The sequence below is a fragment of the Nycticebus coucang genome, chromosome 10, assembly GCF_027406575.1.
Source record: "Nycticebus coucang isolate mNycCou1 chromosome 10, mNycCou1.pri, whole genome shotgun sequence".
NCBI lineage: Eukaryota > Metazoa > Chordata > Mammalia > Primates > Lorisidae > Nycticebus > Nycticebus coucang.
Genome location: NC_069789.1, coordinates 91,054,011 through 91,126,099, shown reverse-complemented (window position 1 = coordinate 91,126,099; position 72,089 = coordinate 91,054,011). Strand labels below are relative to the sequence as shown.

General features: G+C 37.8%; 1 protein-coding gene across 2 annotated transcripts; it reads left to right on the top strand.

The window, feature by feature from the left end:
* Window positions 1-16,898: 16,898 nt before the first annotated feature.
* Window positions 16,899-36,558, top strand: GORAB (golgin, RAB6 interacting). Of its 2 annotated transcripts, XM_053607639.1 has the most exons (5): window positions 16,899-17,058; window positions 24,057-24,414; window positions 26,611-26,712; window positions 28,821-28,961; window positions 36,030-36,558. In XM_053607639.1, exons 1-5 carry the CDS (start codon window positions 16,998-17,000, stop codon window positions 36,472-36,474), a joined length of 1,107 nt encoding a protein of 368 aa, XP_053463614.1. In that variant the 5' UTR covers window positions 16,899-16,997; the 3' UTR covers window positions 36,475-36,558. The 2 variants fall into 2 exon arrangements, with proteins under 2 accessions (XP_053463614.1, XP_053463615.1); XM_053607640.1 differs by lacking the exon at window positions 16,899-17,058 and having other exon boundaries at window positions 24,292-24,418.
* The last annotated feature ends 35,531 nt before the right edge of the window (window positions 36,559-72,089 follow it).

The window sequence follows — 72,089 nt, the reverse complement described above, 5'->3', positions numbered from 1 at the left end:
GGAGTTGGAGTCTGGGAGGGAAAGAGGTTGGGGTATTTACTTCCCAAGCTCCCTCTGTGTCAGGCCACAGGATGGCAGTGGCTGACTTTCTCTCTAGAAGACTACTGCTTCTGTCAGGGAGCCTTCTCCTGCAACTATAACCTCAGCAACAGGTGTCAATCTCTTGGATTCTGGTTACCATTTCCCATCCCCAGTCTCTATAAACCTTGGTGGTACCGGCTTTCTGGTTGTTGCAATCAGTCCTTGTTAATTTCCATTAAAGTAGCCCAAAACTTTGTAAACAGTCCCTTTATTAAATTGTCCTCAATTATTTAATTTGAGCATTTTTTTTTTTGCATTACAAGCTAACACTTTGCTAACAGCAGATGTTCCATGATTTTAATAAAAATAATTCTCTTTTGTAATCTTTAACAAACCCCATTAGATTAAAAAATAGAAATTATTTCCCAGACTAAAAGTTATGACATAAACTGTGGCACATAATTTCTGTCAATCCATCTGTCCACATTTTAGCATTAGGTAAAGCCAGATGAAGCTGTTGATACATACCTGGATTGCATTGTTTTGTTTTTGTTTTTGGATTTTTTGGCCACTCTGTCCATAGGATTGGGTTAATCAGTGCTATTTTTTTTTCTTTTTTTGTAGAGATAGAGTCTCACTGTACCACCCTCAGGTAGAGTACCGTGGAGTCACATGGCTCACAGCAACCTCTAACTCTTGGGCTTACTCAATTCTCTTGCCTCAGCCTCCCGAGCAGCTGGGACTACAGGCGCCGGCCACAACGCCCAGCTATTTTTTTGTTGCAGTTTGGCCAGGGCTTGGTTTGAACCCGCCACCCTTGGCATATGGGGCCGGCGCCCTACTCACTGAGCCACAGGCACCGCCCAATCAGTGCTATTTTTTAAAAAAAGTAAAATATGCATTGTACTCTAAATACATTGAGGACACGGTTACTAACTTTCACAACATGATCTTTATTACCATTCATGGGAGAAACTTCTCCCATGCTTCTTGTAAATATCCTGTTTTTGTTTTGTTCCTTCTGCTAAAAAGAATACATGAACATGGTGTATCATTCTTCCTCGGGGCTTTGCTCAGAGCAAAAACTATGACCCAGCTTCACAAAGAATTTGAGACTTTAAAACATGGCTTTTATGTACTACCTGCATTCCCTGCTCCATTTTATTTTTTCTATTCTTATTTTCCCTTAAGTTAGATTTCCTTACTTCCATACATATATGATGTAGATACATGTATATACATGCATGTATTCACATATATGTGTTTACACGTACATATGTGTGTGTATGTACATTGTTAAGGTACCTCAATATAAAGAGTACAAATTTATAGTTTTTTGACAGATGATTTCTATTAACTCAAGGCAAGGGCATAGCTTGGCCACATTACTGCTATATTTAATCTCCATTTTTAATAATGTAATCCAAATATTATTTGCCCCAGAATTGTTCTAATCTTAAAATGTTTACCCTTTACAAACTCCACCCTTCTAAATATCAGTAACAGCTGCATGATGGCTCTTATCCACATATGCGGTAAAAAAAAATCTTACATAAATTTAATCACCATAAAGAGCTTCAAAACATTCAAAATGATTGGCCAACTACAGTAATGACTCAGTTTCCTTAAACACACACACACTGGCTGGCTGTGGTGGCTCACACCTGTAGTCCCAGCTATTTAGGAGGCTGAGGCAGGAGGACCGCTTGAGCCCAGGAGATTGAGGTTGATATGATGATATCACTGCACTCTAACCTGGGCAACAGAGTGAGACTTCAGCTATCAAAACATACATGCACATAGAAAAACACACAAACATACACACAACATTTGAGGCATAATAGCATATTGACAAAGAGAACAAACCCTTGAGTCTGACTCTCTGGGTAAATCCCAATTTCTGAATGTGACAATGTGGACAATCACTTAGACTCTTTGTTCCTCAGTTTCCTCATCTGCAAAATACGAAGAATAAGAAGGATGTTGCGAAGATTCAAGGAGATAATACGTTAGAACAAAGACTGTCAAAATACATACATACTATAATTATTTTAAAAACATATTTTCCTGGAAGACATCTTTCCCAGAACCATTCAATTTTATATCATGATCATTTTGAAGTCTCCCACTCAAAGCTATTCAGAGCAAAGCAGTAAAAAAGATTCTGTAATGTAAATAAAATGTCACTGCTTCAATTTTTTGTATTTCTATTTCTGTTGTTAAGCCACTTATCCAGTAGCTACTTAAGTTTGTAACTGGGCATTTGCTCAAAATGCTGCATCTGATAAGGTGACTAAATCCTGTCAAAACTTTCCCAGGTATCTAAGCCAAAGTAACAGTCCTAGTCCATCTTACCCAGTTCAATCAATTTTTTCCTGTTAAACTCAGGCCTTTCAAACTGATAGCTTCCAAACTGCATGTGTAGCAAATACAAAATTGTTCTTTGGTAGTCTACTGGAGCAGGTTGGCACTCACTGTCAGAAGTGATGGTATGTATCTCTACTTAACCCTGCATTTCATATTTCTACTATGCAAATATGCAAATCAGTCTTGTTGTTGTTTTGTTTCTGGAGAGCCTTTTGTTGAACATGACCAGCACATCACTGCCTCTAGTCCAAAAGAACCAGCTTTTGTGAAGTCCTAGAGTGAGAATGTCCACACCTTTAATAACTGGGGCTTATATCAAGAGCAGGTATCAGAGGATATTCTGATTTGAATATATTAAAGAAATAGTCTTTTTAAAAACAATGACACATAGCCTAAGAATATGGGGAAAGGGGAAAGGAAGGGGAGGGCAAAGGATGGGTGCAGGGAGGGTAATTGGTGGGACCACATGTATGGTGCATCTTACAAGGGTACATGTGAAACTTACTAAATTTAGAATATAAATGTCTTAACACAATAACTAAGAAAATGCCAGGAAGGCTATGTTAACCAGTGTGATGAAAATATTTCAAATTGTATATAAAACCAGTGTATGGTGCCCCATGATTGCATTAATGTACACAGCTATGATTTAATTTAAAAAATGACACAAATGTGTTTGCATTTGTAATAGTCATATTTTTTGTGAATCTACCTTTCTGTTTTGATTGCAAATATGAGCATAAATCTTGTCATTTACAACAGTAACTATTTTGGTAATGATCTGGTTTGATGATTCCACATACCAGATTAACTTGGAATTAATGATATGTGATGTAAGTACTCTTAGAAATTCAGTCTGTTTTATTCAAAGAATTTTAAATACAAAATATTTTATTTTGTTCTGGAAATTTTTATAAAGGCATTTTGCCAAAAGCATTAAATATTTGATTTTACTTGTTAAGATTTGTAGGGACTGCTTTAAATTTATTATAAAAAATAACAGCTACAGCAACACATTTTCCCCTTTCATTAAGGCAGTGAGAAAAAAAGAACTTTAAGAGCTTTTCCATAAAAAATGCTCTAAAATATTCCATTAAAATTAAAAGGCAACTGCCATATCACACGTGGTCAGATTTAACTATTCAAAGTTATTTTAGGTATATCAGCCCCCAAAGACCAAAGTACCTGAGAGTCCAGCTGTGTTCAAAGTACATGTTGATCTAGGCAACTCAACCTTTAGAGTTAGATGGGGCCCGTACAAAGAGTTGTTAGACCGGAGAAGGGAAGAATAATTCTGGATTCAGTATTAGTATTCTACTGTCCTAAAAAACTTCAATTGAATATAGGCTTCTTAAGGAAACAACCATCCTCCAATGGTCAGAGAAAAATCTATGATTGAGCAAGGAGATTAGAACAAAAAGCTCAATTCTAGTATCATAAGCATGTGATCCCATATCAGTAATGCTGTATTGAGAATCCTAATAGCAAGAGATTTTTTAGGTTGTGAGAAATAGTAGCATTTCAGTAGAATTCTTAAGCTCTCTTAATTATAAAAAAGTATCTTTAAAATGCCATAATAGGGTGGCCCCCCAGCTCAGTGGGTAGGGCACCAGCCATATACACAGAGGCTGGTGGGTTCGAGCCCAGCCCAGGCCCGCAAAAATCAACAATGACAACTGCACCACCAGCAACAACAAAAAATAGCCGGGCGTTGTGGTGGGCGCCTGTAGTCCTAGCTACTTGGGAGGCTGAGGCAAGAGAATCGCTTAAGCCCAAGAGTTGGAGGTTGTTGTGAGCTGTGATGCGACAGCACTCTACTGAGGGTGACATAATGAAACTCTGTCTCAAAAATGGAAGGAAGGAAGGAAGGAAGGAAGGGAGAGAGCGAGGAAGGGAGGGAGGGAGGGAGGGAGGGAAGGAGGAAGGAAGGAAGGAAGGAAGGAAGGAAGGAAGGAAGGAAGGAAGGAAGGAAGGAAGGAAGGAAGGAAGGAAGGAAAGAAAATGCTATAATAATACAAGTGCATATTTGTTAACTTTTATATTGCTTCTGGCATGCTTCTTTCTTAGTTTTGTTTTATAGCAATATGTATACAATTTAAATATGGTTCAAACATAAGTGGCCACGAAAAATATTTAGCTCCATGCATAAGTAACTATTAATGAATTTTTAGGGTGGTCCCTTATACATAACATTTAATTAGCCTTAGAATCAGATTGTTAAATGTTTGTTTTAGTATTCCAAATATCAAGAAATAAAAGAACTCTGTATTTTCCAGGAATTTCTTGTATTAGTGATTTTTTTTTTTACTTAAACCTTAACAATCTTTCACCAGTATCCCTGGTAGGGTCTCCCAGAACTGCAAGGAATTGACATAATTTACTTTTACCTTAGTACCAGATGCTGACATCTTTGGAATCTTATTTTTTTGGTATAATAGAGAATTACCCCCCAAAGTAAACTAATTACTACAAAAATGTTACTTTAGTGGACACAAATAATACAGTAACTAAATTAAAAAACAAGACTTCCCAGCCGTAATACGTCTTACCTCCTGAACCAGTGTTAGAAACAGGATATGGGAGTGGGAGTATTTTCATTTTGTTTGTTTATTTGTTTAGAGTCAAGTGAAAAGTACAGGGCTTGAAACCATACAGACTTGGGATATAATTCTGAATCCTCTATTTATTTATTTACTTGACCCCTTAAAAAAGTCACTTAACTTCCTGTGACTTTTATGTTTCATCAGATTTCCATTCAGGCCCATCAAATACTCAGGAAACAAAACAAAATAAAAAGAATGCTCTCATGACCTCATTTGTTCAAATATACTGTAGAATACTGGAGAAAAGAGCAATGGTAACTTTCATGTTAGGCTGCTGCCATTCTTTGGAATATCCCTGTTAAGAACTTTCCAAAGTCTGCTCTACAATTATTTCTTATTGTTAAATATGGCTATCAAGTTACTTGAAGTGAAGGATTTCTTCAGATTCGCACACACCCTCATCGCTTGCTTGCAGGCCAGCGGCCACTCGCGTTTTTCCCATCTAAATGAAAGAAGGGGCCATTTCCAGTGTATTCGGCTATTCATTTACTGTGAGTTCCACTCTGTTAGTTGGAAAGCTGCCATAGGTTTATGAGAGCCTAAGGGATATTGGATGGTTGTCGTCTTTCTCTTGCTCCCTCCCACCACACCAAATGCCCTGGCAAGGTTGCCGCACCTGGACACTGAATTCCCTGCAGAGCACCTTGTTACCAGAATTGTGGGAAAGTTGGACCGAGTTCAGAGAAGAGCTACTAAAATGCTTAAGTGACTGAGGGGGCCAATTTATAAGGAACTCAGAAATGTTTGGTGAAGTGGTAATTACCCTAAAAAAGGTGTGGTGACTCCGGCGTTAAGTTTAAATTCCAAGCTATACTTGGCAAGAGGCCTCTTTTCAGCTCTCTACATTCAGAACTACTCTGAAGAAGGGGTAGAATTTTGCTTGTGCCTCCATTCACGACACAGGCTGCTTGGGTGGTATTCACACTCAAGTGCAGCGACTGCTACAAACCAGCACAGAAGGCAACACCACTGAAGCAGAGAGCTCACTGAAGACTGCAGGATGCTAAAGAACAGTCTTGCCAGGAATCAGGAGAAAAAGCCTGGGCTGTGAGCAGCCAGTCCCCCAATCCCAGTTAAGCACCTCCTCACGCCCTGCCACCAATCTCTGCTTGTTGGGCGGTATCATTTAGTAACAGCTGCCAACTGAGTTCAAAGTGTGTAAGTCTGTCTAAAATACACGCTGGGAATGTTGATTCCATTTCCTGATAAGAATGAGAGTCTTCACTTGGCGAAAAAGAAAAAGCTAAGAACAGCTATGCAAGTCAAGAAAGCTGAATGAGGTAATTCCTCCTGATAACTTTTACCAAAATTGTCTTCCAGGTGATATTACTATATGTTACACACATTAAAAAAGAAAAAAATGGAATAAATGAAATTAAGCCTTTTGAGTGTGTGAAGTGTTTGTTTTTCTAACAATAAAAGCTCTTAGAACCACTGATATGCCAAGTCTATTTTGCCCCACTAAGAGGGGTAGAGTAAGACTATTTCTCAAATTCACATTGGGCATTGAGTGCTTTACTGCCTAAGCACAGGGCCTCTGTGTTCACAGCCACTTTCAGGATGCCTTTTACAATTCTGTATTCAGTAAATAAACAACAAAATGAATGAGTCAGTGGAGGGTAGAACATAGGTCTTAAATCGCAATCCACTCTTTGCACCATACTGACATTCTAGCTCTACTTTACTTACAATGAATCTTTTCACTCTATGTAAGTGAAATTAAATTTGTTAACCAGAAGCAGACTGACCTGAAGCTACTAAAGCTCACACTTGAGGGCCCCTCACTTGCTTGAGGCTTCTTACTCCCATAATTATGTGTGCATTTACAGTGTTGTATTCTTTTTTCTTAAGGAGACCCCACAAAGCTGTACAGCTTTCATGTTCTTTATAATTGCTGCTACCACATAAGATGCAAATGGGTTTTCAACAAATTTATAAAGTGTGTTCAAGATGATCACATTTAAATTACAGAGGATATTAGAGACTCTCCTTCACTTTGGAGTACTCGGGTTATCTTTAAGAGATTTTATTCTCCTCTATAGCTGAAATGTAGATTCAAATAAGAAATAAATAATTCAAATAAGAAAAAATAAATAAAATTTAAAAAAAATAATTCATTCTTTCTATACACTCCATAGCTGAATTAGCTTTAACCATCTCACTTCTTAGGATGCCTCTGAAGACATTTATCACTTCCTCTATTTTAAATGAGCACCTTATCCAAAGTAGTCTTATATCTAGTCTTCCCAATTTTTTTTTTTTTTTTTTGTGGTTTTTTTGGCTGGGGCTGGGCTTGAACCCACCACCTCCGGCATATGGAGCTGGCGCCCTACTCCTTTGAGCCACAGGTGCCGCCCCCATTTTTTAATATTTTAATACTATGACTAATCAGTATGAAATCATCACATTGTAAATATTAGCACAGTTGGAATTCCTTCTGAAGACCATCTGAAGATTTTGCATTAATTTTTTTCTATGTAGTAGGGACTGACATTTTAAACTGGCATCCACAGTACCACAATTTAGCATTCTACTCCAATTCTTTAGAAACTTCATTTATATTGACATAATCTTTTGGAATTTCCTGTGGGCTGCCTGAAAGAAAATAATTTCCAGCCTAATCTTTGTCTGGTCTGCTCTCCATTTGACATTATGTCTTTATTTTATTTTATTTTATTTGGCTTTTTTATTTTATTTCGTTGCTTATTTTTTATTTCTTTACTTTTTTGTTGTTGTTGTTGAGACAGGGTCCCACCCTATGCCCCTGAGCAGAGTGCAGTGGGCGTGGTAGCTCACCACAACCTCAGACTCGGGCTGCGGGCACCCAGCTGCCTCAGCCTCCGGAAGCCGCTGGGATTACAGGTGCTCACCGCAGCGCCCGGCTGGGTTTTTCCATTTTTTTCATGAGTCGGGGTCTCACTGTCGCTCAGGCGAGTCTCGAACTCCTGAGCTCAAGCGATTCACCCTCCTCAGCCTCCCACAGTGCTGGAATTACAGGCGTGAGCCACCGCACCCGGCAACATTATGTCTTTAATATCAAACTTCATTATTTATTTCAAAACAAAAACACTTTATCCCAGATATTAAATCAATAAAATTAATAAACTGCCCTTAGTAATCCATTATCATGCACAATAAGCCAGTGTTTAAGCTTTGACTATGTAACCCAAAGCTTTGTGTATTCTTTCCAGACTATTCATAATTTAACAAGATATTCTAACAACAATATATACGAAAAATCACTATCCATCCACTTTGTTTCTTAGACCAAATTAGGGTTTTAATCTTTCATTTTTCACAGTAAAAACTGCAAAATAACAAAACCAAAACTGAGCATAAAGGCGAAAAGTTTTACCTTCTTCTCTTTCCTTCCCATCATCTTACTGAGTTGGTGACTATGAAAATATGCTGAGCCCAAAATAGCAGTTGTGCACTGCCAGGTCAGCCTCAGTCAGTTCCAAGCCAAAGGGGAACTGACAGATACCCCCTACACAAGTTGAGTGTTTGTAAATATCCAATGAAATGACTTCATTCAGTCAATTATTTCTAGAGAAAGCTGGCAGAATAACATGGTAATTAAACTGAAGACCTATGGAAACTACTAAACAGGAGAGCTATTTTGCCCAGCAGTTCTAGTTAATGCTTTTTATGTGTTTTCATTTTTCTTAATGCTTGAAATACAGTGCACTTAAAAGAAATCGCCTCTTCATTGGACAACACATTGAAATTATTCCAGTGAAGATAACATATGGTAAAGGAAGGAGAAACTTGATTTTCCAGTATCTTTTTAGAGTCAGTATGATTCCCTTGTTTTAAGTATAATGAATTCTGAAATTCAATAAAATAATTAAAATAATTAACAAAACGAAAATGAAAAACAGCCAGATTCAAATGTAAGTAGAAAGCACATCCCAAAATTAGAACATTATATGAGGTCGGACACTAAAGTTTGCAAACTCATCCTGGAAAAAGTGCTACATACGTTATTGCTGAATATCACTATGGTCACCAGACGGCCAAGGGGAGTGCGACAAAGGTGACCATAGTGATGATATTCAGCAATGAGGTATGTAGCATTTTTTTCTAGGATGAGTTTGCGAACTTAAACATCTGACCCCTACAACAACAGTTCTGATGGCCATTTGAGAAAGAGTTTCAAAATCGCTTTGAAGGGTGGACTAGGTGCTGGCATCAGTGCATAACTTCCCCAGTGGAGTACCTCAAAAAGGTGACTATAGTGATATTCAGCAATGAGGTATGTAGAACATCTTCTAATGAGAGTTCCCAAACTTAATTATCCAATCTTGGATAGTCAAAACTCAATTGCCTGGGTGTGATATATTCATTTTATATTAAATGTGCTGTCTGCAGCTTATTTTTTCCCAGTCCAGTGTCTCCCTTCGGCTTATATCATGGACCATCAGAAAACTTTGATTTGTCCCTCTACTCATTCATTCAACAATATTAAGCCATCCTCTCAGACATGGCTCCATACTTTCAGTGCAGGAGTAAACAAAAATACTTTCCCACATATCTCTCCTTGCTACCTAATAGTTACACACTCAGAGACAGAAAAAGTTCCAATACAAAGACACAAATTAGAAACTGAAAACTGATGGAAAGAGCTCTGAATGCTTCCCAAAGGAAAATGCAAGCTGTTAAATTACTTGTACACTACATTTTTAAATGACTCTTACTTAAAAATAATCCCATTTCCCAGTATCTGATGAGATGAATACAAAGGTTAAAAAAAGAGGAACTTTTAGGCCATCTGTAACAGTCTGAGCAACTGATTTATGAGAACTTATAAAATATGAAGAATTTAGGGAAAATCGGGCCAGAAAATTCCAAGGTGGAGTGAAATGACAAAACAATCCTCAGAAATATTTCTCATTTTTCCTTGTTAGAATACACGGTACTTCACTTATTGAATATTTGTCTGAATGAATAAGCATATACTTTTGAAAATGCAAGTGCCATGGGGGTGTGAGGTTAAGGACTGTCAGTCATTCACATTCTGCTAAGAGAGTTACATAGGAATTTAGTGAAACATTTGCCACAGTTCTTAGTAAACTGAGAAATCTTTTAAAAAGTAGAGTGGTAGTGTAGTTAAGATAATAGATTCTGAAGCCATACTGCTCAAATGGGAATTCTGGTTCTACTACTACCAAGCTGGGCAAGCTTGAACAACTAATTTAATCTCTTGGTGCCTCAGGTTCCTCATCTACAAAATGGGAATAATAGTTGATATTTACATTGGGACTTGCATTTTTCACCAAAAAAGTGTAAGAAAATAAACAAACAAGTATAATGTATGAAACAATGGTTTTCAAATGATGGGCAGTGATCCTTGAAAGATGAGACAAACGTGAGGCAAGTCATCTGATGATTGTCCTAATTTTTTTTTTTTTGACAGTTGGACAAAACCTGTTTTTATATGTAACATCTGATTTCTCACGTTGGTTCAATGGGCCCTAAAATTTTTCAGTTAATTTTTTTGTTAATAGGAAGTAAAAGCTTAATGTGCTTGAAGTACAGAAAATATAAAATCTTATCCAGAATCTTGTTATTTTAAACTAATGACAAGAACATTTATGCTACATTTTAGACACAATAGCATTGCTTTAGTTGTTAAAAAGTGAGGTCTCTATAACTGTTCTCACTAATGAAGGTCTGTAAAGCAGTTAGGATTTTTTATATATATACAAAAAAATCATGACGTTGAAAGTGCTCTATAATCATAATTTTAAAATTTGGAAGTAACTTCTAGGGTAAATTTCTCATTTTATAGACATGAAAGTGGAGACCCACAGGCAGGAGAGGACTTATTCAAAATTAGTTGATAACTAGAAAAAAACCTGAGATTTTAAGAAATTTTCTTGTTGAAATATCTACTTTTGTTCTATTTCATCACTGCTTTTTGATTGTCCTAATTTACTGCCTTGAGAGACTCTCTGGGGCACTGCACATGGTAGGGGGCAGGGGAGGGGAACAGAAAATCAGACAAAGACTGGAGGACTCCCAGTTGAGAAGTCTTAGTAAAAGAGATGGAATTCAGACTGTGAGGACAACAAAGGGGCTAGAATGTGCAGAGCAAGGTATCAGAAGGCAGAGAGCTGCCTCGAAGAACAACCATGGAGACCAGCAGAAGGCCTCCCTCAAGTATTCATGGAGTAGTGACCAGCACCTACCCTGTTTCCCAGAAAATAAGACAGTGTCTTATATTAATTTTTGCTCCCAAAGATGCACTAGGTCTTATTTTCAGGGGATGTCTTATTTTTCCATGAAGAAGAATACAGTACACATTTATCGTTAAATGAAAATAAAGGAAATTTATTACCTGTATACATACGGTAGTACAGTAGTTGTCAACACAAACCAAACTGTGAGTCTTACCTTCAGTCATCATGAGGGCGGCCGCGAGCATCAGGCAGTGTCACCAGAGACAGACCAGCACTCACCACCTTCTCTGCCTTCCCTCCGCTCTGATCCTCCTGTTCTTCTACACGCAACTGCGAGTCTCCTCCTCTCTCCCGCCCCCACACTCACAGCTCACTCCGACCTCCACTCCACTTCCACACAGCAGTGATGTCAGGACTCCGCGTAACATCACTGGTTGCTAGACGCCACTCGGTAGACGCCCTACCAACCAGTTTACGGTAAATTGATTTTCATTCCGAGACAGAGCCTGGGGGGGCCTTATTTTTGGGGGGATGCCTTATATTTCACCCAGAAGGAAACCTGTAAGTAGGTCTTATTTTCAGAGGATGTTTTATTTTCAGGGAAACACGGTACAAGTGAGGAAACTACATGAGGCCAAGAATCTTTGTCCTCTCTAAAACTTACATTAAAATTTAATTGCCCATGTTCTGTTATTGTAAGGTGGAGCCTTTAAGATGTAATTAGGCCATGAGGGCTCCACCACCATGGGTTAGGTGGGGGTGATCAATGCGTTCCAGGAGTAGGCTCTCCCTCTCTTGGTCCTTCCACTCTTCTACCATATAAGAAACAGTGTTCCTTCCTTTTCAGAAGAAGCAGGATTCAAGGTATCATCTTGGAAATGGAGACCGAACCCTTCCCTGAGACCAAACCTGCTGGCACCTTGATCTTAGACTTTCTAGCCTCCAGAATTGTGAAAAACGTATTTCTATGGTTTAAAAATTACTCTTCAGGGTGGTGCCTGTGGCTCAAAGGAGTAGGGCACTGGCCCCACATGCCAGAGGTGGTGGGTTCAAACCCAGCCCCGGCCAAAAACTGCAAAAACAAACAAAAAAACAAAAAAATAGTTTCCTTCATTATTAAAAAAAAAAAAAATTACTCTTTATTTGATATTCTATTACAGCAGTACAAAACTAAGACTATGCAAAAACATAATAAGATAGTACAGTATACAGTATTCATAGACCAGGGACAGTACCTGTGCCCACCAAACTGAAAATTTACAATCCCCGAGTATTTGGTAGAGTATTCTTGCGTAGTAGTAGGAAATAAGTCCTTGACTAATCGCTTCTCTGATTATGTCACAAATTCTAACAGCAAGACTCAAAGGGATAAAACTATTTTCAAATAACCTAACTGCATCTCAGAATAAAGCTCAAAAATATTTATAGGAAAACAAAAATAGCTCGTACATAATAAGGTAAAATTGATAATACCTTGAATCATATACAAGATTACCATACATGCAAAGAATTAGGAAAATATAATAATGAGGGAAAAATTAATCAAACGAAATTTATCCAGAACTAAGACAAAATCAGCAGATATTAGTATTTTTCATTTCTGTACCCATATGCTCAAAAAGTTAAGACATCAGCAAAAAGACATCAAAGATATAATACTCAAATTGAACATCTAGAGATGACAACTACAAAACCTGTCATGAAACATACACATGGGATTAATAGAAGATTAATTAGACATTGGAGAAGAAAATACTAAAAATATTAGTGAACTTGAAGATGTAGCAATGGAACTATACAAAAAGGAGTAAAGAGAAAAAAATATATCAAAAAATGCAAAGACCATCGGTACGCTATAGGAAAACTTCAGGTGGCTAACATATACTTGTATGGAATCCCCAAAAGGAGAAAAAAAGGAATAATAAATAAAATATTTAAAGAAATAATGGCCAGAAAATTTTTAAATTTTGTGAGTTTTAAAGTAATCAGATCATCTAGCTACAAAATAGTAGAAAATTTTCAAATTTTGTGAATGTGCGGGTTTTTAGTTTTTATCAAATTTATCAAGTATTCCAGAGGATCCTAAACACAAAAAATATAAAGAAAACTATACTATGTCATATCACATTCGAACTGATCAAAAATCCTGATAAAGTAACAATCTCAGAAGCAGACAGAGAAAAAGGCACATTATGGACAAAGGGACAAAGATGAGGATGATAGCAGATTTCTCGTCAGATGCAATACGAGCTGGAAGAATGGAGTAGCATCTATAAAGTACTAAGAGAAAAAATGTCAAAGTTGAATTTGTCTATATCCAGAGAATTGTCTTTCAAAGAAAAACAAAGACAAAATAAGACTTTTTCATGCATTTTAATACGCATGTATATAATAGCTGAAAAAATTCATCTCCACAAGACTTGCACAGTAAGAAAGTCTAAAAGGTGAGTTATATTTGGCCATTAGATTGAGAAACTGTAATTAGTGCTGTAAAAGTGATAAAGAACACAGAATTGAGGGAGGGGTGCTATTTATATAGGGTGGTCATAGAAAGTCTGTATGTGGACATTTAGGCCAATATCTGAAGCAGCAGGAAGACCCATCTAGACAAGAGAAAGATCACAGTCAAAGGAACAGCATTTGGGAAAGCTCTGGGAAGGCATCAGGGTATGGGGAAAGGAAGATCTGATTTAGTCTAAAACTCTAAAGAATGCCGATCTGGCTGGACATAGAAAGTGTGGAGTATAGGGTAAGATGGGCTAATGATCACATAGGAGAGGTAGGTGGGGTCAGACATTATAAGATCCTGTAGGAACCAGGATTTTACACAAAATATGCTGGAAAGCTGTCGTAGTTTTAATTGGGTGACAGACATGATTATGTTTATTTTCATTAGATTATTCAGTGGCTCTGATGAACAATCAACTTAAGTTGTCACAGATGGTCTCCTTTCCATAAACACATAAAAATGCTGAATGATGCATAATGTATTTTTATTTAAACAACTACAAAAAAATTACAGAAAGCAAATGAAATGCACAAAGGGAGATTCTACCTAACAGTAAGTCCCGGAGACTGGGATTCTTATGTATATATTTGAAGACAAGGTTGCTGAAATAAAGCTGAGAGCCTGGAAAAGATGGACAGTGTATTAACACAAGATTACAAAAGCCTCAGCCTAGTGCTCTGGAAAAGCAGGAAGGAAACTTGCTATCTGTGATCATGTATCTATACACAGATACACATATAAAATAATCTGTCTGTATAGGCCTGAGACCTGTATCATACATAAGGGTGGGATCCAAATTTACACTATAAGCTGAAGAAATTACCTTATATATAGTATCTGGTTTAAAACAAGTGAAAATTCTAGGATCCAGTAAAACCAACCTGTAGAAACATTCTCTCAACCCAGGAGACAGAACTGACTTCCACAGAACAAAGCACTTCTTTGAAGATAAGCTCCTATTAAAATATGACACATTATTTGAAGAAACCAGCTACCATGAAAGAGAGCCAAAAGAAACAACGAACAGGAGATTTAGAACCTTGCAATCTGGAAACAATATATATATATTTTGGTTTTGACAGGCTCTCCCTCTGTTTGCCAGGCATTGTGCAATGGCGTCATCACAGCTTACTGCAACCTCAAACTCTGGGACTCAAGTGATTCTCCTCCCTCAATCTTCAGAGTAGCTAGAACGGTAAGTGTGTGCTAACACGCCTGGCTAATATTCCTATTGTTTTTGTAGAGAAGGGGTCTTGCTCAGGCTGGTCTCAAACTCCTGACCTCAAGCAATCCTCCAACCTCAGCTTCCTAAAGTGCTAAGATTACAGGCATAAGCCATCATGCTCAGCATGAAAATTATAATTTTATACAGATGGATTTTATCTTTTAGCGTATCTCCCTCACACTTTGCTTCTTATTCAAGGCCAATGCAAAACCTTTTAAAATACCTTAATTTCCATCTCTACTAAGATTACTGATAATTCCTAAAATTCACCCAGAGGTAAGCTAAAGAAAATCTTATCTCTAAAATTCAACAAGGGACACAAAGGTGTGTTTTAATATTGTTATCAGATGAACTACATGGCTGTTGCCTGCAAATAGGAAAATGAATTAACTACCAGATTGCCACTGATAGCTGTCTATTATTTTGAAGCTAGATAATCTGATTACTTTAAATTTATTTAGTTAAAAACTAGTTGAAACTGTTTCCTCCAATCCCTTGGGGTGGCATTTTAATTTTAAATGTTATAAAAAAAAGTCCACATTTAAAATGACGCATCTGTGGCGTACCCAAATTTCAAAAACCATTTTACATTTAAAACTCAAACATTAAATTAATAAATTTGGGATTTCTCAAACGTCCTTCACGTTCTGGTCTCTTACTAAATCTAAGATACTCACTTCAACTTTTTTCTTAGTGTCTTATTTTCCAGTCCACTCTTTTTTTTTTTTTGTAGAGACAGAGTTTCACTTTATGGCCCTAAGTAGAGTGCCATGGCATCGCATAGCTCACAGCAACCTCCAATTCCTGGGCTTAAGCGAATCTTTTGCCTCAGCCTCCCAAGTAGCTGGGACTACAGTCGCCTGCCACAACACCCGGCTATTTTTCTGTTGTACTTCTGCCGGGGCCGGGTTTGAACCCGCCACCACTCGTATATGGGGCCAGCACCTTACTGACTGAGCCACAGGTGCCGCCCCTACAGTCCGCTCTTTCAATTTGTTTAAAAATATTGACACGCTAAAATCAAGAGTCACAACTCGGATCTTCAATGTAAGCCAAGATAATGGGGTGCTGTAGTTACTAAAAATAGTGAAAAAAGAAAAACGGAAAATATAACAACTGATCCATTGTAAGTCATCGTTGTCTCTGTGTACTCTGACCACTCTTGCATCTTTTAATCTTGGCACTCCTACTTAAAATGACAAGACAGAAGCCCAGAGAAGTTAGCGTTTAAGGCAGAATCAGGACCATGAAATCAGGACTCCAGGTGAGATTCAAAGCAATGTTTTCTCATGCCCCAGCACCGACATTTTACATTGTCTACTTAATGTAAAATCGGAAGGGAGATCTATTTCTAAGTCGAGACATTTAAGATATTCCTTAGCAGAAAGATAACACATTAGCAAAAATTAATCGCAAAAGAAATATCAAGACAACGCACAAGCAAAAGAAATTTGGGAGACGCTACGGCCTGCGAGAGACAACCGACGGCAAACGTCTGCTTCCTGTCCATGAATTAAACTGTTTTTTCATCACTAAAAGCCTAACTCTGATCATTTTCTTGAGTTAATCTGGGAGATTCTTCCAGCCCACTACACTCTCCAGGCGGTAAACACGGTTTTCTAAAAGCCACGAAGCGGACGGCTCTGGGACTAAGGGCACAAGGCTCCGCCCGGGTGAATTTGCAGAAGACCCAAGAGACGCTCACGCCCTCCCCATTCCGCCACCGACTTATAGCCTTTTCCGAACTGCCTGTATATCTTCAGTTTATGCCCGGCACCATTTCCGCCCTTATCTCTGGAAGCGATTGACCAACAAAAATAAGACACCTCCAGATAGAACAGAGGCAATTCAGGGACAATGAATGTCTGCGTGGCAAGGTTTCTTTAGGCAAATTGTCAGGCACTGCTGGAGGCAGCTGCAAAGGGAGCCGGACCCTGACGCCAGCGAGAAAGGGCCTGTATCCGGAGCTTGACAAGCTGATTGGCTGGTCGGATGCAGCCGGGGAAGAACCCGGATGTGCTTGCGCCGCTGTGTTGGCAGTCGGGGGCTCTGAGATTGGGGTATTCTGGGGGTGCTGGTAGCTGAGGCAGATGGCGCAGGGGTGGGCTGGCTTCTCTGAAGAGGAGCTGAGGAGACTAAAGCAGACTAAAGGTAACGGGATGTGTGTGCAGAGGTTTAATTCTTGATTCTGAAGGGGGAGGGGCGGGGCTGCAGTTTTTAAAGCGGAAGGGGGCGTGGAAGAGACTGCGTGTGTGTTCCGGGGAAGGAGCTTTTAGTGGGTGGACAGATTGAGGGGGCTCCAGAACTATGTGTGCTGGAAGTTACAGCGGGAGGGGGTTCCAGGGGTGTGGGATCTTCTTTTAGGGAAAAGGGCTCAGGAATCCATTTCATCGATTTGACATTTTTTTGTGAAAGGCATGGCACTTGGGAAAGGAAGTGAGCGTACTGTCTGGGTGTCTCCTATAGGGAGGATTGCTGCCCGCGTCAGTAATTGGAGAGTTAGGGTGAGGGTAAAAGGAAAGAGGGGCACATATCATATTAGAACCGTGATGAATTTATAACAGCACATAATGGTTGGGGAAAAAGGAGCATAAAGATCTGAATAAATGCAAAAATTCGATACATTTCATAATGCATCTGGAGTATTGCATACACTTTTGGCTGCCAGATGATTTTTGCAGTTTTTTACAATTCTTGAGAGTCAGCAAACCAAAATAGTCTCTAAAAGGTTTTATTTAAAGGCTTCACGTACTTATATACATAGGGTTCTATTGATTTGGGGATCAGCTAAAATCTTGTGCTTCCCTCTCTAGCTTGATAATCATGAAATGGTTTATGCTGTTTTTTCAGTCTTTTGAGGAACGATTTAAATTTGCTGATATTTGTGGAACACTCTTAGCGATATCAATTGTGCTTTGTTTACGGTTTAAATTCCGTAAAGATCTGTATGGCGATCATGGTGATTCTTTTCACATAAATTCTGTTACAGAAGTTTACATCACTATTGGTACCATAATTCAAACACTTTTAATTTGTAGAAAATTAAGTAAATCCTGCTATGCTTTTTATTAGAGTTCGTGGGAAAAGTGGTGGTTAGTATAGATGTGTGAATAATCTGAGACTGACAAATGGGAAAGGAATTAAATTAATAGTAGAGGGCCAGATAGTCTGGGGACATTTTGGCTGTTCCGGAGGCCTTATAAACTTACCTTAAAGATTATACTAAAGCGTGTGGTTAACTAACTCCATCTATTTTGATGTACTCAAATTCTTTCACTCTCTGTTTTCAACATCCAGTCATATATTCCAGTGTACAGAATGTAAGTACCATGGCTTCTGGTCTGACTCCAATACTTTGGCAAGGAGACAAATCATAAAATAATGTGATAGTAGAGATTGTACAAGCGTTTGCTTCAGAGCTTGTCTGGGACCACCTTGAGGACAGGGAAAATATCTTACCATCTTTGATAACTATAAGCAAATAGTCACTGGCATATAGAAGCCAGCCCTGCCTCTAAATATTTCACCTTGAATTTCTCATTTGTAAAACTAGACTTGCATCTTTAATTTTAAAGTCCCTTATAGCTGTTTTTAAAAATATAATTAGTAACTAGTGCTCTAGAGAACACTACTTGTACATTGAGGAACATGGTCAAGAATCAAGGTAGTGGTTAAATAAGTTGTGGTATATTTTTCATCTGGTGGGCTACTACATAGTGGTTATATATTACCTACAGCCACATGAATTAACATATATGTTAAGATGTATGTAATTACAGTTGACTCTTGAACAACACAAGTGTAAATTTTACAGGTTCATTTATATGCAGAGTTTTTTCAACCAAGTGTGGATCAAAAATATAATATTCAGTGGGTGTGAAACCTGAATATAAGGAGAATTGATCTTTTCACGTACACACGTTCCACAGGGCCAACTCTGGGACTTGAGGATGGGAGGATCCTGGAACCAGTCACAGTAGCATACCTGTATTGTACATAACAATATTTCACTTGATTATGGACCACATACACAATGATGATCCCATGAGATGATAATACTGTATTTTTACTGTACTTTCTCTATGAATAGATACACAGATACTGAACATTGTATTATAGTTGCTTATGGTTTCCAGTATAGTAACATGCTGTGTGGGTGTGAAGACTAGGAACAATAGGCTATATCATAAAACCTAGGTGTGTAGTAGGCTATACAATCTAGGATTGTGTAAGTACATTCTGTGTTGTTTGCACAAGGAAAGAATTGCCTAATGACTCATTTTTCACAAGGTATCCCTTTCTTTAAGTGCTCCATGACTGTATATAGTGGGGAGGCAAGAGAATGGGATCAGGGAATTTCAGAGGTGTTGGTAATTAAGAAATCAGGTTAAGCCAAGTTAAACTGAAATAACAAATAATCCTAAAAAATTGTTTAAAATAATAAAGATTAGTTTTTCACAGTCGTTTCATGTCTGCGGAAGGATAGCATGTGTTAACTCTGTTCCATACTCACCACACCGTCTTTTGGTGCTTGTAGGAGTTCACCATGGCTGGAAGAAAAGATTATTGAAAATTGTACATTGGCAATTAAATGCTTAACTTAACATTGACACCACAAAGTGACATGTGTCACTTCTACTTATATATTTCACTTACCAAAAGCAAGTCATGTCGTTTGAGAGACAGGAAATACACTCTCTTGTTTCTTCCAAATAAGAGGATATGTTCATTCTTTTTTTTTTCTTTTTTTTTTGTGAATACAGATTGGGAAAGTGTGTGTGCATGATACATATATACATATATTTAAAATATGATTTATTTTATAAAAACATGAAGGTAAAGATAGTACAGTTTCATATTATCAGTTTCTAGAGAAATTCATAACAGTTTTTTATTCTTGATACTAGTTCATTGCCAATTACATTATTAATATCCTCCTCCAGTTTGTAAATTGTCTTTTAACTTTTATCTTTTGATGAACACATATTTAATATATCCAGATTCATCAGCCTTTTAATTTTTAATAGCTAACATTTTCTGTGCCTCAAGAAATTAGTCTACTGTAAGGTCTAAACGATACTAATTTATGTTTTCTGTTAAGATTCTTATTTTTAGGGGTTAAAAGGTCCAGAGGGCTGAGTCAGGTCTGGGGCAACAGGAGGTAAAGGGCTGGAGAGGAAGCATTTCTCTCCGGTGCATAGAGGTTCCTATGGCCACGGAAGTGCTTATGGACCCTACAAAAGGCAATGTGACTTTTGAGGATGTGGCCATGTACTTCTCCTGGGATGAATGGGGTCTCCTTAATGAAGCTTAGAAACTCCTGTATTACAATGTGATGCTGGAGAACTTTGCGCTTACAGCCTCTGTAGGTTGGGGCATAGAGGAAAAGATATGGAAACACCTTTTGAGCAGCATTTTTTTGTAGAGGAAGTGTCACACGTGTTGATGGCCTTCAAATACTTGGCTGTGACCTTCACCTGGGATGAGTGGAGGCAACTGAATCTGGCCCAGGGACCCCTGCCTGTGTGGGGAGGTAATACTGGAGACCTGTGGTCTCCTGATCTCTCTGGGGTATCCATTTCCCAAACCAGAACTGATCTACATGCCAGAAAATGAGCAAGATCATTGTGTGAAGAGAGGTTTCTCCTAAAGTTCCTGTCCAGGTGCACCTCTCATATTTTTTCTATCATTGCTGATCTTTCATCTGGAATCATTTTCTATCATTCTTGAATGTAATTTCCTTAACTGAGATTTTCATTTTATGCAGGTTAATTTCACATTAAATTTTTTATTTTTGGCCTGAAAACAAAAAAAGATTTTCATTTTTAATATGGTATGAAGTATAGATCCAGTTTTATCTTTTCCATATAAATAACCATTTCCCCAGGTGGATTTATTAAATTATCCTTCCTTTGGCTGTTGATTTTAAATCCTACTTCATACTAATGCTTCATGTATGTGTGAATCAGTTTTTTTGTTCTAGACCACTGGTCATTTTGTCTGTTCCTGCACCACACATTGTCATGAAACTTCGTAATATTTTTTTCTATCTAGTAGTCTAGTTCCCTTGTTGTTCTTCAGAAGTTTCCTTGGTTTATCTCTTCATATAAAATTTTTATTAATTTTGCTAAACTTCATGGGAAACCCAGCAGGAATTTTGATTGTAATTGTACTGAATATTTAGATCAGTTATATTTTCACATTATTAACACTGCCACTAACATGGCATATTTCTTCATTTATTTAGATCGTCTTTAATATCGTTTAATACATTTTAGAGTTTTCCCTGTATAGGTCTTAAACATCTTTTTGTTTGATTTGTTCCTGGATATGTAATAATTTCTGTTATTGATTTTTCTTTTCTTTAATTATGTTTTCTAATTGTTTGCTGCTTATGATAAATAAAAACTACAAATAAGCCCAAAGAAAAGTCAACAAAAGACATGAATATTTTGTAGAGAAAGGAATTTAAAGAGATGCTTATTAACACCAAAGAGCAGAGAATTACAGATGAAGAGCTTAGTGAGAGACCATGTTATGCCCATTTGATTGACAAAATTAAAATGTTTATCACTTACTGAAGTGAAAGTACGTTCACAGGATCTTAAACATTGCTAGAGGGGATACGCTTTGAATAACAGTTTGACATTAATCCTAAAGTTATACTTTATGACCCATCGGTTCTTAGATAATATCCAGGGAAAATTCCTGCACATATATAAGACAAGATGTAACAGTGAGATTCACTGATACTAACAAAAACCCAAAACTAACCTAAATGTCCAGCAGTGAAAGAAGATCAATAGACTGGTTTATTCTCATAGTGGAATGTTATACAACAAAATTAATAACTGCAATAACAATATTAAGTAAAGGGAAAAAAGATTATGTATAGCATGAAGTCCTTTTTATAAAGTTAAAAAAATAGATACTTTTAGAAATATTTATACTTGCAATATGACTTAGAGAAGGAGGGGAATGATCAGCACATGATTCAAATGATAATTTTTCTTGTGTGTGGAGGGCATAAGGCTTAAGTAACAGATACAGTATATCAGTGGTTCTCAACCTGTGGGTCATGACCCACAGGAAGTATATTAAAGGGCCACGGCATTAGGAAGGTTGAGAATCACTGCAGTAGACCATTGGCTTAATTTAACCCCAAAATGTGTTTGGCTTTCATCTTTTCTTCTCTTCTTCCCTGTGTCTGTCTGTCTGTCTGTCTCTCTTTCTCATTACCTAATCCTTAAATTTCTTTTTAAGTTAATAATGGTAATAATCATTAGTACTGTTTGCTAAACCAGCATGTGCTTATTGCCCTTGTTTGGGATGGGCCATGTACTACTTTAGCTGTTGAATTGTGAGCAGAAGTATTATGTCAGCTGCAGAGTGAGTCCTGAGCGCTCTCTTCTCCTGGTCATGGTGACTGGCAACACTAACTGGTGACTCTACAAGTCAGCCAGGAGCCCTGAGAGATTAATCACCAGAACCCCCCTGTTGGCCTTTCCTCACTACATGGCATTAATGAGAAATAAACCTTTGGTTTAAAACCACTGGATTTCCCACTATAACATAATCTAGATTTCCTGAATGATTCAGTTCCCTACATTTAAAAACATAAGACAATTTACATAAAAGTCTGAATTTTAATTGTGAAAAATCAAAATGTCTGGTATACTGATGCAGAATGTTTAATTTAGAGATGACCATGAATTGTCCCCTTTGCAGTAGACTTATGCTCTGCAGGGTGCCATAGTTTCCTTGGTGTTTGCAGTACCCAATACACAGTATGGAAAAACAGTGTGTTCTGTTTTTAAGTGTCCTGATTTGTTGTTTATTTTGGAATGAAAAAATTGGTTTTTTCTTGGTTATAGGTAGGTTCTATAAATATGCAAAAAAATTATAGAAGCTAAAGGAGCTGTATTTCAGGGGACATTAATAATTCAGCTAATGAGTTCATCAGGGAGGTAACCAGGCTCAGTGACATGTTCTAATGGTGTGAGTGAAGAACAGTAGCCAAGAAAAAGTTCCAGTAGCAAGGTACAGGGAGAAACTTGGTGTTTCTGGCTACAATCAACAGTAACATTTGCTTTTGACAGTACGTCCGTCTTTTCAAAAATATTTTCTGTTTATATCTCATTTAATTCTTAGAATAACTCACTGTGTTAAGTACAGCATATAATTTTCAAACAGTTGGAAAGATGGGGAAGCTAAGATACTGAATAATTATTTGACTTGCTCAAGGTCACTGAGCAGAAATAAAGCTGGGACTGTGTCCAGAGTTCTTAACTATACTTTGAGAAATTTAAATAATAAGCATACGTTGAGGTCAGTATGTAGAATTTAAAAGTTCTCTTTGTATTGTTCATCTACAAGGACTCATCATAACTTCATTTCCCGGGCATTTTTTAGATTTAATATGAATATGAGTCAGATCCTCCAGTTGTCTGCCCTCCAGCTGTTGCCCTGTTGTGGGCAATCCAAAAAGTAAAAGAAGTATTATTATTTCATTTATTCTTTTAAAAGTTTTTTTCTTCCAGTTTTATCTTCCACTATATTTTGTTCAGGCTACTATTAAATAAGTTTGTATGCATTGATTAGAGTCTGACTACACTTTGAGAAATACAACTTTGGATTGTTTTATCAGATGAAAGAAAATGGTTTAAGGAAGAGATAAGAGATCTCACTTAATTATATATCTGTGATGGCATCTAAAAATTACCAAAACAGCTGTTAAATTTAAGAGAGGGGAATCCCATTTGATAATTCAGCCAGCATTTTGTTTCAGGGGAGCAGACAGAACCATAAATCCAGTTTAAGACATATTAGGAAATTCAATCATTTCCCTAATTTGGTCAAAATTGATTCTTTCAAATCAAGTTGACAAAGAGGTTGGTTTGCTTCTTAAGGCCTAATTCATGGAGAATAGGACTTTTCCTTAACAATAAACTTAAGAGCCAAGGCAGCTTTTTTTAAATATTAACAGTATGATGTGAGAACTATTGAAACTATAGAAAGATGGCTTTCAAGATAGAGAATGAGGCAGGGGAACCTCTAGAATTATCAGAGTTTGTTGTTAATGTTTGTTTAGAGAAATAAATTATTTATTGTTCACACAAAGGAATTGTATTCCATTTTCTCTTCTGTAGGTCCATTTGAATCACAGCGGCGTCTTCCAGTGAAGAAAAGTCGACAACAACTTCAGCGAGAAAAAGCCCTTCTAGAGCAAAGCCGAAAACTTGGGCTTCAAGATGGATCAACTTCAGTACCTCCAGAGCAGTTGCTTTCTGCACCAGAACAGAGACTTCACACTCCAAAACCACATTTTTCTTCCCCCACTCCTCCTAATCCTCTTACCCTCACCTTTCCCGTTAGTGATGGAAGATTACAGGATATTGAAAGACAACCAGGGGAATCAGGACTCGAGAATTCCCATGATGTTCACAAAAATGTTGAGGTTCCATCTCCAAAGCCAGACTGCAAATTGGAGAAAAAGAAAATGGAATTGTTAGTAAGTCTATATATCCATGAGACTTTTCATTTTACCCTTTTTTCACCTCTGGGCTTTAAGGAAGTGCTACATAGTTTGTTTTAACATTTTCTCTGTTTTATATTCAAGCGTAGAAACATGGTGTATAAACTATTGAAAAATAACTACCACCTAAATATATTATAAGCCAGGTACTGGTAGGCACTTTTTATGTTTTATGCCACTTAGTCTTCATAACAGTGTTACAATATACGTTTATTATTTTACCTCTGTATATGAGGTATCAGGGACTCAGAAAAGATACTATCTTCCTAAAGCTAAAACATAGCCAGTAAGTGGTAGAGTTGTTATTACATCTAAGTCTGTCTGGATACAAAAGCTGTGCCCTTTACAGTCACCATAATCAGTTCCTATTTGTGTAGTACTTTCCCCCTATTTTTTAACTTCCAAGCTGCATCTCCACTTGTCAAAAAAAGGGTACTTGTGAAGAGACATGAAAGGATGGTTAACAGAGATTATGAAAAATTCAGGGGAATAGTTATATAATTCACTTGCATCATTAGATTTCTTTTTTTTTTTTTTTTCTTTCTTTTTGTATTAATAACTACCTACATAATTTAGCCACACTCTTCTGGAAATTGCCATTCTGTGATTTGCGAATTATTCTTAATTTTTTATTTGGTAGCTTATATTTTAATATATTCTTTTTTGTTTCTTCCTGATTTATCACTCATGGAGAGAAAGGATGGAATTCATTTCTGTTTTCCCTTTTCTGAGTCATTTTCGAAGTATTTTATATTTTTCATATTTACTGATAATTCTCTAATCTCTGCTGATCTAGATTTTACTGTGAGTTTAAAATGTTTCCTGCCAACTTCAGAGGTTTTCAACTAAGAAATCATTTTGACAAGAGATATAAAGTCATATGAATTATGAAACTAATATTGAACAAGTGTACACATTTAACTATCTTTAAGTGTAATTTACCAGCAAAGGCCTGAGGCAAGTGGGGTAGATGAGTTTAAATTGAGCTGGACAAGTTAGATTGGATGTCTTTAGGAAAATTACTTATTTAGATGCTTGGGAGAATTTTCATAGGAGATGTAATCTGAGGAATCATTCATGGAAAAGAGAAATTCTGAGCTTGTCAGAAGGGGAAAGGAAAGTTGTGTCATAGAAAGTGCTCAGAGATGACGTCTCCCTTCTGTGGGAGAGGAAATGGATAAGCAGACAACAGTAGAGTAAAGTGGTGGGGAAGGACTGAAAGCCTAAGAGGTTCACTCATACAGCAAGACACCACCAAGACCCGTGTGGGAGAAAGGCCTCAATCAAAGAAATGGAAGAAATTCCAGGTGTCAATGTTGGCAATCATCTGGGTGAGAATACTGGGGGAGCTGGAACTGAGAGGTCTGATGAGGAGATGCCTGCAATAGTGAAAATGAGAAATGGCCACTCTGACCTCGAAGGTAGAAGCTGTAGGTAGGGAGAAGGAAAGACAGTTTTGGAAGTGGTTACTAGGTTTGGGGATAGAGACTTGGGGTACGCTGGCTGTAAGAAATAGTTGTGCCATCACCTTATTTAACTTGAGTTGACATCAAATTCATGACTTTGTTGGAAATTTTAATATATTGCTTTCAGAATTGGACAGGTTGGAAGATAATACATGTTTTTAGATCTTTGAAGGTTTTCTTTAGCCCAGCATTCCAGTTTTAGCTCATAGTGTTTTGTTTTGTTATCTAAGAGTTGGAAAAAAGTGAGCAAATTAAAAAAAATTGTATGAAACACTGGTTATTGTCTGAAGGATCAAGTGGTAGAGACTTGCATTATAGTACTAAAATTATAAATAACACGATGTCAACTACAAACCAATTTATTTTGGTCTCTATTTTGCATATAATACATAATTACCTTAAATGAATTTCTCTGTACTGCTAAAAAAATGCCATAGCCCTCTGGCTCCCACTTTGTGGGTTCCTAGATTATGTACATATAATGGATTTCAAGGGTCCAATTTATATAAACCTCTTTACTTCAGATCATAGTCTTTGTTCCTATTAGAACAAAATAATGAATTGCAGATGGGTTTCTTAAGAAGACTTTTGAAAGAAAATACACATAAATCTTCTTGATTAAATTTTATACAGGGAACTGAGACTGTAAGGTGTGGGATAGGGTAGCAGTCTCTTTCATAAACTCATCTTTATGCTCCCCAGGCAAGAAAAATCTCGTTGGGAAGTTCTCCAACAAGAGCAACGGCTAATGGAAGAGAAAAATAAACGTAAGAAAGCTCTTTTGGCTAAAGCTATTGCAGAAAGGTGAGGCACCTGAACCAGGAGAGGTTGTGTTGTAACCCACAATCAGTTCTGTGATATTTTATATTTATTTTCCCACATCTGTTCTAATATACTGATGTTTTCTCTGCAACCAAAACTTTCGAGGCTAACAAATTGTGCTTTGTAAGTGATACTGAAATTCCAGTTTTAAATTATTAAGGAGAACTTTTTAAGCATAGAGCATGTTTACTTTAGAAATACAGTTGCAATTAAAACTGAAGAACCAGCGTAAGTACTTTCAGTTTTAACCACATACACATTCATAAGGGAAGCAGTTAATAGCTCTCGGTATGTGTGAATTAGCAAGAATGCAGGTTTTAATTTTGACATGGGGAGCCCTTAATCACATGACATGTAGATAAATAAGGTTATTCCATGTAAGTGACCTATATCCTCACAAATCTTAATTGTGTTTCCTGTGGGCATTTTTCTAAAATAATTTACCCTACCTCCACTCATAGAAGATACATGATAGAATTTAACTTTTATTGATGACTTGGGGTCATTATTATGAGCACTATGTGAGATTCAGTTTTTCCTTTGCGTCCTAGTGTCTGTCAGCCATCCCTTCTCACTTACTGCATTGTACAAGGGCCCAAGAGGAGTGTTCCCATTGGAGCCACTCTTCCTATCCCCCAACACTCCTGCTGCCCACTTAGTTTGTAGTTCTATCCAATCTCCTGTGGCCTTAGGAAACTAAGCATTGGCAGTAAGGCAGTGGTTAGAAAGAGCCAGAACTAAATGTAAGCACGTATTCAGTGACATTTTCTTCTTTGACCTCCAGAAAAGTCTGACAAAACTGTTACTACTTGAAGCTGGAGTGTATGTAGAGGGAGGGAAAGAGTTAGGGGGAAGGTAGGTGGGTGTAAGAGTAATTCAGAATAGTGTCTGCCAGATCGATACATGTATTTGAAATTTTTTTTCTGGTACTGGTACACTTTGATCTTTCATGAAACGTAGGAAATATGCAACTCACAAACTTAGGTTTCAAGAAAACAAAACAGTATATAAAAGAGTAGTGCCCCCTTTTTGAAAAATATCACAATTATTAAAAAATAAAATGTTAGTCTATAGTTTGGAAGAGGTGGGGAGGTTGTTTATTGGGGGTTTTACAAAAAGCTTTACGGGTTCAGCACTTCTCTAAGTGCTTTTGCTTTAAGACAAAGTACTGATATAACAGAAATGGAAGTAAATGCAGCATGTTTGAATTATTAATAAAAAGATATGAAGGAAAAGAGTCATACTGGTAAGTGAACCTGTGTGGGTAAGGGAAGGGTATTGCATAATGAAGTAGAAATCAGGAGAATGTAAGTTGCAATACAGTGATTTTATGTGGAGGGTTTTCCTCTCCCTTCAGAATGTGTGTAAAATTCTGAAATGAGTGAGATCATGATTAAAGGTTTGCTTTTATATTTGCTTGTTCTGTTTCTTAAGTATGTATTGTCTTTGGGGGGTGGTGAGAGGAGTGAAAGATGATGAGGGGTTGGATGTGCTGTTAAAGAAAGAAAGAAAAGAGTGTTTTGGTTTTGAGCCCCACAAGAATTTTGAGGATCTGTAGTTCTGCCTGAAGAGCAAAAATCAAAGTGATAAAAGTTTGGGGAAATGAGTCCTAAGGAAGTTAAAACCAAATAGATGTTTTCAGACATATAAAGAAATGTTTAATGCAGGCATCTGTTCTTGATGTCGGTAAGTATCAGGCAAACGAAAATGGGCTTAGCAAGAAGAATTTCAGAGTAGAAATTTGGAAAGCTGTGTTGGATTTCCAGTGTAAAGGGAAGGCAGATAGATTCTTTTACTGTTTATTCTCCTTACTGAATGAATATCAACCTACAAATAGACTGTTAATATTGGGAATTTTTAAAAATCTTTTTATCCTATGAATATAATGTGTTACAATAGAAAATTTGGAAAAATAAAGAAAAAAGCTCAAATGTTACTAGCATTTATTTTATTTGAATTTTTCTCATTTTTTCTACTTTATAAAAATTCATAAATTATAATCATACATTAGCATATTGCCTTTTCACTTTTATTATGTAAGATACATGTTTTTAAAATGTTTTTATTTTTCCTACTCACTAATATTCTAGATCCAAAAGAACGCAGGCAGAGACCATAAAACTAAAGCGGATCCAGAAGGAGTTGCAAGCTTTAGATGACATGGTGTCGGCTGACATTGGAATCCTTAGGAACCGGATTGATCAGGCCAGCCTGGACTATTCATATGCCCGGTGAGTTGGGGAAATTGAATTATGAACAAGGAGTCCAAGTTAATTATTGCTCCTTGCTCGTTACTCACTGGTTCAGGAGCTTTTATGTAAATACAACATATTTAATATACATATATATATAAATACATACATATATAAAAATACAACCCCACTAGATGCTATATTTATTCCTGTTTTGTGCTCAGTCGTCCACTTATCTTCAAAGTCTTTTCTTAACTTTTCCCTGCCGGTTATCTTGGTTCACATGCCCATTAGATTAGTTCTTGCATTATTTATTTATATTTTAGTCTCTCCTGGTAAATGATCAGCTATTTAATGTTTGAAACTTTCTAGTATCTTTCAGTCTAGCAAAGTAAAATGTCCTAAGGACTTGCCCCAAAATTCTGTTATTCTAGGACCAAATCTGTGTTATTTCCATTAAAATGTTTGATTATCTGTTATGGTCCTTATGCGATTGAAACCTAGTTCTCACTTCAGTTTTATCAGAGTAAGAGGATCTAGTTATTTTTTTAAAGCTTATGAATATTTTTAAAAAAGCACTCTGTCTTGGAAACTTGAAAGTTTTTCCTCTCACTTTTTTCTTTCCCATTATTCTCTGTACAAAATGATTTGTTATCATGTTTGTTTGGATTCAACCACTGGCATTTTTTTAAAGAGAAAAAAATCATCATGGAATATTTTTAAAATGAACTAACACATGTAAAGAATTACATGGACTTTGCAGACAGATAAAAGGGCAAAAAATTATGTCCAATTTCGGGGTTTTCAGTCCTTTCAACATTGCTTTAATCATCCTGGTTTGTCTTTTTCACAAGGGAATGCTGTGTTAATGACTCAGTTTTGCATCTTTCTCTGTAACACTAGAAATCAATCAGAATGCCTCATTAGTCCAGGGTAAACCACAACATCAGAATGTTTATATAACAATTTAATAAAGCGGAAATGCCTGATTGTGGTTTTTAATTCACTGTTAGTGTTTAAGAAAGAGGTTTGTGGTCGTCCTTGTGAGTTTTGTAATTGTTGTTTGACCATGTGCTGTTAGACTTAATGGGTTGTCTTTACTAATTAACTGCCTAAATTAATGCCATCCGTAGCTGATAACTGGAGGTTCCAGATTTCCTTTAATAAGGTCACTAAGACTATAACTAAGATTCTATTAAGATTAAACTAAGCCTTGATTTTATTCTCCGCAACATAAGTTTGCCAGAGGAACATTTTTATGCCTTTGTTGCCTTTTGTATGAATAATTCATATTATGAGGTACATTACTGGGTACCGCAACAGAAAAATAATCTAATTACATTTTAATTCTGTCCTAGTGGAGGCTGGAGAAGGATACCATTGTATATGAAACATTATATAAGAAAGTCATAGTTTGAGGCTTAAAAAAAAACACAAAGAAAGTGGGATTACTAGCTAAAGGAGAACATATCCTATAACACATAAATACGCTTAATGAAAGTTTAATAATTTTTTACACCTTTATTAAGCTGAAGATGACAGTTTTTCATGGCAGTTGAATATACAGAAGGTACCAATAAAATTATATACATTTTAAGAAAGGAAAACTCTATTAAAATTGTAATACAATATACACCAATAACATATGATGAATACAGGTCACATTGAGCTCCTCTTCTATTTGCGGAAGTCAAACGTGACTTGAGTATTACAAATTTAACACAGTTTTTTCCTTTCTTAAAATGTGTATACATTTTTTTTTTTGGCACCCTCTGTAGATTTTGTGTGAGGCTGTTTTTAAAAACCTAAGCTCTTCAGTTAAGTAAGGCCATAGACAATTGGGACTTGAACCAGGGTTATGTCTTATTCACGTATAAGATAAAGATAACATTTTCTAATTTTGCATTTGTGGTTATTGAGAATTTATAGGTTGGTAACATAAAATCATTGTTCAGTTTTCCACTAGAAGATAATCCCAAGGCAGTCAGTTTCTATAGGAGGTTTCCTTGATATTTCCGTTTTTAATAAAAATAATACCTTAGTTCTATAGTGCTTGGTACAGTGCTAGTCCGCAAAAGGTTCTTGGATAGCAAATAGGCCAGAATTTGCTTTAAAATTGGCTTTTGTAGAGCCGTGTTAGGATAGACACCACTAAGGAGACTGGCACTTTGAGGCAGTTTGAGAGAGTCACTGCTGCTGCTATTCACAGCTATGATTATAATGTTGCCATATGCTGTGCAGACCAGCTTATAAAATTGAGTGTGGCTGCATGTAGAACATTTTTTTTGAATCACTATTTACTATCCAAGTTTAATAGATGCCCTCATACACACACACACACACACAAAAAAAAAAAGGCAAATATTTTTAACCATTTTGTGAATAATTTACAGATATAAGAATAAAAGGGATTGCAAAAAGCAACTTTACTTAAAATTTTTAATAAGAATGTAAGCATAGTAAACCTCTTTATATCAAGTTATGTTTGACTCACAAACATTATAATTAGCTGAGAGAATAGAGTTAACATTCTTCTAGCAACACAGGATGAACCTGATATTTGTAAAATATTGGTGCTTAAGTTCTTCCTGGAGAAATGATTAACTCTGAGAATATCATATTTCTTTTTTATCCTTAGAAATACATTTTTTACTCATTGATTCTTGAGTGAAAAAATTCACCTAGGATGTATTTTTATGAAGACTCATAGTCTGAGATTTTACTTACATGATGAGTTTCACTACTAAACTCTAGAGTGTGATTCTGCATTTGTATAAGTTTTCTAGCACTTCTATAACAAATTATGACAAACTGAGTGGGTAAAGTGACAGTAATTTCTTCTCATTTCTGGAGGCCAGGCATCCAAAATCAAGATGTCGGCAGTGTTGTGCTTCCCTCAGAGACTCTCGGGATCCTGGCCTGCCTCTTCCAACATCTGGTGTCTGTAGTTATTCATAGGGTTGTGGCTGTACTGTTCCATTCTGTACCTCCATAGTCACATCGCTTCCTCTTCTTTCTCAAAACTTCCTCTGCCTCACTCTTAAAAGGATACATGTGGGGCGGCGCCTGTGGCTCAGTCGGTAAGGCGCCGGCCCCATATACCGAGGGTGGCGGGTTCAAACCCGGCCCCGGCCAAACTGCAACCAAAAAATAGCCGGGCGTTGTGGCAGGCGCCTGTAGTCCCAGCTACTCAGGAGGCTGAGGCAAGAGAATCGCTTAAGCCCAGGAATTGGAGGTTGCTGTGAGCTGTGTGAGGCCACGGCACTCTACCGAGGGCCATAAAGTGAGACTCTGTCTCTACAAAAAAAAAAAAAAAAAAAGGATACATGTGATTGCATTTAGGGCCCAACTGGATAATCTGGAGTAAACTCCTCTCAAAATCCTAACCTTCATCACATCTTTTGCCACACAAGTTAATTTTCACTCTTTTGTCATATGAAGTGATATACATGGGTTCCAGGAACTAGAAAGGGAATATCATTGGGAGGTTGGTTTTTTTAAGCCTACCACAGCATTCATCTTGATTTATCTGACAGTGGCAAATGTCTTCCTCTGTTTGTTTTCTCTACTTTGCTAGTACCATATATAAAGAAATTTTAAAAATATTAATTCTCCACTGTGTTCAAGCCAACCAAGAACAAGTTACAAAGATGGGGTTTTCAGTCTTCTTTTACGCCTTCTGGAGGTGATACAATATTTTGGAGAACACAGTAAGGAAATTCAGCAATGATAATTTATTTTATTATTGCCTAATTCTTTTAAGTCATTATATTATTTTCTGGGTTTTTATTATTATTTTAACTTTTTAGTGTAAATGTGAATAAATGGTGACTAATGATGAAATGGCAATATGTTTCAAAATATAGGAAAAATAATAGTAGTTATAATTCCTTAATGTATCTTAGATTTATAAAAGAGTCCATCCATTGGGCCTATCTAATGATTACAAAATGTAATTCATTTTATTGTTTTTTTAAAAGAAGTACTATTTTCTCTTTGTTATTTGACAAACTTCTAAGAAAGGTTAAAAATCGTAATATGTTGATTCATCAAAAGTAGAACTGCTCAGAAAAGGAACTGAAAAAATGGATCAGTGGAAACTGGTGTTACTGAGGGTTAATGAATATGTTTTTAAAAAATTCAAGGATGCTAAAACCAAGAGACAATTTCTAGAGTCCTTTAAATAACATTCATTAAATCATTCATTGTTCCTTTAAAATAACAAAGCAATCCTATAATTACATTTCCAGTTTACTGTGTCTTACTGTGTTACATATAATGCCCCTACTATTTTATTCCAGAGTATGTTATCCTACTCTGGTTTGGTATTATCCATCTGACCCATAGGCTAGTAGTGTAGTTTGTAAAACTAATTAATATTTTAAATATAAATCAATCTGAAGGAGAATATATATACATGTTTTTGGCCAGAAGGACTTTAAATAAATAAACAGAATACAAAAATCTTCAGTGATTTATCCAGGGTGAAAAAATCAGTGGAAACCTAGGGACCTATTTGCAAATGTTAATTTCAGTTCAGTATTCATGAGCCCAGTCTGTAAATCTCTACTAGTTGACTTTGACTGGCTTAGGGAGACTACAGACTAACAGAGAAAGGAGGTTGAGGGGAAGAGGGCAGGAAGGGAAGGAACACACCTATGGAGAAAGTTGTCTGAGCTCTTGGCTTGATGTAAGAACATCTGTAGACAACATATGTTGTAAAGTGTGGAAATAAGGGAACCAGGCATCCAAGAGAGATTCTTTAGATTAGAACAATTCCTTTAACGTAAAAGTAATATAAGTTTTTTCATTCTTATATTTACTAGGTGACAGTAAAAAAAGGAATGAAATATGATAAATAAATATTATGTAAACAAATATTGCCAAAGATAAACACGAGGTCCCTAAATTTTTGAGAATCTTAAATTTAGATATGTGTTTACTAATATCAATTAGTAAAAGTTGACAATACTTTTTGATATTCTCTGAAGGGAAAGTTATGTTTCTTGAGCACCTGCCAGGCACTGGGCTAGACATTTGCCCTATTTATACTATTTAAGCTTAACATTCCTATGAGGTATTACTATCCTCACTCTTTTACAGATATACCAAGATCAAGACCAAGACTCAGCTGGAGTAACTGTCCATAGTCACTGTACTGGAGTTTTCAATCAGTGTGTGCCTCTTCCTCAACCCTTTGCATAGGAACCAGGTGTTTTGTACTCATGATGCCGACTCTGGGGCACACCTGATTAAAACAAAGATGGGCTATGGATTCCAGTACCTTCAATCCATAGGCTGAACAATGCGTTGTGGCATGGCCTGATACTAAGAGCTCTGTTTAAACTGAGATGAGCCAGGCTGACCTGAGTTCTCCCTCTGAAATTATTGAATCGGATTTGACTTGGATCACTGAGGGATTTAGTGGAGTGAATTTGATATAGAGCACAGCTGGTGGCCATATTGGGCATGGATATAATAGGAAAACTGAAGTGAGAGAAACTATGTGGCTTCTAAGCATTGAAGAGAATAGCCTTTGATTCTGATGATGTGCCTATGAAATTGCCTCTTGTGTTCTACAGTGGGAAAAATAATGATAGTTATACCCCACCTTTTTTAACCTGAGCTAGTTTAACTGGATATCTAGTCTTTGCATCTGAAAAAAAGCCACGACCAAATTAGGTCCATACGGAGGAATGGCGGAGTAAAGTTTTGAACTCTTGATTCTCTGAAATAAAAGTAAAATAAAATAAATAAAATGCAAAGCCTTTTGCCTTTTATTTTTTTCACTATTATTTCCTTTCAAGACAAAGAATCTTAGATTAAGAGATATACCTGTTTCTTTTTTTGCTGTAACTTTTGTACTAGAAACTACATATTACACTGAGTTGATAACAGGCAGTCACAAAGGTCAGGCAGCATGGCCTTCACAACTGTTAGTGGCAATTAAATTGAAAAGCTAGCTGGTAATTGAGAATCAACATTATTCTTGAAAGAGAGGAAGAAACCTCTTGTTGAAAAAAGAAAAGCAACAAATTATAATAGAAAAGGCAAAAGACAATGAACCAAGGTGTAACTTTTCTTTTTGTATTGACCCAATTCTCCAGTGAAAATGCCCTACTTCATAGGCATTTCCTAGCATTAGAATTTATGTATGTGTAAAATATATAAAATTTCCTAATAAAAGTGTAACAGTAGTCTGTTGCTGAGTTGAGGGGCATGAGAACAGCTTAACCCAAGGATTCTCAACTGGGAGCAATTTTATCCCTTTAGGGGACATTTGGGAATATCTGCAGACATTTTTGGTTGTCACAACTTCTGAGTGGCACTGGCAACTAGTAGGTAGAAGCCAGTGGTGTGGTGCTGTTTACCATCCTACAACACGCAGGACAGTGTCTGACAACAAAAAATTAGATGGCCCAAATCATCAATATTGCCCAAGTTGAGAAATCCTGCCTATAGCTGTGCTGAAGTTTTCTATTCTGCTTGATATTTACTTCTTGCTCTTACCCAGTATCATGCGCTGGATGTGCTGTGTCCCATTTATATTCAGCTCCCAAACACTATCCATATCCTTCTCTTCCATCAGATTTTTCTCTTCTAATCTATTAATCAAGAGATACAGATTTTTCACTTTTTCCATCTCTTCTTGTTTTACTTCTCATACATTTAACCAGTCGTGTGCTGAAGCTACTTGCAGTGGCTCATGAGAGCAGATTTTGTGTATCTATTCCCAGTTCAGCATTTAATGATATTGCATTGGTAACTCAAAATTGGCCAAGGTGATAGTATTTTATTTATACCACAGAAACCAGCAAACACTGTAAATCAGGGTCACCCTGTCCCCTGGGAGCTAGCACATCCCTGAATTAACCCTCTTAGCCTGCCTTCACTCAGGCACAACTTTGGAAAGAAGAAATGAGTGCAGAAATGTCGTTATATCGGAGGAATCCAAATAAGTTCAGTAGCCATAACCTACTTTGTAAAGTGTAGTTATCCATATATTCATTATACATTTTTCTCCCGATTTTGAAGTTTATTTATTATCTTTTAAATATCCTCTTCAGTGGAAAACTAAGAGAACAATCTTTGAACCTATCCTTACAGGAAGCGATTTGACAAGGCTGAAACAGAGTACATTACAGCAAAGCTAGATCTACAGCGCAAGACTGAGATAAAAGAGCAACTCACTGAACACCTTTGTACGATCATACAGCAAAATGAGCTCCGAAAGGCCAAGAAGCTGGAGGAGTTGATGCACCAGTTGGATGTACAAGCTGATGAGGAGGCTTTGGAGCTCGAAGTGGAGGTAGAAAGATTGCTGCACAAACAAGAAGCAGACACAGGGAAGCAAATAGTTGATTTAGAAAGGCTATTTCAGCCTCCTGCGGAGACTCTGACATTAGGATTTGCTAAAGAGAACAAAAAGCATCAAGAACAAGCTGTTTCCCCAAACATAGACAAACAGTGTGCAAATTCCAATAGCATCCCTCTTAGTCCTGACGGCCCAAATCAAAAAGCTAATGATAGTTCATCTGCTCTGGGCACATGAAGTGTAGTGTTCTTTTCAACTAATGCGATATTTGGTAAAGAATACTCTGGCAGTAGATTGTCCCCTGACCTCTGATAAAAGCCTAAATCAGTGTTAATTTTGAATCCGCGATTAGTTTTAGTAGGTTAATATGTTTCACCATTCCAAAGTCCCAAATTATAATAATTGTTTATCTGGGGCATACTTCACCTTGATTTTGGTCCAGTTTTTTCAGTATTCTTTTTACCCTTATTACTGGGTGAAAATAAGTGACTTAATAAGATGGGGTGGTGGGGGGACCTATATGGTTAGAGTATTTTTAGAACAGGTAAATATAGAAAAGTAAAATGAAAAATGATTCTTAATGTCTAATCAAACTCATTTAATTTCATCTGGAAGAAGATACTGAGAATGGAAGTTTTAGTTGATATAATCATTAAAAGGACACAAAAATTGCCATGTGAAAGAAAGAAGAGCAAGAAGGGGAAAAAAAAGTAGCAGGTTGAATAACCTATCTGGATCTTACTTGAGTTGCAAAACACATTTTGGAAATTCCAGTTAATGTAAAGAATCAGACGACATAAACCAACATTACTATTGTCTTCAATTTGCCTTTGAATGGCTTTCGTGTACAATCTGAGTTTGGTTAGTTGATACCCACAGATACTATATATAGTAATTTTACTATTAATATATTATCTTTAATCAAATATTGATTAAATTTAGACCATGAAAACATTTCTAAAGTGAAGCTGAAAATAATAAAGAGAATATTATTACTACTTTTGATTATCTGAAAACTGATGTATTTTCATTCCAAAATTATCTGTAAATACATGTTTTATGTGTTGGTTGTAAGTCATCCTGTTACAAAGCATTTAAATTGTTAAAATGATGATTTCTTATTACTTTAATAGTTTATTAAATTCCTATTGCTAATACTTGACCATGACATTGTGTTATATGTGAATGTGTAAATAACTATAACTGTGTCACAAAATCTGTGAATATCACATTAAATGATGATCTATTTTAATTCTCAAAAGTAAAAATTTTACATTTTAAGTCTTAAAAAACTATCATCAAAGAAGATAAGAGCAAGTGTAATAATATCCATTAAAAGTTTCTGAAAAATTTAGGGGCTTCCTATTTTTAAATGGGTTTGTTGTGAAAATATTATCTTCTATAAAATGAATGAGCTTTGTATTTTTTGTATTATATATTTGAGTTGAAAATTTAACTTTCCATTATTGACTTCTCTAAATGGAAGCATTTATATATATATATATATATAGTGGTGTTTTTTATTTATGAATGACATATATAAAAACTGAAAGCTTTATTGTTCAAAACACTTATTTTTCTAAGGAATAAAGTCCCATGTATTTATTAGCATGGTCTTTCATTTATCTTAACAAGAAGTTTCAAAAGTTTGGTATGTATTCTTAAACAGTGTGTGGCAATAATGCATCTTGGATCTCCTTGTGGTATGTGCAGTTACCTACTTTGGTATAAGCCTCTGTTAAGGAAAATTTGTTAATAAGTAAGGTTTTTTAACACTGGTTAAATACAGGTATGTGTGTATAATCTTACTTCTCAGTCTAAGTACTTATAAAACATATGAAGAAGTGAGAACCATGAAAGAAATGATTTGGATCAGACCTCAGAGATCATCTGATTTAATCACCTTATTTTACAATGAGGAATCTGAGCGCCGGAGATTTCAGTAGTGGCTTATTGGGCACCTAGCTCATTTTAACTTTAACATGCTAGTAAAGTTGCAGTTCTCTGCTCCAGATGTATCTCTTATGTGTATATCTCAGCCTGTGAAGTTCACTGCATCCCTCCACTTGGAAATGTTGCTTTGTAACCCATTCAGGGATTATATGTGTGTATGAGAGAGATAGATACTTTCAAATATCACTATAAAACATCCAATGAAATTTATTTTGAAAAATTGTTATCTTGCTATGCTTTCCTAGGGTGGTATCTGAGTGCTCAGGTGATGATATAAGTGACAAAATTATATTGCATCAGTTTTACACAAAGGCAGCTGTATCCCACGTGTGGGAGGAAGAAGCACGCATGAGTGAGAAGTGGGGGCTCATTGGTGTGAGGCCCATATGTACTGACTGTTCCAGGGGAGGACCCTTTAAAGTAAAATACAGCACTTTGGAAAAGCTTTGATCTCTAAATTCACAAATACACAATAATTGTTAATTTCTGTGAAGAAAATGATTTGTTCCAAATTACTGCTGCAAATTTACTGGAGCACTTTGTAGAGCTTTCCCTCTGGTACTAAACTATTTTCTTGCTTCCCCTTCTCAAAGAGATACAGCAGAAAGGTATCAGGGTGCTTAATGATGTGAAAAGTGATTTAGGAGCCAGTTTATGTTATCTCACTTGTTCTATTTTAAAAGATAGTCTTTATCAAATGGTAGTGCTTTTTATTCCTCAATTTAAGGGTTTTTTAATCCTAACTCCTTATTACTTTTAAGTTGCAGTCATTTTTATAGGTTTCCAAGAAGCAGAATTTCTTAAAGCATGGTTCCTATTGTATTTAAATAAAATCTTGAGTTTTTCACCTCTGCTGAAGCACCTACAGGTGGTAAATCTTTGTACTCTGTGAAAGCACAGCTGGCTTTCAAGTGAAATGATAATCTCTGATTGGAATTCCTACAGCCTGTTTCATTGCTGAATTGGTATTTGAGTTACAGAGTAAAAATTCAGCTATAAACCTCTCACTCTTTGTGTGCATTTAGCCATATAGTACTCTCAAGGAGCTTCCTCTTGATGGCATTGGCACAAAACGGACTCAGGTTATTCTGACCCAGGCCATTCCCAGTGACCTTTATAAATGATGTTTGGGGTTTTATGTTTCTAAGGAGCCAAGTCAGCCTTTTAATAGGCCCTCATAGATAGGACTCCGTCTGCCAGACAAGACCTGGGGCCACTCTGGACCAGGGTAATTATAGCCCTTCTCAACATAGATCCACCCCAGGCCTGATGTGAGCTGCTCTCTGGAAGGATGAATTGGGACTCTATTCTGCAGTCCGCCTTTGCTTTACCATCAGGCTCCTTTTGCATGCTCCTAATCCCAAACAACTGTCTTGAAAATAGCATTTATTTATGCAATTGCTGGAACAAGTGCGTGTAGCTTGCCTACCTGGACAAAGTCACGCAAGAGGGAAATGATAGGTGCCTTTTGTCTTTAAGAAGCTTATAGTCTAATTGAAAGAGTAAACTTTATACTCATAAAACAAAGGCTGAAACAACATAATGTCTTACTAATATGAAGCAAAAACAGTTGTTGAAACACCGAACGTGGATGCATCTTCTAGAACTCCCAGACTTTTATAACACCCCTAATTTTAAATATTCCATCCAGTTGTTTTGCAATCTGTGCACACCGTATTTTTCAATTTGCCTCTAGCACTGAAGTGGGGGCAACGTATACACAATCGAAATAAAAAATACTGAGTTAAAAAAAGTATATAGTTTCCAGTGCAAGGGTGAATTGGAAAGAGGGAAGGTTTGTATATGTCAGTGATTTACAGTAGGGGACCCATTGGGATTTTCATGAGTGTAAACCCCATCAAGTGTTGGAAAAATTAAGAGCAAACCTTTCTGACAAAAGGGCGAATACTATCTTCTTAGGTGGAGAACAGTATAAATGTGAAAGCTTATTACCTGTTATTCAAGGTGTTGTTGAACCAATGGGGCAACCATTGCCCAAACCAGAGCAAGATGTAAATGGAACAGTGTGAGCTCAAGGACAACTAAACGTGGAGGCTGGCTCAAAGATCACACATGAGAGTTCTTCCAAGCCAAATGACTCCAGGAACCTAAAATAGAGCCACAATTAAGCAAGAAGATGTGACAGGGATAACATTTCTTAGTGATTATAGCATGCCTCAAGGGATAAGTCACTAAGCCAAAGGTTCATACATGCAGTGAGGTAATAACCCTGAAATGGATAGCGTCACTGCTGTTAGAAGTGGAAATTAATAATTGGAGCTACAAGAGTCATTTCATGAGCTATTATTTCAGTTGTTGAGTAATACTGCCATGTGTAGAATATGTGTGGCCATTAGTGGTATCCAGCATTGTGAAGCTGTATATTTACAACAGAGCTTCCACTTAATTTAAAATTCTGCAGAGTTGGCTATCTCATCATTGACTTAGCTAAGCAAAAACCAGGCAATTCCTCTACAAACCTGGACATCTGTAGCCATAGATATGGCACTACAATCTGGTAAAATTGTGATTGCAGTTGTTCAGACCTGGCTTTTATAACTGGAACATTGCTGAAGCCACCATATTGGGTAAATTTCCATATTTTAGCTTATTTACCGCATGTGCATCCCTTCCAGAAATTACCAGCTGACACAGCTCCAGCATCACCTGGATCCAGAAACATCGTGAAGGCTGGGCTCGGTGGCTCATGCCTGTAATCCTAGCACTCTGGTATGCACTCTGGGTTGCTTGAGCTCCGAAGTTCCAGACCAGCCTAAGCTACACAGTGAGACCTCAGTCCTAAAAGTATCTGGGCATGTGGCAGGCACCTGTAGTCCCAGCTGTTTGGGAGGCTGAGACAAGAGAATCACTTAAATCCAAGAGTTTGGGGTTGCTGTGAACTAAGATGCCACAGCACTCTACCGAGGATGACAAAGTGAGACTGTCTCAAAAGAAAAAGAAAAACAAACATCTTGAGCCTTTTTGTCTGAACTTTCTCTTCCCTATCACTGTGCTGCTGGTGCAAGAAAGGGGAGGACCTAGAGCTAGTGATCAACTGAGCCCCACAGCATTGTGCTGACAGACAAGTCTTTCACCAGCATGAGAGATGAGATACCCAGCAGTTATAAAGTGGAATGAGAAATCCCCGACCTCTGGCAGACACCCCTGAAAACGCTGCAGGTAGAAGCAGGTGTTTTATTGCTGGATTCCTCTCCATGTTTATGCATCTTCAGAAGACAGAATGAAATCCAGACAGCATGGCTTTCTGTGATCCTCAATGTCTCCCATGGCACAGGACATTGCTGTATCCTGGACAAAAGTCTAGGCAAACCGTGGCGACTCTTAGCCCAGCCTCTCCTTCAGAGTGTTCACACTCTCTTAAAATCTGCTCTCAGGAAAAGATCTAGAGACATATCTGTTTTTGTTTTTGTTTTGTTTTGTTTTTTTGAGGAAAAACAGAAGTCTTTATTTTTATTGATAAATAGGTTACAATTAAATAACACAGCAGTAGTTTGCTGGGAGTTAGTTAGATTTTGGGGGAAACTTCAAGTCAATAGGTTACTTCTCCCAAGAGCGTCTGCATATATATATATATATATATATATATATATATTTTTTTTTTTTTTTTTTTTTTTTTTTTTTTTTGCAGTTTTTGGCCAGGGCCAGGTTTGAAGCGACCACCTCTGGTATATGGGCTGGTACCCTACTCCTTTGAGCCACAGGTGCTGCCCAGAGGGTCTGCATTTTAATGTAATGGAATATTTTAAAGTAACATACTTTGTAGGGCAAGTCTGAACTCCAGGTAAAGAATGTTCAAGCTTAAGACCAGGTGAGAGAATTGGGTGTGTCCAGAGAGGACTTGAGGACATCCTGAAATCATATCCTGCTACCGGGGCTGAGGACTGAGTCCCTGAGTCCCTTTATCAGCTATGCTTCAATAACCCCCATTTGAGGAAAAGGACCTCAAGCTGTCCTGTTCCCACTGCAACATGTTGTCAGAGAAGGCACTAACTCTGCCAGCCTAGCCACATACATCAATTACTTATTGGCTACATTACAAGCCTCCCCATAACTTAGTGTCTTAAAACAATCACCACTCTCATTTCTTCATGATTCTGGGGGCCAGCAATTTGGTATAGGTTCAGCTGGGAAGTCCTGCTCATCTTGCTGGGGGTCACTCGTGGTTGCAGTAGTCTGGTGGCTTACATGGGGCTGGTGATCCAAGACAGCCCCACTCACATTCTGGCAGTTAATGGGCTTTTTTCCTCCATTTAGTATCTTATTCTCAAGGGGATTAGGTTGAGCTTCTATTCATAGAGGTCCCAAAGTTCCAAGATGGCAAGAGTAGAAGCTGTGAGGCTTCTTGAAGTAACTTTTGCTGCAGTTCACTGAGGAACAAAAGTCACAAGATCAGCCCAGGTTCAAGTGGTGTGGAAACGGACTCTACAACTTGATGGGAGGAGCAGGAAAGTCACATTGCAAAGGGGTATTCATATAGAAATGAGAGGAATTGCTGTAATCATCTTTGCAAACAATGTACCACAGTCTTCACCCTTGCTATAATCATTTACATTTATTCCACATGCAAAATGTACTCACTGCCTCCCTCAAAAGTCTCATTCCCAATCATATGGCTTCAGATGTGGAGTCCAGGATCTCATCATCTAATCAAGTCCAGATGTGAACGAGACACTTTAGGCACCGAACCTCCAATGCAATTCCTCTTACTCTAAAGATCTGAGAAGTAAAATGAAGATTTACCTGTTCTCACCATGCCTCAATATACAATGATGAGAGGAACAGGAGAGCTTCAGTAGACATACCTGTTTAAGAAGAAGAGTAACGGGGGCAAATAGAAGGCATTCCAAAATGTCACCAGGGGCGTATCAGGATTCCCTTTTCTGGGGACAGGGAGTATAATTAGGGCATAGTTCTGTTCTCTGAGAGTGGCTTCCTAGTCAATGTTCTTCACAATTTTTGGCTCTGTACTCTGAAATATGTCTTCTTTTCCTTAAGAAATGATCCATGTTCACACCTTACTAGCGTTCTTGATCTGCTTTCTGTCCATGGAAGCTTGATGGTTCACAGGCCTCTTTTCATTTTGGAGTCTCAGTCTCTTAGTTCAAGCAGAGGTGCTTTTGTAATTACAACTCTCTTAAAACTTGATAGGTTTTCTTTACATTTTAGTGAGGTTCATTCATAACCTCTAGAACACATTGATAGTTATTTTTCATAAAACTTCTTTTGACTTTGTATATTTTAGGCCGCTCTGAGACAATGCCCCTGCTATGGACTGAACTGTGCCCTCTCAAAATTCATATGTTGAAGGCCTAACACCCAATGTGACTGTGTTTAGAGATAGTGCCTTTGAGAAGAGGTGACTAAGGTTAAATAAGGTCATAAGGGTGGGGCCTTGATCTAATAGGATTAGTGTCCTTATAAGAAAAGACAATAGAAAGTTCACATACTCTCTCTCTTCCCTCACTATGTGAGCACACAGTGAGAAGGTCAGGACCTGCAAGACAGAGCCCTCACTGGAAACTGAATCAGCCAGAACCTTTCCAACTTCCAGAACTGTAAAAAATAGATTTCTATTGTTTAAGCCATCCAGCCTATGGTAGTTTATCATGGCAGAGAGGGCTAACTAATACAGCCATGAAGATTCTTAGAAGGCCTTTTGTCTAGTTGAGAAGTTCTACCAAGTATCACCTTAAATATTTTTGAGGTTTTAACCAAAGATTTTATGGTCATACCATTAGTACAATTTACCCTGAGGCTCTTCCTTACTTTGATAATCTTCTCCCCACTGTCAAGGCTGGGCATGGGAAACAGTTTGCTTTCCAACCCCCCAGTGAGCATTAGCTTTCTCTATTTTCTCTCAATTCTCCTTCCAACTTGAAACATTTTTATTTGTTCTGTGTCATCTCCCTCTTCATCATATGCATCTAGCAACACTCAGTTGACACTTTTAACATTCTCTCTAGAAGTCTCCTTTTCCAGAAAGTCATTAGGTACATTTTCTGAATTATCATAGGCGATATCTTTTACCAGTTGTTTCACCACTAGATTAATATGGGTTCTATTTTTTTCTGGCTTTCTATAGTAGTTTCCTCACTGCGTTTGCAGCCTCCACTTACTGCCTGGTCCCAAAGCCAAAGACATGTTTTAGGATGTCTATATCATCTACCCAGAGCCTCAAGCACTGTGTGCAGAGAGCAGAGAGTTGTGGGTTCAACAGGCTCAGATTGCTCCCCAAAGGGAGGCTGAGTTACTTTCCCAGGATTACAAGGTCCTTAGCATGTCTCAGGTCTGTTTCTTGGTTGTTATCTGTCCTCTAACTGGATATGGTACCATGGTGCCTGGTACCCACTCTGTGTGGGTTACCTCTTCATCATCCCTTAGACCAGGTCTGTCTCCCTTTTGGCTTCTTCTCCACCTCTCTTGGGCTCTCAGGGAATATGAGTCTCTTCTTCCTTACCACTCCAGGACCATGAATAACTCTGAGGAAACCCCAGACCTTTCTGTTCTAAGTGTGCCAGGAAGCTTCTTTGGGTCTAGAGGATCCCTCAGAGGTTTGTCTCCTCCTGGATTCCAACCAGGACAGAAAGCACAGGTCTCCCTTGTTCTCTGGAATTTGGGGGGTAGGGGAAGGAGAAGCGTGCAGGGGCTTCTTCTCAGGGACTCTAACCCTGCTGCTTTGCCTTACAATCTCCTCTTGTATCCCAGCCAGGGGAATTTTTATCTTACGTGGGCAGAAAAAAATTGGCCCAATTAATTGAATATCCTTCCAAATCTTTTTTGTCTGAAGCCTGAAACTCAGCTTTGCAAACTCAAAAGCCAAGAATTTATCTCTTTTGTTCTCTGGTTTGACTGCGACAACCCTCCCTTGAGGGGAGGAATGACTCATGGTCTAACTGCCCAGTTGGGGGAGGGTCAAGGGTAACAGGAAATCATGGGAAAAACACATTGATTAATATACCAAATATTATCTTGTTACACTAGGATTTCTCTTCTCTTCCTTACTCTGTGTTAAATGGACACGACCAGTCCTTCTCCTTTCTCACAAAGCCTTCTGCATTAGATAGGGTTCCCGGGATGTAAATAATAGAAACGCACTCCTTCTTGTCCACCCCCTCCTCCAGAGAAAATGAAATGCAGGTGCTAGGAGAAGGGGTGGGAAGGATGAGGAGTCTGAGACAGAAATGTGATCGGGCTTCATGAAAGCACCAAAGATGTGAATTTTCTGGTGTCTGGAAATTTCTGGTGCTTTCTCCGGTTTCTGCTCGTCCTGCATGTTGACTTATTACACTCTTGTTGTAGCTTTTTCTTCTCTGTACTAAATTGGTGGTCCTCCCTCTGCCATGCTGATACTGAAATCTCTCACTCTGATGGCTGGATTCTAATGGAAGGGCCAATTTGGTCAATGATGGTCAATGATCAACCAACTGTAGCTGAGAGAACACTTACATGGAAGGATAGGATAGATCCCATGTTAGAAAATGGTTGTGATGTACCCACTGCCAATGGAGAAAGAAAAACTCTTGAAAGGCAGAGGCTGGGCAGATGATGCCTTAGATATCCAGTTTACCATTCCCTGGAGGGAAGTGATTGCCTGTTTATTGAACTACCCTGGTAGCTTATCTATACCTACTACTTATCATACTGCTTATCCTACTACTTATTTTGTAGCTATTTATGTATTTAGAGAGCTATTTCTCTCCAAATAGACCGCCAGCAAATTATGCGCAAGAACTCAGCTCCCTTTCCCCACAGAGGCAAGCACAGTGCCCTGCACACAGTAGGCATTCATGATCAAGTGGAAAGAAGGAAAGAGTTCATAAGTCCAAGCAACCAATGTGCGCTAAAAAAGAAGAGATACAAGGCTTTTATATAGCAGGCACAAGTTTGAAAAACTATCCAGATACCTTCAGTTATGTAGCATACTTGGAATTTTCCGTAGGCAGCGAAAGAGTTAAGAGGTTTTGCACTGTGTTCATGGACTTCTGACATGCTATAAAACACTACAATTTTGGCTTTTCCATTTTAGCTGACATAGTTTAAGTTGATGAATATTTTGATTTGTGCCAGTCTCAGGCAGTTTTAAGTGCTATCCCTGCAGGAGTCAAGAAGTCCAGTCATAATCATAACAATATGCTTGTCAGTCAAAAGCACCAGAAGATTGTGTAGGTGCAAAGAAAGCATTTTCCCCTGAAAGGAAACAGAGCAATTGAAATCACCTACTTTTCAAGGCATTGAAGTCAAAACTGTTACCAGCTTCATGGTGTGAAAATCCAGATCTGGGCACCCCCTTGGTCCCACCCAAGTATGTCCCAAGGCTATGCGGCCAAAAAAAGTTACAGTCTGAAGTTCAGAAGAAATTAGACTAGAGGAAAAGCACAGCGATCAAGGTTAATTTCCCCATCGTTATTTGCAGGTCACTGTTTCAGCTGTGAATGTATAATGAATTCTCTTCCATCTCTGCAGTCAATGCACCTTGGGATAGATTTGCAGAGCCAACTAAATCACAGTATTTGTGCAATTGTGCAAGCTCTGGGCAAAAGAATGATTTTTCTTTGTCTTTTTGTGTGTGTGTGTGTGTGTGTGTGTGTCCTGAATAGATGGAGCAAAAAAGACTGAGTGGAATTAACCTAAAGGTTATACCATAGGAACTGTTTGCACTATAGCAAGCAAAACTTAAAAATCCACACTGAATCAGGTTCATTAAGAAAAGGAAAAAAGCCAGAAACCAGTGTGAGAGAAAGAAAGGAAGAAATGAACATCCCAGAGAAATGGATTTCAACATTGGAGACAGCCCAAAATTATTCAGATCCTCGGGTATGTTGATGTCAGGACCTTCTTTTTTCAATGTTAGTGTGACCTTAACCATTCCAGCTGCTCAACAAATTTGCTCAGCAACTTCACCGCACCAGAGGAAAATTAAAATTCAGATCTGGTATGTCCCTTCAAAGTTCATTGCACGAGTAGCAGTCTTTGGCATGGAAGTGAACTGGTTAAATAAAAAGTTACTATAATAGAAAGTACACCTTTCACCCCCAAAGAATTCCATACACCCCATGCTGATATCAAAAGAATCTCCTCATGGGAAAGTGCAATGTGGAGAGCAGAGAGGAGCAAAAATCTGGTGTTCAGAGTCCTCTGGGAGCCTCAGACAAATATGAAACAATGACTTCATGTAGTAGATAAATTTCTCACATTCTTCAAACAGTTTTATTGGCCTAATACTCATATATCCAGTTGTATGAACACAAAGCCAGCCTGCAGAAGACTCTGAGTGGGTATCGAAAAATATATCCAGAATGAAAATCTAATCATATATCAGTCCCTTTGTCCAGCAATTTATAGATGTTTTTATTAGAAAAATCATCTAAAAATATGTCCATGATTATCTTCCATTTCACAGATAAAGAAATGATTGCTTTGAAAGAGGAAAACCTTTTAGGTAACAAAAGCAAGAGGACATTACTGTCATGATGTTTAACTTCTCAAATTCTTTACTACCTCAGGATGAAGTACAGTAACTGTGGTGATGAAAACACACCACAACTGGTCCCAGACCTGCCTTTTTGGCGTTGTCTGCTAATTCCCTCCTATGATAATTTCTTCATTGAACCTATTTCTACTCAGTGTCCCCATGTAGGCCCTGTGCAAGCCCTGCACCTTCCTGGGCTCTGTTTGCTCTCTCTCCTCTTGTCTAAGCTCCGCCCATCCCTCAGGGCCTCCACGGAATGCTCATGGACAGCCCCAGCCCTTGAACAGGTCCCACTCATCTGGAGTCTTCCCAGATGGCACTTATCCCAGTTTATCTTGCCCAATGCAATTTCTTATGATTGCATTCGTGGCTAAAGAGCATAGTATACCAGAAAAGTTTATAAACTTCGATACCAGACAGATTTGAAATCCAGGCGCTTTCTCTAAGAAATTTCCTTGTTTTGTGTGTAAACTAGAAATAATATCTGGCTTAGATGGTTCTTGAGAGAATGAAATAATTACACATACAAATGACTAGGGCGTAGGGAGAAGTGGAAGATGGAGGGGGAGAGGGAAGAACAGAAAAAAGAAGAGGGAAGAGAAGAAGAAAAAAGAAGGAAACAGCGGTGAACACATGGCTGCTGCCTCAGGGATGCTTGTCTTATGTTTGTTCCCAGGCCTCTCGTGACCATTCTGGCCCAGGCTATGAACAGCTTCAGAGGAGTCTGAATTCTCCAAAGGATACTGGTATTTAGAGTCACTAATCTCATCACAGAGTCTCTCTCTCTCTCTCTCTCTCAGAGACTGATGTCATGCCATCATACCATCAGCATCTTCTCTCTTTATCAGAATAAGAAACTAGACCTGAGAGTCCAGAGGATGGTTTCTTGATTTGAACCCGGGGACTTTCCCAGATTTTTAAAAATCAAGTTCTCCAAGAGGGAACCAAAGAGATAGCCTGGAGCAGTTAAGACAGACTTTGGCATAACGAAAACCACAGGCACCACTATGGGTCTCCAGTGTTCCATTGAGGTGCGTACATGTTGCTTTGAAGAAAAAGAAGCCATTTCCACCTATATTTTTTTCTGATTTATGCACCAGGCCCAGAAGGTCCAGACAGGTTGGAAAAGGTTTGGTAATTGGAGAAGTGACAGGGGGTGAGAAAGTGTATTTTGTTAAAGACTGCAAACTTGACTCTCACTTTAAATCCTTGCCTTGGGCAATGTGTGTGTTACAGAGTTTAAATCATGTTAGTAGTTTAAGTCAGACTGAGAGCGAATGACTACACAGCTCTATGAATTAGGACTGGATTGTTTTGGTAAAAACATTTTTTAGATTGGCCAAACATAAATCAGCCCTAACGAGGCACCTGTGATTACAGGCAAGTCTAACGCCCCTCACCACTCTCTACCTGTTACTATTCCTTTCCTATTTGCATGTTTTCTAAACAGAAAGGCAGAAAGCAATGAGAAAGTTTTGTTTTAAATGTCATACTCAACCTAAACGAGACCAGAAGAGTCCAGAATGACACAGGTGCAGAGCACAGGCTGCATGTAACGGCATGGTTCTGAGTAGGGAATCAGGATCAAGAAGAATCAGATGATGGCCTTTCCATCAAACAGCAGGGAATGGGAGTCCTACATCCTGGGGTAATGTCCAAGAATTTGCATCAGCTGTCACATGGCAATCCACCCCTTCCTTCCTACCTACTCAACAGGAACCACCTTGTCTTCCTCCTGCCTTACTCCTTAGCCTATCAATCTTCTTGGTCCAGGAGTTCTAGTCCCTTATATGACTCTTATCTAAAACAATTACATTTAACAATCACACGAATGAAACATTCAAATGCTGTATCCTCAACTTGATGGTCTTTTATAGTGACATCAACCCTAACAGAATTAACGATGTTTTAAAAACATCGTGAAATGGCTAAAAAAAACATATTCAACACTTCTCTCTCTCTCTCTTTTTTTTTTTGTAGTGGGAGCACTTAAAATATCCTTTAAATCTGCTCTGTTTGCAATTTCTAAAAGCACAATACATTATTAATTGTAGTCACCAAGATGCACAATAGATCTCTTGAGCTTGTTCCTGCTATCTAACTGAAATTTCAATACATTATTAATTGTAGTCACCAAGATGCACAATAGATCTCTTGAGCTTGTTCCTGCTATCTAACTGAAATTTCATATCCTTTAACCCCGCCCCTCCCTGTAGCCCTTGGCAACCACTCTCCTTCTCTCTGCTTCTCTGAGTTGAACTTTTTAAGATTCCAGATATAGGATGGTGCCTGTGGCTCAAAGGAGTAGGGCACCGGCCACATATGCCTGAGGTGGTGGGGTTCAAACCCAGCCTTGGCCAAAAATTGCAGAAAAATAAAGATTCCAGATATAAGTGAGACCATACAGTGTTCGTCTTTCCATGCCAGGCTTATGTCCCTTAACATCCAAGCTGTCATAAATTACATGATTTCCTTCATTTTAAAAGGCTTTTCCTTATATAAGCCTGGCTATTTAAATTGCATGATATTTTAAATTGGACATGAACTTTATGGCCACCCTGTACATCACATTTTCTTTATCCACATTAGTAGACACTTAGGTTCATCCCACATCTTAGCTATTGTGAATAACCGAGTGCAGATATCTCTTTAACATACTGATTTCATTTCCTTTGCATAAATACCCAGTAGTAGGATTGCTGGATCATATGATAGTTTTAATTAGGATAGTTCTATTTTTAATTTTTTTGAGGAACTTACTATTTTTCCATAATCAATGTACTAATTTACATTCCCACTGCCAGTGAATAGGTCTTCCTTTTTTCCACATCTGACCAGCATGTATCTTTCATCTTTTTGATGGTAGCCATTCTACCAGGTGTGATGTGATAGCTCATTGTGGTTAACTTGCATTTCTCTGATGATAGGCAATGAGCATTTTTTTATGTACTTGTTGGCTATTTGCATGTCTTCTTTTGAAAAAGATCCATGTGTATTCAGGTCCTTTGTCCATTTTTAAACCAGGTTATTTGTTTTCATGCTATTAAATTGTTGGCATTCTTTATATATGTTAGATGTTAACCCCTTATTAAGTGAACAATTTGCAGATATTTTCTCTCATTCCTCATCACATTGATGATGAGGAAAATAATCCCTGTCATATACACCAAAAAAAGCTGTGCATGTTTTTTCTATGAAAAATTATTTAATTACTCCCACCTTGTGATTATAACTGTGCCTTCAATTTTTGCCTGATTAACTGTGATATTATTTTAGGTAAATAAAAATATATATATATTAGATGTAAAAATTATGTGCTTTCTATAGTCTAGTGGATAGCTTTAAAGTGAAGCCTACTTAAGACTTAAGTTTTTTAGAATAGAAGATGGTTTCAAAAGATTTAATCTACTAGAATGAACTCCTTCGATAAATTTCATTTTTTAAACAAACATTTCTTGAATATCTCCCAAGTGTTGACCACTACAATGCTGGAAATACATCATTAAAAATCAGGAAAATGTGATCCCTTGGCTGAAATAAAGGAGGGTATACTGACACAGGTAGAAAGGGGTTGGTGAGGAGAGACAGTGAATGAATAGCAGTAGGCACTAACCATGTGCTATTTCTGTGCGTACTTGGTAATGTGCTACCCACGTGTTGCAGTTTCATCACAGCTGGAATTGAACAGTGGTAATAAGCCAGCAGTTTGAACCTTAGATCTCACGTGGTATGATAATTCTGTTATTTTAATCAGGTTATAATTTATTATTTTTGTTTTCAAATTAAAATAACAGTCACATGACCAACCGCTCAAAGGAAATTTTAGGAGAAAAACAAAATCATAAGATTCCAAAGTAGGAGTTTGGTGAGCTTCTGGCCCCCGTTTACTAGGCTGTGAGGAATATGTGTGCTTATCAGTACAAACACATCCTTTTAGTGTCCTTGATGTACAAATAGTTATGCTATGCAACTGGAAAGCCTCCTCAGTTATTCCTGGGTTTAGAAATTGTGACACCGATAATTTAAGATCTAAAGGGAAATGGCATTGATTCTGCCCTCATTCTTACTTAGCTGATGCTCTTGCCTGCAGTCATTTTTTCCTCTTTTCTCAAGTCCAGTAATTACTGGTAACTTCTTAAGCATAACGTGAGAGCACCTGGAAACTGCCTTTTACTCTGAGGGCTTAGAGTAAGGTACCCTACCCCTAGAACATACTATGTTTTCATGTGTGAAGTCTCTCTATATACCCACAGCTACAACTTGAGAAGAAGTTGGCTTTGAGTATATAACTTTAAAAAAATCCTAGGTAAGAAATCTTGAGGTCATGGTGCTATATGATCATTTCTAAAGGGTAAGGGAATAGCTCATAGATTCATTAGTAGTCTTAGGATGTAGAAAAACAAGTAATAAAATAGAGTCTATTGTGGAACACTCCATTGATAACTGGGCCTGGTCATCACAACTGTCAAACTGTGTCCTACCATCCCTGTATAAGCAAGGATATACGGCAAATGGTTATTTCTTTTTTTTTGTAGAGACAGAGTCTCACTTTATGGCCCTCGGTAGAGTGCCGTGGCCTCACACAGCTCACAGCAACCTCCAACTCCTGGGCTTAAGCGATTCTCTTGCCTCAGCCTCCCGAGCAGCTGGGACTACAGGCGCCCACCACAACGCCCGGCTATTTTTTGGTTGCAGTTTGGCCGGGGCCAGGTTTGAACCCGCCACCCTCGGTATATGGGGCCAGTGCCTTACCGACTGAGCCACAGGCGCCGCCCGGCAAATGGTTATTTTAATGTAGCTAGCTCAGATATAATGCTGTTAGCATTCTAACTCAAAAACTCCATGAAGAAAGTTGTCTTTGTTTCAATTTATGTTTCAGAACTTCTAACCTTCTCTTAATCCCTCTCCTTTCCCAAATTGACAACAAGTTCTAAACCTTCTACGAGATGCCTCATTAGTTCCTCTGAACTAGTTCTCTCAGACCACCACGCTCCACTCTATTTTCCTGTGAAGACATGTGAAAGTTCTTCATCTCAGTCTCGGGGTTCCTCTTGCTGCTGCTGTTACCACCCAGTGGTCCCTCAGGGCCACCCTGTGCCCACATTCTCCTGCAGAGAAACCCCTTGTCTGCTTGCACTGAAAAATATGAGGTCTGCACTCCTGATTCCTCAGAGGGTTTTCTTATTTGTAAACTAGTTCAGGCCTTCTAGAAATTGTGTCCTAATGCAAGGATCAATTCTGATGCTTTACTTGAGAAGTCGGAGTGATGAAGAAAGAAGGGAGGAAGGGGAGGAATGGGAAGCAATATTGCTCTGGCCATTGCTCTGCAAAGGGACATAGCTGGGCCTGCAGGAGAAATATCCAGTGGGAACTGTGACAGATAGTCTATATTCTGCTTCAGAGTAGTCCATAGATACGAGGAAGAAGAGGGGATTTATCTGGCCAGCTCCCAACTATTTCCTCTTTCCTATTGGTAGAAGTTTGCCTCTCCCGTCCTTCTGGATTACATCATCTCAGTGGGATGTTGGATACCGTAGTGTGTATAGTATGCCTCTGCTGCACTGATTATCCTAATCTGAAAGTGACAGGAAGAGACAAAATTTCAGCACAGGAAAGTCAGCTGAGGGGGAGAACGTGGCATTTGCAAATAGACTGCTCATCCCAGCAGGCGAGCCACCAGGCCCACTCAGTTGACAGGCTGTGGCAAAGGAAGGCAAAGTAATGAGGGCTCAGAAAGTGAGGAGCTCCAAGGTAATCCCCAGAGATGCTTAGAATGCATCAGACCACCTGCAAGTCTCTCCTCTCATACCTCCATCTCCTTTTTCCCCTACCCCCGTCTGTGATCATTCAAAATCCCCCGAGGACTCTAAAATTCAGCACAAAACTTAATTTACTTTAAGATTCATGTCACATAAATAGGATTGATTAAATTTTGAAAAAAGTGTCAGGTGTGAGTCAGTAATGAGGACTTAACTGTATCTTTTTTGGAAAATGGAAGTGCCAAAATTTAGAACAGAATAGTATTTCTCGGGGACTTATAAAATACATTCTCTAAAGATGAAAAAATTGAAGTATCTGACACCTTATATAATAACCAAGAAGGCATGATGAAAACTGCTAAAACAAATAACCTAGAAAAACTTATTTCCATCCGTAAAAACACCTTCAAAGACAGGGAAAATGGATGTCTAAATGTAAATAAAACCAAAAGAAAAACCCGTACACGCTGAGGGATGGTATTGTTTAGCCTACACAGTGGAATGAAAAGTGGTTTGTGTTTGTTTGGGTCTTTCTAGTTTGTTTTATTGTTATGGTTTTAAGTTCTCCATGGTTAGAGCTCAAGCAATTTTCTTCTTTTCTATTATAAGTTGCTTGCGGGCTGGTAAAGATTTGGTTTCATTTTAATGTTTGGAGAAAAAGATCCTCCCGTTCCATATTCAAAGATACAAATATCTCGCAGCTGAAGAGATTGTCAATGCTGGGTCCAGGTTTTTTCAGGAAATTCCTTCCTGGACTTGGCCCTTCAACTTCCAAAATTACAATTTTTTTTCAGCTTTTCAAAAGTCTAAATATTTACCGACAAAATTTCCTTTTATGATATTGCAGCTCCTTTGGCCTGTGGTGATAGTTACATCAGATTGGCTGATACTGAGTAGAGAAAAAGGCAAAAGAAAACTTCTGTGTTTCTGTGGGGAAGGAAGGAAGGAAAAGGAAGGAAGGAGAAAGAAAGAGAAGGAAGAAGGAAAGAATAAGCAAGAATTAGGAACAAGCTTTGACTATTTCACATGCACATCAAAGTTTCAAGAGTGTGCAAGGTCTGAGTATCCAAACAGAGGGAAAAAGTGTTATCAGTGAAACACCCACACTTCAGTCTTTCCTAGACTTTAATTCTTTTTGGCAAAACCCCATTGTCTTCCATGTCTGTTACAAAACCTAACTTGTTGCCCTTTGGTAAGGTTTAAACAACATTGGGGACAGTGCCCACCATCTATTTGTAGCTTGGGCTCATAAGGATTTGGTAAAATAACTAAATGCTTCTGCCTACCTTCCCTCTATGCCATCTGAACCCTTAATGCATTGACCTTAATAAACTAATAATCAGAGAAATTTGGTAAGATACTTAAGTTTCGTACCAAATGAATGCATAGGAGGGAAGAGACAGTCTTTCTGGAATTTACATGCAATCTCAATTTCTAATACGTGAACTTTTAATGCTGAGTAATGCCAGAGCTGGGGATGGTGTTTAAAAGGAGAAGAGGCAGTGGCGGGGTAGGGAGAGACTGCGTCATTTCTATGTGCATTTTTCTCTGACAAGCATGACTTTCTTCTGGGGGCAGAAAGCACTATCCAACCTCAAATGACAGCACTCCTCAGGGAACAAGGCAGTTTCCAACAGAAAAACACTTTCACTGTGGACTAACCTTAAAGACAATCTAATATTTGTTAGATCTTTCTTCTTTTTTGAATTGATCCTAGACATGAAGAAGGATTGTGATTTGATAGGAAAGGAAGGCAAAACTAACATTTCAAGAGAGCCCACTACTTACTAGGCAGTCTGCTAAATGCTTTACAAAATATTTCTTTAGTCTTCATGATAACATTTCCTGATTCTGTTATGATCTCCCATTTGGGAATGAGGAAAGTGTGGATTGAGAAGGACACTGTGTATCTTCTCTACAGTCACACCTCTGGTAAGAGAGAAACCACAGTAAGATCCATCAGAACAGATCCTACAGTCATCTTTGAGGTGGGCAGTGTAGTTCATGGTGCCCTGCCCAGATTCCCCCCTCAGCACTGTGGCACCCCTACCCCACCCCCAGCTGCCGGAAGTGGTGGGTGCTAATGGCTCACTGAGGATTCTTGCTCCAGGAGTTGCCCTAGGCTCCAGAGTGTGGCTTTGTCAAACTCCCCCACCCCTTCCCTGGGTGGGAGAGGGAAGACAGTCTACAATAAAAGACCATAGCAGTGCAGTTACAAAGAACAGACCCTGCATGCACCTTAGCTGGGATGAACTGGGGACCAAAACTCCCTGTGGGATCTTCTGAGGCCTTTGGTATGACGCTTCACAAACCAATCTCTTGCTGTTCCCAGAACTGTTTTCTGGATTCTCTCTTTTTCCTTTCTTATTTTTGGGGATTCATTGAGGGTACAAAGAACCAAGAGAATCTAGTTTGAATCCTCAAAGAACTCAAACTAGATTCTCTTTTAATTGTTGCCCTCAAACAAACTCTCCCATAAACTATTACACACATCTCCATTTTAGAGTCTTTTGCCAGCTAAACTGGACCAGCCTCTTGAGATTATATTAAAAACAAAACCTCAAAAATCTAATTGCTAAGACACAGAAAAAATTAAAACAACAGCCAAAAACAACCTGCCCCATCATCTCAACATAGTCGCTTTAGTATTCTACATAGGAATATCCAAAAGTCACACTCTTGCTACAGATAGGACTTCATAAATCATAGTACTTTTGTTCTTCTTAGAAACAAAATGAATGTTAAGGAGACTTTTTTTATCCATCCCACACCTATGCAGCTCCATATTACAGTTTATGAATAGAATGAGGCTCAGAAAAAGTAATTAACTTGGCCATGGACACCCAGCTATGTGATGGATTAGGGCCCAGTGTGAATCAAAGACATCACTACACACCTCAGGTCATATCAAACTTTTAATTTCATTAAACTGAAATGCTTTCATGATGCATGCTACATGCAAGAAAATACTTAAGTAAAAAATGCTAGGTTCTCCCATCCAAAGATTGGAGTTAGTGATACATAACTACTACTCTTAAAAACATAATAAAGGGTGCCTGTGGCTCAGTGGGTAGGGAGGCTGAGGCAAGAGAATCCCCTAAGCCAGGAGTTGGAGGTTGCTGTGAGCTGTGATGCCATAGCACTCTACCGAGGGTGATAAAGTGTATCTAAAAAAAAAAAAAACATATATATATATATACACACACATATGTATATATATAATAAAGGAATTCCTGACATTATACATAGAAGCAAATATCATTTATCTTCTGTTTGAACTGTGTCATACTTAACTACTTATTTTAACCAAGTAGCATCTATATTATATTCACTTAAAACTACTGTAACTGAGACAGCTTCAAGCAACTTATTTTCTCTCTTCTTGTCATCCTGTGCTAATTTTAACCTAAATTTTATCACATTACATAATAAATTGTTTATTTTCCTTAAAAGGAACAATTTCAAGTGTGCCTTCCAGAGCCCCAGGGGTTCTTTTTCACTTCAATTAGCTTGGTTTACAAATCGGGATCTTGAAAACTGAACGAAAATTGAGTTGAGTTGCATTGGTAAAAACTTTCCCCTCCGTGATTCTGATGCACTATTCCCCACCTCACCCCTGCATATAAAAAAAACTCATCCTCTATCAAGAGGTTAAAGGCCCAGGGCCTTTTGTTTCATGGGATGGATTAGCATTGCTGGGTTGCTTGGAGGGAGAAAGGGCTTGCCAAGCTGTAACACACTGGATGTGTTGAGAGTGCATGGTTATGTAACACCATATTTTTTAATACAACTGACAGTCTGTCTTGAGATTTAAGTGTTTTTTGACAGTTTTTATGCACCTGTTAATTCAAAGCTCTTAACATATGCCAGTTAAAAAGAGCCAGGCACTAAAACATTTAGCTTTAGAGGCTAAATATGGCTCAGCTGCAATCCCAAGCAGGCAGGAGGGAGGCAGTCAGGTTGACGAAACCAATTCCTTCTCTAAGATGGAAATCAGCTGTAGCCTCCTCTCTGTGACCTGAACAAACATTTCGAGGTGGGGTGGTTGGAAACACCATTTGATTTCTCAAGGAACAGTTATCTGGACCAACTCAGGTCCTCAGCACAAATGGTTACCTTGGATAGTGTTCTATTGTGCTCAGATGGAGAACTAAGGACCTGCAGACATTTATGTGCATCATGGATGCTCAAGGTAGTACTGGAGCCCCCTAGGACTCTAGGGTTTTGAGTCTGTTCAGTATAGCTCCCCCCAACCCATCCCCTGCTCCACAGCTCCCTTCTATACTCACCCACCCATGCCCAGCAAAAGTGAGGGCAGGTACCTGAAGTTTTTCCAATGCTGACTCAGTGGATTTTAAGGAATAAGGCCATGGATTTGCCTGTTACACAAAGAGCAGTATTTCTGGTGTAAATAAAGAAATAATTCTCATCAACTTTAGATAAGAATGATTAAGGGATATTCATTTTAGCACTAGCCTCTGGCCAAAAGATAAACGATCTCTCCTTGCAGTCAAGGCCCCAGAGGAAGACAGAATAGAAGCTGAATAAGCTTTTCATTTTTATTGGTGCTTGGAGTGAGGTGTGGATTTGATACATTTCAAACATCTGGTACACTTCACTTTTGAGGTTCCAGAATAATGCTATCCAATAGAAATATAATGCAAGGGACAAATGTAAGCTGCATGTGTAATTTAAAAAGTTCCAGTAGCCATATTTAGAAAAGTAAGAAGAAACAGGTGAAGATAATTTTAATAATGTATTTATTTAACTCATAGCCAAAATATTATCATTTCAATGTGTAATCAATTAATGAGGTATTTTACATTCCTTTTTCTTCTCTTTTCTTTCTTCTTCTTCTTTTTTTTTTTTTTTTACTAAGTCTTTGAAATCCAGGGTACATCTTACAGCCCATCCCAATGTGGACTGGCCACAATTCAAATCCTTGGCGGGTACATATAGCAAGGGCAGTTCTAAAATATCAGCCATAAAAATTTTCCGACAAATGAAAATTTAATGACCTGGAGAATACTTTAAGAAACCAGCTAGTGGACAGGGGACTTAGAATTCAGCAGCATTTTCTTTTCTCTTTTCCTTTTCTTTTCTTCTTGTCTTTTTTTCTGTTTATTTTCCTTTCCTCTCCTCTCTTCTCTCCTCTCCTTTTGCTTTCTTTCTTTTCTTTTCTTTCTCTTTCTTCCCCATCTTACAACACATTTTCACCCATACAATTGTTTAAATGTTCCTCTGAGCTTCACATGATTTAAAGTAAAAAACTACAGAAAAACAGAGCTTTCAGTAAGTGAAATGGATTACCTAGCTGGAAAAGTGAGTTTCGTGTTGAGTATATGAGCATCAGGGATGTCTAACCTTTTTTTTCCCCTCTGTCACACATTGGAAGAATAACAGTTGTTTTGTGCCACACATTAAATACACAAACAGTAAGGAAAGCAGATTAGAAAAAAAGAAGGTCCATGCATTTAATACATTTGGTGACATCCGACATCACAAATAATAGAAATAATTATTTCATAAAATCGTTACAAGAAATAAGTGAAATAATTTATCTATAGCTCTAACCACAATGCTAAAATAGATTTATGATTATTAATATTACAACATAAAAACACTGTCTATGAATATTTGGTACTAAAGGTGACTTGGTGCATTCAGCATTTAAGACATTTTTTCATCATGTCTCATATAACTACTACAGCTATACGGCTTTGTCTCGGTCTGATAAATCTAGTTATGATACAGCAAGATCATCAATTGTTCAAAAGCCGAAAACTAAATTTCAGAAAGACTTGCAACAAAATGTTTCACGGCAAAAATTGTTTTGTTTTGGTTTTAGGTTAGGAAAAAAACCCTAACTATTATTGAGTTCTGTTTTGTTTAAATGTTACCAAGCACTCTCTGTATGTTGTCTTAAAGCTTCTGTGATATGATGTTCATTTTAAAGGTAAGGAAATTGAAGGTCACAGAGGTCAAGGATCACACAGTTAATGTATAGTTAATATGTATATATACATATTATATATATATATATGTTAATATACATATTAACTATACACTGCCTGCCCCAGAAAAGGCATTAGTGTGCACCTGTGGATCATCGCTGGTGTCCACATCACATCTGCTTTGTCTTTGTCTTCTCACCGCACCACTGAAAGTTTCAGCCTTTTGAGGAGCTCACTTCTGATGTGAGAAGTACTGGAAATGGAGATGCAATAGAACATGTATTTGAAAGACTTCTCTCAAAGGTACAGGGAACTCATATGCTACCCAAATGTTCTCAGGGAAAGAATGGTGGCTACAGCCTAGAGGTGGGAGCCATCTACCCACTTCTTCACGGCGTCTATTCTGACACAGGTTGGTTAAGCTTGGTGCATGGAGTCGGAGGCACTCAATTTGGAAAGCAGAAGATAGACGCTCGTTTGCTACCCTTTAGGACAACCCTTAACTTCTATTCTTATAATTAGACACTGTGCCTTTATGACATGTCTATCAAGAAAGAAAACAAAAGTTTCTGGCAGCTGTTTTGAGGGTTGTTGCTTCATCAAGCAAAGATTGCAGGGAGAGGTACAAATAAGAATGCCCACACCGTTGCCCTGCTTTTTAGAGCAGTTAAACTCAGCACTTTCATGAACAGGGCAGGGGGAAATAATCCAGTTCTCACTACATTTGTACTTCTTATCCAAAAGGTATTTATTTAATTTAGTATAAGCAAACTTCCCTGTTTCCCTTGTGTTTGCTCATTCCAGAAGAACTGTTTCTACAAATTATATATAATTACCCCTCCTGGTCAAGGGTGAGAAGGAAATTAGCATCACAATGGCGAGTTTCTATCGCAGGGGGTGGGTGTCTCCTGCTCTCACAGTTCCATGGATGATTTGAGTGTGTTAAGCCTCTGCTTACAAGCAGGAAAAGTTCAGCAGAGCCCATGAGGACAGCATTAAAAATTCCTAATCATAGACAAGTATTTCAGACATTCATTACCACACAAGCCATCAGTGGATTAAATCTAATAAGCCAAATACTTGCAGACCTCAGCCTGGGGGCTGTTTAAACTATTCAAAATAATGCAGTTTGAAATTGGCCAGCTTTGCACTCTGTCTTCTTTGGAAACAACTGCTCTGTTTTTGTTACAATGGACTAGGCAAAACAAGCCCCATTGTCCCTTATCTCCCCGTGAGTGAGGAACTAGTTGATTGACAACAGACCCAGACATATGGGTTTTAGTACTCTCTTCAGTTAGAGACCACAAGAAGTGATCTAGCGATGCGGCTCAATAACTTTTTAAAAAGTTTTTCAAAACTTTTTTGGGGGGAAGATGGGGGTGGTCTCTCCACTATTTCAAGGAAGAAAAATAACTCATCTTTTTCAGTAAGAAGAATTTGAAAAATATTCTTCCAGAAATAAAAATGAAAAACTACACACACACACACACACACACACACATCTCTGAGATCGATGCCAAGTACTTCTCTGAAGCCATGTGAATTTTTCTCTCATGTATTTGTCAGCCTGACTCCAAACCATTTTATTCTTTCCTCATTTGTCGTCTCTGTTCAGTCTGTTTTTAGTTAGTTGCTTCTTGGCATAGCTTCCGTTGGAACTGAGAGTGCCTGGTTTTTCTTTTTTTTCTTTTTTCTCCTTTCCCCCCGCCCCCTTCCCCCTTTTCTTTCCTTCCCTTTAAAAACTTCTCTTTTGGTGTTCTTTCTTCTGGATTCTGTAGTGGCTCTGCAAAAATGGCTGTGACCACAGTAAGCTGAGTCCCTGGAGCCCACACTGTCTGTCCACCTACATCAGACCTTCAGACAATACAGGGAGAGTAGCCTCCAAAGAGTGGCACAGAGACGCATTCAGGCGTGAAAATGCATGCTGTGACCCACTTCTCTGCCAGAGTCTGCAGCTTCCCCCCAACCCTCCCTGTGAACAGACATACCCAACACTACCATTTTGTGGGGAGGACTTCCTTCAGTGGACATTTCCAAGTTGCTTTTAAAAGCTCATTTTTAGACACCCAGAAAGTAGAAATTTATTGTATTCATTTATTTACAGAGCTATGTTACATTTTATTGGAACTCTCTTTAACTGGCTTGTTATGATATGTTTCAGGTTGTGGGAAAAAAGAAAAATATAATCAATCGTACTCACATGTAGATCTGCAAAAAGAATAATTCTTTTTTCCTAAATTTAAGCAAACAAGTTTTATATGTATATAAAGAAAGTTTTAAAGTGAATTGTGAATACGATTCTGTAATGTAGAGTGAAACAAACTGTTGGGACATAATCTTTGTCCTCATCTTTTTGGTTTGGGGAACTGGTATGAATTTTAGCTGGTCATCCTTGTGCTATCAGACTTCAGAAAGACCACTTAACGTCAGAACATACTCCTAAGTGTACTGCAAGTTAGAATGTAAAAAAAAAAAAAAAAAGGCAGAGTCAATCAATCTCTCTAACAAATTGAGAGGTACCTAAACTTGAATTAGGTCTGTGGTCTAACAGGACAATAGAAACCAGACTATTTCTTCCTGTCCAGGCCTGTTCAAGTTCATGAACATTCTGCTTTTATGAAAAGCTTACTGGAGAAGCAGGAAACCCACTCTGTCTTCAGGTCATACTTGAAATAAGAAGATTCTTTTGCTCTCACTCTATCAAAAGTCTATTTTCAGAGATGTAAAAGCCCAAAGCCATTTACTGATGATGTACGTAAGATTTACAAACAAAATCCAAATCTCCATTGTGTATAGAATTTAAAAATTACTGTGTTAGTTTCAGGAGCCAAAAAATAAAGGAATTAACACATACAAGTACAAAGACTGGTGTGGGAAGAAAATAATCTCCGGGTATAAAATGAGAGACATGAATTGGAGTGACTTGGCTGGGCTACCTTCAGGAATAAAAAAAGGCCAAACTTTTTCCTCTTAGGTTATGCTCCCTAGAGAACGTCATTTCAATCACTTCTGCAGTAGCTCCACTAAGGACCTTTGAAATACCCCATTTCTACAGATGAGAGGCACCCTTAGCCGAGAGGGATGCCGAACACCTGAGTAAAAATGAAAAACATTAGGCCAGCGCCGCAATGATTTTCAGGCACCTGGATCACTGGTATTATAAAAGGAAACAATCCAGATAGCTAGCTAGATTTTTTTTTTTCAGTTTCATTTTGATATTTATTATTGTGTGGTTATAGTCAGTGGGTACATAAGTGTATGTTCTCTCCACCGCAAAAAGAAAAATACGTATACTGTATATATGATAGCTGATCCCAAGAGAAATAAAATTATTAAAAATGACTGACATGAAATAACGGCTAAATCATGGTTCCATGGTTACCTTTTATCCTCATTATACACAAACATATAAACACACACATGCATATACATGCTTAAATACCAATTAAAATGAAATTCAGTTGGGCCAGATTTCTCCATACCTTTAGATATTTGATGTAATATACAAGCCAGAGAGCTCCTACAAGAATAAAACTTTGCAGAAGGACATGATTTCTCTTTGGAAATCTGAAAACCTTTTCTCCAGTCTATTATTTGTGTTACTGTGGTTTTAGTTATGTGCAGAGTACTTTTTAAAGGCACTGCTTCAGTTCAGCATGCCCTGAATCTCTGTTATTTTAGCAATGATATGGATACTGAAATACAAGAAACTGCTGTGCAATTATTTTAAAAAAAAAAGAAAATTCCAGATTTAGTTTTTAAAATACGCTTTTTACAGGAAATACAATTTTTATCCAAAGAATATGTAATTAATCATCTTAAATCAATGGATCCAAAATCAAAGTCATGAGACTATATTTACCAAGGGACTTATCTTCATTTATATTAACTAAGAACTGAATGAATGCATTTAAGTGAAGAACCGTATTATAGCTGACATTTAAAATGGGTTTTTAATGATGCCTAAATGTCTTCTGAGATAAAAATAAAATAAAGTGTTTAAACTTTTTTTAAAAGCTGCTTTCAAGAGGCATATAGTATATTATAGCCTTTTCCCCTGAGGCTGACATCCTTAGAAATTCTCTTGGCTGTAAGGCATATGCATAAGCCCCAAACCAGTAGAGACATACTTGTCTTACCCAATCTCATTATCATTTCAGCCATTTATTTCTCAGGAATAATTCCTGCTCCTGTTTTAAGGGTAACTGCCTGTAGGTAGGTCCTACATACATGAAATGGCATTTTTTTTTTCCAAAATATGAAATGCCATAGCTGAAATCATTTTAAGATTAAAGTCAGCATTTTCAAGACAACGCATTTGAATAATCTATGCAAAGACAGACGTGTGCTTAAGTAAGGTTGGAGTTGTGTGGGACTATCTATAAAAGTATAAATTACAGCGTGAGAAAACACTTGAAATAGACACGGGAACCTATGTAACTAAATAAAAATGGAGAGACTTTGAACATGTCCAGATTAGTGTAAATGGTTCCACAGACATAGGTTTCATGTTTTCATTTTAATAGTAATAAAATATTTTGTTTATGTACATTCACTTGAAGACTCAATTTAAAAAGCATGGCATAGAACATTTATGCACATGTTTACGATATATTTAAAGACAGATTTTAATGAAGCTTGGCTAGAAATCCATAAAGAATTGTATGTCAACGCTGGTTCCATTATAGCAAATATTTCCCTTCCCCTATTTCATTTCTAAAAATATGAAATGTCTGTAGAGTATGGGGGTTAGGAAGGAAGAAGTGCTTTGGATAAATAGATACAGATTTGGAAGGTGGGTTGGCTTTCCTTTTCTCCTTCTTTCTTTTCTACTGAGAACAGAATAAATAAATTTGCGTAGTGCTGAAATTATACAGAACACAAGTTGTAGGACGCATCATTACAGTGATACGGTAGGGATGCTGTTAGCAGCTCGGTAGCCCTCTGTAGCTTGGGGACACTAAGCATGACCTCAGCATGTATGCTGGGATGGATAAAATTTGAAAATTTATTTTTAAAAACTTCAAAATTTAGAGCACTGTAATTTTGAACACTAATTAAACTAGTTGTAAACAAAGTATTATAGAAGGCAAACACATACAAACCGAAAGCCAGGAAGGAGGGCAGGAAGATAGCCCAGGTAGGTAGGCAAGGAAGTGAGGGAGGTAGGAAAGAGCTATAACGTGGGGATACTAGGAAACTCACAGGAGAAATAACGTTGTGAGATGAAAGGGTCTGATAAAATAATCAAATATAAACTTTAAAATACGGAAGCAGAGTAAACATTACAAATATGCCCTTAACAAACCCTAGTGCTGCAGGCTTTTCTGCTGCCACACAAAACTGTATTTTTCAAGAAAATCGGTTACAGCAGTTATGTGCCTTCCAATAATAGCGCGTAGAAACAACGCAGTTGAGTTTGAAGGGGCTCTCCACAGAGCTGCCTTCTCTACCTTTTCAATTCCTTCCTGGTTCTCCTAACCATATGGAATCCATCTCATTCAAGGCCTTAGACGAGGAGAGGGGCTTGAGGAAACTAGGCTGCTGCTGGCTATTTTAACGGCATGCCACAGGAAAGTTTTATTTCCAATTGATTGGTTACAAATCAGATAAATATCGGTTCTAATGAAAGCAGCTTTGAACTGCTGGAAATGTTATCTATAGGAGTCTGGGGTTTATCAAAAGTCAAATGGAGCTTTAATCACATCAACATGCTAATTACAGGCAAACAATAAAAGCTTTAAGAAATGATTGTGAGGGTTTTATTACTATTGACAGTCACTGAGGTATATTTATTTCGGGAGGTAATTGTCAGAAGACTTTCTCCAGAAAGACTTGTTTGTATAATTAAGTGTGTGTTATGCAAGCTTATCTGCTGATCGGCTTCTGCTAGTTCTGCAGCTCCCCCAACACCCCAGAACACAGAAGCGATTAAAAAAGAAAGGCTCAGGGAGATGGTTTTTCAGTAGTTCATTTGCGAAGGATAAAAATCCCCAAAGAAACAAAATGTACTAAGAATGAGAACTGCGGTGAGGACTAGAAATTAAGGAAGAAAACAATAAAGGTAAGTAGAAAACTCTCCATGATAGGTGGTATAAGAGTAGGAAAAAACTTAAAATGAAGCTTCTATCATTTCACTTAGAGCACAAATTAAGGAATGGGAGGGCAGGGATTTTCTCTTTTGTGTATAAAAGATGATTCAATGGGATGGAACAATCCAACCCCCCAAAAAAATACATGTGATGAGAATGAGACAAAATGGAAAATAACCATAAATGCCCCAGCACTACAGGTTTTATTGTGGATTTATGACATAATTCTTCAAAGTGTGTAATTTAAAAGTATCTTTAGTCTTAAAAGCTTGATAACATCATTCCCCATCTACACAGTCACAGATGCTTTTCCATTCAAATAAACAACAAAGGCAAATTTGCAGTTGCTGCCCTGAGTATTTCTTTTTCAGGCCAGGACACCTGAAACATATATTTTTTAAAAAATTTTTTCCATCTTATTTTTAATGACAAACCTCCTGCATTGTGACTGGACTAGAGAGGGGGAAAACAAACCTTTCAAACTATAAACTATTTTTGTGCCACAAAGAATCATTCAACTCTAAAAGGGAAAAACGTTAATTTAAAAAATATCATTATTATATTGAAAAGTGTTGGACTGGATTTAATTCTTTCCATTCCCAAATACTGGCCTCAGTTCAGTTTTCATTTAATTCAAGGCAATTAAAAATGTGGCAAATCCTTGATCAATTTTTTTTACCCTCAAACAGGGTTAGTTCTGAAGTTGTTGTCACATTTTAATGGGTTCAGACTCAGTTTATGCAAGAGACAACCTAATGTTTGCTTTTAAAAGCCTAATAAAAAGTAAGAGCTTTTAACCTTTCACATGCATTAATAAAATACTAATGACATCATGGCCAAGACCACATTCGGAGGTCCCCCAAAATTCCAAATGACTGTTGTGAAAAGAAAACAGAATTTTAATCAAATGATCTGTTATTTTAATGGCCACTTACAAAACAGGAGATTTATTGAGAAGCATAAAGTTTGTTTGCATGAGCAAAGGCAAAGCTTTTAGGAATTACCTTCTTCTGGTTTCCCCCCCCCAGTTCCTTGCAACATAATACTACCAAATATTTGTGAATTGTGACTCAAGTCTGCAGTCTTATTTCTCACAAAAAAATTAAAGGGAGGCTGGGACAGAGAAAAAAAGTGGTGCCAATTTGTCTGCCCAGGCTCTGATTATTGGATGCAGAATCCTTGCTCACTCCCCTCCCACCCCAGGGGAGAAGGATTTGGTGGAAATGTTTCTCCCTTCAGGGTGAGATATCTGATATCCATCCTGAGACCAGTCATAAGGCCAAACTTCCATGCAAAACTGCACTAGGGGAAAAAAAATTAAGTCCTTGGATAAAATTCTCATCTAAATTTGCAGCAGACCTCTAGTTTCCGTTGGGTAATTATAGCTCTTTTTACTATTTCTGATTGCAAAACACATTGATTTTTTTAAAAAGTTATTTCTGATAACTTGAGAACCTTCGATCCCTAACCCCTTCCCCCAACTCTTCTTCCTCCCCTTTGAATCTCTGTTCCTCGTTTCTTTCTCCCCTGTTTAGAAGTGCTATCCAGTGACCCCTGGTGCTGATTAAAGTTTCTCGGGTGACCCCTGAATGCATTTTATTACACTGGCTGGTCATAAAACCTGCTTAAACTGCTGGCTTATCCAAACTCCTGCCCCTTCTGTGGAAAGCCCCACAGTCAGTCTAACCTCAGATAGAGAAAATATAAACAAGCAAACCAAGGATGGGCACAGAAGGTTTGAGGACAGTCTTTGTCAGTGCCAGAGAGCCTACTGACTCTAGAAAAAGGCAACTTGGGAGGAAGGCAGATGCTCACAAGTGCTCTGGAGGAAGTCAACTTAATTCTAATGTAGGTGGAACATGGAGAAATGGAAACATAATAAAACTACATGCTTTGTTCATTTCTTTTCTAAAATGGATGTCATAACATTGAAATATTTTCCAAGGTGAAAGTAAAGGCACAGTTAATGAAGGCTAGCATAAGGAATCTTTGAAAACAACATACTCCTAAGAGGAATCCCAGGAGAACATTTGCTTGGCTTCTGGAAGGAACATAAGGCAGCTAGAAGCCTTAGCATATTTACGTATTTATTACGTATTGGTAAAAATATGTATTATTTTCTTTACATGGCTCAGTGGGAACCAACTTACACTTAGCTTCGGTTTAACCACTTTTTTCCTGAGTTGTCATGTGCTGAGGGGAGACCAAATTGATAATATTCTGTAGCAGGGATAAGGCATGGTAATGCTTATAGAAGAGGTCACAGAAAAGTCACCATCTGAAAGGACAATGATGCTATTGGGAACCAAAAAGCACCAAGCCCTGGCTTTCTCCTTGGTACTAAGACTGATTGTGTGTGTGTGTGTGTGTGTGTGTGTGTGAAATGCAATTTAGCATTTGGAAATAAAGTGTTTTAAACCCCATGCCTACTTGCAAAGTCTGAAAATAAATTGGCAGAGTTTGTTCTGATCCCTGAGCCAAGGTAGGATACAGTCTGGTTGTTTAAGGAGAGGTGTCCAGCTGTTTGGCTGTTAGCAAGATGCTGTCTGTTGCCCCACAGGTTACAGGATGAAGATTGGAAGCACCTAGTTAGCACCTGCAACTGCTTGGCCAATTACAGGAGAGATCCACAGAAGCAAGAAGCGGCTGTACCTTTACTATCCTCTTCTGGTCAGGCCTCCATTTCAGTGACAGTGAAGCTGGAACACATGCATAGTCTTCTCAGAACCACTGGCATCTCTAATCTCCATAATGGGGTCTCAGAGAGTTGGGTGTCTGTTTTCAACACTACCATGGTCTACAGCCTCAATCATTCTCCTCTGATCTAAAATCTTGAATAAAACAAAATCAGGGCCTAAAGTGAATCATTGACTATTTAATTGGCATGCGATACTTAAAAAGTGATTTGTCAGACTTACTATTAGAATAATTTCCTCTGTGTTTTTTCAAATCCTTATAAAATTTGTAGCATCCATCACCGTTTCGTTCAAAGAAATACAAACTAACCATGAATTCAATAACTAGAGACTAGACTTTCTCTGTTTATCCTTTTCACTTAGTCACTACCCAAAAGGCTAGCATTCCCCCAGAGACAGTAGGAGCTGGTGTCTTTGTCATTACCTAGAAGGAACTGGTGAGTTATGTTTCACTTATTTCAATCTTGACCTAATTTAACTAATTTAGAGATTCTTCATAGCCAATAACATTCAACAAGCATTTTAAATTTTTTCATATGCAGCTATTTACTGTGGTGAGAGCCTATTTTATAGATGGGGATGCTTAGAAAGAGGCCATGACAGACATGGTGCCCACATCACACTGGGGACAGGTCTTTGATAGGTGCTGGTGACGAGCATCTACTGAGCTGGGCACTTTACAGACACAAATGCTTCAGTTCTTACTATAACTCCATGAAGTACACATAGTGATTTCCTGTTTACAGATGACAAAACTGGGGCTTAGAGAAGTTAAGCAGTTGCCCAAGTCCCTACAACTGGTAAGTGGCAGAGTCAGGAATCTAATACTGGGCGATCTGATCCTCTGGTTCCAATTCACTCCATAGTCAATATCTCTTAATCTAATCTGCTGAGTCCCAGTGTTCCTAGAAAGAAAGGATCTCAGGCAATAAACAAATGTACATATAGTTACTTATATTTTTTTCAACATGCTTGTTTCGGGATTTATATGAAGTCACACCTCCAGGTTATTTCCTTTATGAAGACTTTCTGGGCAAACTAACTTACGGTCCACTTGATAAATCTGTTGTTCACCATGGGTTCTCTCAGTTCAATTTGTTTCAGTTTTCAAATTCTATATATATTTTAGTTGATTGCATAAAGTTTCCTTAAAAAACAATACATATTTCTTGAAATAAGCTTATTCTATGCCTCCAGATAAAGTCTATGCTATAGGAAAGTGGGTACCAGATGTTCCAGAACACTGGATAGGTTGGGGTTCAAGTTGAAGCAGGGAAGCAAAGAGGATGGATAGGCCAGTAGCAGTAGTTAGCCTTACATGCATTTGATCCAAAAATGATGAGTAGGTAAAGTGATCGGTGACAGAGGCAAGGAAGTAGCAATATAAAATTACCCAATAAATACATTTCTTGGAATCTAGCCTGGAAAAATATTTAATAAGGGAAAAGTTATACAAAGGCAGATATTCACAATAGCAAAAACATTAAAATATGAAAAATTAGAAAAATGGAAAATTAAACAATGTCTTACACACACTGGGAAATATTACAACTACTAAACGTGATAATAAAGTGAGTAAATTTTAACAAGTGTCTTTACACTATTATTACTCCATATGAGACATATCTGCAGACAAAGAAAGACTGGAAAAGATTACATAGAAATTTCCAAATTTGCTTTAACAGGGGTATTTGGTTTAGGCTTTTTCTGCCCCTCAATTGTCAAAAGTTTTTATAATCTTGCTATAAATTTTTAATTATATGATAAGTATATATAATAAACAAAAATATGTTTACTATGCATATGCTGGTCTGCTGAACATCAAATATTTTCAGCCTTTTTCTTGATGAGAATATCTTTACTTTGCCTTCCTTTTTGAAGAATAGTATTGGTGGATAATAGAATTCTTGGTTAGTAGTTATTTTTTTCTTTCAGCACTTTGAATATAACATTTGGCCATAAGACATGATTGCAAGAGGGACTTTACCTAACAATTGCAATCAGTGTAACCTGGCTTATTGTACCCTCAATGAATCCCCAACAATAAATAAAATAAATAAATAAAAAAAAAAATAACATTTGGCCACTTCAGGCCTCCAATGTTTCTACTGAAAAATAGGTCCTTAACTGTGAAGATGCTGCTTTATACATAATAAGTCTTGCTACTTTCAAGATACCATGTTTGTCTTGTTGAGACATAATAGCTTATGTGTATGTGGATCTTTTAAAAATTTATCCTACTTGGTGTTTAACGAACTTCAATGCTTTTCATCAATTTTGGAAATTTTATGGCCATTATTTCTTCAAACATATTTCATGTACCTTTATCTCTCTCCTATCCTTCAGGAACTCCCATTGCATGTATGGTGGTATGCTTGATGTTGTCCCACGTGTCTTTGAAACTGAACATTTTTCTTTAATCTTTTTTCATTTTGTTCTAATTGAACTAATTCTGTTGATTAATCTTCAGGTTTAGGCCAGGCATAGTCGCTTATGCCTGTTATCCAACCTACCACATTGTCAGGGCAAGCTGGGAGGATTGCTCGAGCCCAGGAGTTTGAGACTACCCTAGACAACATAGCAAGACTCTGTCTCTATAAAAGTCTTTAGCATAGTGGTATATATCTGTATTTCCAGCTACTTAGGAGGCTGAGGCGGAGGATTGCTTGAACCCAGGAATTTAGGGTGGGTGGTAGTGAGCTGTGATTGTACCACTGTACTCTAGCCTGGGCAACAGTGTACAACCCAGTCTAAAAAAAAAAAAAGACACAAAAACATACCAAACAAACAAAAACCCCTGCAGTTTCTGGTTCATTGATCTATTTCTTCTATTATCTCAACTCTGATGGAGAACTCCTCCAGTGGATGTTAAATATGTTTTGCTTTAATTCTCTAAAAATATTTATAATATATCTTTTAAAGTCTTTGCCTGATAAAGTCCATATTCTGTAGACACTCAGGGATAGTTTTTATTGGTTACTTGTATTTCTCCCTAATAAGTCATACTTTTCTATTTCTTCACACATCTTATAGTTGTCTGTAGCAACTCTGGATTCTATTATTTTCCCCCTAAATGTTAATGCTATTGTTACCTTTGTTTTTTTTCTTTGTTGAATAAATTATCTGGGCCAAATCTGTGAAATCTGACTCCTTTACATTCTATGGTCATGCATATCTCTGGCTGGTTCAGGGTTTTTGTTTTACTTTTTAAGTTCATATTTTGATGTGTAAGACTGAATTCCTAGGGGTTGCTCCTGCACAAGTGTAGCCTCAGCCAATGATTAGACAGAAGTTATGCTTAAATACCTTAAGACAGTAAGTCTTCTGACTGCTGTAAATGAATCTGTGTTGGTATGGTAAGGGAGCACAGTCAAAATTCAGTCCATTTCTAAGTCTTTCCCAGGTTTTATTCTTTACCAGGTCCTTTCTAGCCTCCTAAATGTATATACATACTCTAAGGGTCAGCCAGGGGTGCTATGAATACTTTGGCCCCCCTCAAATCTTCACAGCGTGTCTGAGCAGCTTTAGGTAAGAGTAAGCTTGTGTCAATTATAAGTCATGCTAGTGGAGCCAAGCTGTTGGCCATCCTCTACCTTCCCACCTCCCCAAAACTACTCATACTGACAAGCCACTGGGGTGAGCATCAGCAAAAAGAACACTAGTTCCCATGGCTTGTCCAGTCCTGGCAGAGCCTTCATGCTGCCTGAGCTGGAAGAACAAGATAGGGGAAGTCCCAGGAAAGAGTGTTATAAATTCTCACTGTTGTGACTTAAAATTGAGACTTTTTAAGAACAAACTCTTCTCAGATTGTTGTATGCCTTTGTTGGATTTCCAGAAATCCAAATGGTAGGTTTATTTTTTATTTTTATTTTTTGCAGTTTTTGGCCAGGGCTGGGTTTGGACCCACC

Excerpts from the sequence above, each read along its gene's own strand:
- GORAB (XM_053607639.1), top strand. The coding sequence starts at position 16,998 with ATGGCGCAGGGGTGGGCTGGCTTCTCTGAAGAGGAGCTGAGGAGACTA. Across the intron at positions 24,415-26,610 it reads GAGAAAAAGAAAATGGAATT|GCAAGAAAAATCTCGTTGGG; the intron begins GTTAGTAAGTCT and ends TATGCTCCCCAG. Across the intron at positions 28,962-36,029 it reads CTGGACTATTCATATGCCCG|GAAGCGATTTGACAAGGCTG; the intron begins GTGAGTTGGGGA and ends CTATCCTTACAG.